Genomic DNA, 72,089 nt, shown 5'->3' with positions numbered 1-72,089 from the left:
TTTTTTATCCGATCTCCTACTAAGAGGGGGAGTACTCTCAACAGACACTAGTTTTGTACAGCATGTCCACTTAGCTTCTCACTGCCAGGGCTTATCTCAGGTTTGCCATTACCATCACTCCCAAGGTATTTAAATTGGCTGATGCATCTGTTCAATTCTAAATATGTAAAATGTTTATCTTGATTGACCAAATGATTAATGAACAGTGCAAGGTCAAAAGAGACAATTCCCTTGAAGAGGTCATGACCAAGGTAAGGAGGCAGTACAGGCTGGCAAACTTGGAAGTACCTAAGCTCATTAAATAGAGAATCAAATTTGACACCCCATGCACTGTCTTTGTCATTCGCTTCTATGTACTGTACATGTTCATTATAGGACTGGGCAGTTCTTGTTGAACCCGTTGACAGTGGATTAGACTCAAATGTTGCTGTCAATGTCACAATATCGACAACAATATGTACTGTGGCTGAAATGTTCTACAAAGCCCCCAATACTGAGATCTCAGATTATCACCAGCTATGGACATAAAGCACCTCTCAACACGTCCATCTGCTAAAACAATACCACCATCCTCTAGCTCCTTAAGATCTCTTAGCAATGGGTTAAGAACTAATTCCTGTCCAAAATGCTTAAAATCTTGCTCTCTGCACAGAAGGACTAGTTGCATGTGATCAATATTTGACCTGTTATAAGGCAAAATGTCACCTAGAGTAAGATAGAAAACAAGCACTTTGTTTATTTTTCCCTGATACCAAAGGATTTGCAACCTCAAATGCATCTTGATATAGTATTAAGGCTAAAGATGATGCTTCTGTTTTAAATAAAGCATTGTCTGCAATATTCTGTCCATCCCAAATATCTTGAAAGATTTCCTTATCAGAGATGTGAGCATGTGCTTTCTCATACTGTGTCTTGAATGTCTCTGACTCAAAAAGGGCACCAAGTGTTTTATTTATAAGGACATACTCTTTCCCAGATTCAGTAGTGCCTAAATACAAGGGCACAGGTTCAACATAATTGAAAGTGTTTTTAAAGATAGTCTTCCAACATTGATCTGTCCATAAATAACCATTACAGGCCTTGAGAAGATCCTCCTTTTGGAGCGCTTCAATTGCAATTTTTATATCATTCTCAGGAATGCCAAGTACACCCAACTTCTCCTTGAGCTTTGAAAGAAGATGTGATTGACCAAGGTCATGAATATCTTGAAATTCTTCAATAATAGACTGAATGACAGAGACCGGTAACAATTACTTTGCCTGAAGCTTTAAATAAAACGGTGTAAGATTTTTTTTTAAAGAGCTTAATCAACACTGTCCAAATGGCCGCCTGCCTCTAGGTCCCCGGAAAAGTCATTCTCTGTAGGTCTCAGTAACATTTTCAGTTTGTGTTTCCAACACTGTCTCATATGCATGTTTGACAGAGCTGTTTTTGTGTGTTCTGGATATATGAGAGGCAAATGTAGATTTAACAGCATATGTTTTTTTCACATCCCATAAAAGGGCAACTAATTTCTCTGCCCTCTTGCAAATGATCCTTCAAATGAGAAACAAATTCAAACGTAAACATCTGAACTGACAAATGTCTATTGGACAAATCAACATTTTGTCTACTGGTTGAAATTGTGCACTTTTCACAGACCTTTGATATCCCTTGTGGTCTCTGTATAAGTGAGACTTAAAGGCAGTGCCTGAATGCACGGGAACATTTGGTCACACCACAATTAAAAGAGCAATTTGGTGCATTTCTATGAAGTTTCATGTGCTGTACGAATGATACTACTGTATTAGATTCATGCATACACGACTTGCACTGAAACATTTCAACTGTGTAAGGTTGATTCTGGATTTTTAAATTTTTTTAACTAAACAAATCAGCTGTCTCAGTTCAAGCTGTAGTAGCCTGTACTTATTTATATTATCCAAATCCCAAAAAAATCAGAGTAGCAAGCTAACGTTTGTGGCTGAGAATACTGTTAGAAATTGCGTAATTCAAATCTGGTATTGGAATAAGAGAAAACATAATCAAGAGATATTCAATCCAAGCTAAATTTATTATATGCAAAATGTATGTATGATAAGTATGATGGTTCGTATACGGGCTCACTGAAATACCACGCAGGGCAGACAGAGAACTGACTTCCTCATCACAAATCCTTCCGTAAATACCCTGACAGTTTTAGTTCCCGCTCTCTGCTGGGCCTATCAGGGTAGAGGTTGGGCGTGGTTTAGACTTGCCCAACCTATCGCTGGCGCTCAGGCTGGTCCCAGCCTCTTGGTGCTCCACTGTTGCACACTGTTGCCAGGCATAAGTTGTTATCACAACAACCTGTAGAGTCAGCACCCATAGAAACCGTTCCACTGTACTCTATGTACCTACGTTCAAGGACGGTTCACAGATCACAAAGAAGCAGTGTAGTCTAGTATTTTGAGACACAAGTTCTTATCTCATCCTACCCCCTAACGTTCCTCACATGAATCACAGCTTGTTATGTGAAACAATTTATATCAGTACAGTACAAACCTTCTATGTTTAATCACCAATGCATTCCTTCTAAGCTATTCATCACATCCAGATCCAATTATGAGAAAATAGATCCCCACAATACTTAACCTAAATTCACCTCAAATGACCGCTATAATGCAGCTAGTTCGCCAACGGACAGACAGATTGATCACACATTCGAACCATTAAGCCATAACGAAAATGCATCTAGAATCTATTCCATCTTGATTCAAACAACGTTCCAATATTTAGCTAAGGGAGGGCACAGATAGCTGTTTTCTCACGTACAAAAATATTTGGGGAAAACAGAACATGGAATAGGCTATTAATTATAACAGTTTTAGACTGAAGGCTCGCAGAGACACTTGACATTTTCAAACCGATTCACCGGCTCCCAATGCAAAATTGTCTATCAAAATTCAACAAATTTCATGTAGCCTACTGACCGCAATTGCAGATGCTCGCTTCCATCACGAGACTGCCCGAGTATGTGGAAAGCTCGATGTGCTCAAATGGCCAATTCTTTACAATAGGCTATGTGATTTTGTAGGCTATTTTACGTCGGGAGCCGTAACCTAGTGAGAAATCGTCTTCTCATTGAATGGCTGAATGTAAAATATGATTTAACCCACCCGATGGCTGCTTCAGTGTAGCGGTCTTGTACAAGAATTCACCCGAAAAGACCATGCAATCCCATAATCCAATGGGCCTAGGACTAACCGTTATTAGCTGGAAATCATCATGCCTGTACTTTGTTTGCGTAACATTCACAATTTCACTGTTACAAACTGTAATCGTTCGGCGACCCAAGCTGCATTGCAGTCTACAACATTATATTGTTAATGGATAAAACATGGAATTACTGTGCGTTTTTACTGTAAAAACTACAGCAATGTGTTACAGTGTAGGGCCCGTAAGTACGCATTTCACTGTTAGTCTACACCTGTTGTTTTACAAAGCATGTGACAAATACAATTTTATTTAATTATTGATTTGGTTGTAACACAACCAAATATCAACATTTGCGGGATACAGTGAGGGGGAAAAAAGTATTTGATCCCCTGCTGATTTTGTACGTTTGCCCACTGACAAAGAAATGATCAGTCTATAATTTGAATGGTAGGTTTATTTGAACAGAGAGAGACAGAATAACAAAAAAAAATCCAGAAAAAGGCATGTCAAAAAATTTTGAAATTGATTTGCATTTTAATGAGGGAAATAAGTATTTGACCCCCTCTCAATCAGAAAGATTTCTGGCTCCCAGGTGTCTTTTATACAGGTAACGAGCTGAGATTAGGAGCACTCCCTTTAAGAGTGTGCTCCTAATCTCAGCTTGTTACCTGTATAAAAGACACCTGTCCACAGAAGCAATCAATCAATCAGATTCCAAACTCTCCACCATGGCCAAGACCAAAGAGCTCTCCAAGGATGTCAGGGACAAGATTGTAGACCTACACAAGGCTGGAATGGGCTACAAGACCATCGCCAAGCAGCTTGGTGACAACAGTTGGTGCGATTATTCGCAAATGGAAGAAACAAAAAAGAACTGTCAATCTCCCTCGGCCTGGGGCTCCATGCAAGATCTCACCTCGTGGAGTTGCAATGATCATGAGAACGGTGAGAAATCAGCCCAGAACTACACGGGAGGATCTTGTCAATGATCTCAAGGCAGCTGGGACCATAGTCACCAAGAAAACAATTGGTAACACACTACGCCGTGAAGGACTGAAATCCTGCAGTGCCCGCAAGGTCCCCCTGCTCAAGAAAGCACATATACAGGCCCGTCTGAAGTTTGCCAATGAACATCTGAATGATTCAGAGGAGAACTGGGTAAAAGTGTTGTGGTCAGATGAGACCAAAATCGAGCTCTTTGGCCTCAACTCGCCGTGTTTGGAGGAGGAGTAATACTGCCTATGACCCCAAGAACACCATCCCCACTGTCAAACATGGAGGTGGAAACATTATGCTTTGGGGACAGGACAACTTCACCACATCAAAGGGATGATGGACGGCGCCATGTACCGTCAAATCTTGGGTGAGAACCTCCTTCCCTCAGCCAGGTCATTGAAAATGGGTAGTGGATGGGTATTCCAGCATGACAATGACCCAAAACACACGACCAAGGCAACAAAGGAGTGGCTCAAGAAGAAGCACATTAAGGTCCTGGAGTAGCCTAGCCAGTCTCCAGACCTTAATCCCATAGAAAATCTTTACATTTACTGTACTTTTTGCCACATTTGTTGATAACGAAATCTGAAAATACTCTGGATACATTCAGTAATATGATAAGAATATTCTTGGAAAATAGGGGGTAGGTGCAACATAAGACGAAACATTTTAAAGGGTTTCAGTGAGAGGTCTAATTGGTGTTTCCAAGTGGCCACACACCTCTCCAAAGTGTGCACAGTTCCTAAGTAATTTCAATGCGCTTTTATGACTCAAAGAAGCGTCTTCAACTAATTTATAAGGTCGTTTTTTGAGCTCTCCTAGCTGTGCCATTGAGGAACTAAAGCAAGCACACTTGTAGTTTTCTTTTAAACACAGCCTTGCATCCCTGCTTTTACATAGTTACTGTTTGCGCAATCCAAAAACGGTCCATTTATAAATCGCAATCTGGGTCAGGTGGGCATAATTTTAAAGCTGGTTCTATTGCCAACATCCCAGCAAACGGGACGTTCTGAGGACATTCGGCGACGTTCCCATTAGGTCCCTTAAGGGTTTTGACTCTACGTTATCCCACTGATGTTCTGAGAACATTCTAAGAACATTGCGTGATGGTCCCAAGGGAACGTTCTCTGGGGGCGACTAGAGGGCGTTTTTAGGACGTTCTTGGGATGTTATGTCATGGTTCCCTGAAGGTCCCCTGAACGTTCCTGGGACGTTGTGTTATGGTCACCTGGAGATTTTGTCTAGTTCACTGTTTGTCCCGGGGATGTCACGAGGACGTTTTTGTCATGTTATGGTCCCAGGTTTCCTCTACCATTATAAGTAATGAAATGGTATGGGGTTTTTAAGGTAAGTGGTACGCTGTACAGCTAAAATAGTGTAAAAATCTTTCAACGACAATATGATTACATAGTACTGATTTTTCAATATGACCACACCTGGGATTTGAACTCACAACCTTCGGATTTGGTGTATGCTTTTCTTAGTGCTGTGCCACAAAGTCTGTAGAATTTCAGAAGTCCCCTACACATTCATTACCTATAATACATCTCTGCACTTAGCAAAAGAGTGCAAGCTGCACTCCTACACTGCGTGACCAAAGGTATGTGGACACCTGCTCGTTGAACATCTCATTCCAAAATCATGGGCATTAATATGGAGTTGGTCCCCCCTTTGCTATTTTTTTAATTAATTTTTATTTCACCTTTTATTTAACCAGGTAAGCCAGTTGAGAACAAGTTCTCATTTACAACTGCGACCTGGCCAAGATAAAGCAAAGCAGTGCGATTAAAAACAACACAGAGTTACATATGGGGTAAACAAAACAAAGTCAAAAATACAACAGAAAATATATATACAGTGTGTGCGAATGTAGTAAGTTATGGAGGTAAGGCAATAAATAGGCCATAGTGCAAAATAGTTACAATTTCGCATTAACACTGGAATGATAGATGTGCAAAAGATGATGTGCAAATAGAGATACTGGGGTGCAAATTAGCAAAATAAATAACAATATGGAGAGGAGGTAGTTGGGTGGGCTAATTTCAGATGGGCTGTGTACAGGTGCAGTGATCGGTAAGCTGCTCTGACAACTGATGCTTAAAGTTAGTGAGGGAGATAAGAGTCTCCAGCTTCAGAGATTTTTGCAGTTCGTTCCAGTCATTGGCAGCAGAGAACTGGAAGGAATGGCGGCCAAAGGAGGTGTTGGCTTTGGGGATGACCAGTGAGATATACCTGCTGGAGCGCAGACTACGGGTGGGTGTTGCTATGGTGACCAGTGAGCTAAGATAAGACGGGGATTTGCCTAGCAGTGATTTATAGATGACCTGGAGCCAGTGGGTTTGGCGATGAATATGTAGTGCGGGCCAGCCAACAAGAGCGTACAGGTCACAATGGTGGGTAGTATATGGGGCTTTAGTGACAAAACGGATGGCACTGTGATAGACTACATCCAATTTGCTGAGTAGGGTGTTGGAGGCTATTTTGTAAATGACATCGCTGAAGTCAAGGATCGGTAGGATAGTCAGTTTTACGAGGGCATGTTTGGCAGCATGAGTGAAGGAGGCTTTGTTGCGAAATAGGAAGCCGATTCTAGATTTAACTTTGGATTTGAGATGCTTAATGTGAGTCTGGAAGGAGAGTTTACAGTCTAACCAGACACCTAGGTATTTGTAGTTGTCCACATACTCTAGGTCAGCCTCCACTCTTCTGGGAAGGCTTTCCACTACATGTTGGAACATTGCTGCAGGGACTCGCTCCCATTCAGCCATGAGCATTAGTGAGGTCGGGCACTGATATTGGGCGATTAGGCCTGGCTCGCAGTCTGCGTTCCAATTCATCCCAAACTTGTTCGATGGGGTTGAGGTCAGGGGTCTGTGCAGGACAGTCAAGTTCTTCCACACCGATCTCGACAAACTATTTCTGTATGGACTCGCTTTATGCATGGGGGCATTGTCATGCTGAAACAGGAAAGGATCTTCCCCAAACTGTTGCCACAAAGTTGGAAGCACAGAATTGTCTAGAATGTCATTGTATGCTGTAGTGTTAAGATTTCTCTTCACTGGAACTAAGGGGCCTAGCCCGAACCATGAAAAACAGCCCCAGACCATTATTCCTCCTCCACCAAACTTTACAGTTGGCACTATGCATTCGAGCAGGTAGCATTCTCCTGGCATCTGCCAAACCCAGATTCGCCGGCGGACTGCCAGATGGTGAAGCGTGATTCATCACTCCAGAGAACGCGTTTCCACTGCTCCAGAGTCCAATGGCGGCGAGCTTTACACCACTCCAGTCGACGCTTGGCATTGCGCATGGTGATCTTAGGCTTGTGTGCGGCTGCTCGGCCACGGAAACCCATTTCATGAAGCTCCCGACGAACAGTTATTGTGCTGACGTTGCTTCTAGAGGCAGTTTGGCACTTGGTAGTGAGTGTTGCAACCGAGGACAGACGATTTTTACGCGCTTCAGCACTTGGCGTTCCCATTCTGTGAGCTTGTGTGTCCTACCACTTCGTGGCTGAGCCGTTGTTGCTCCTAGAAGTTTCCACTTCACAATAACATCACTTACAGTTGACCGTGGCAGCTCTAGCAGGGCAGAAATGTGACGAACTGTTGGAAAGATGGCATCCTATGACGGTGCCACGTTGAAAGTCACGGAGCTCTTCAGTAAGGCCATTCTACTGCCAGTGTTTGTCTATGGAGATTGCATGGCGGTGTGCTCGATTTTTATACACCTGTCAGCAACGGGTGTGGCTGAAATAGCCAAATCCACAAATTTAAGGGGTGTCCACATATAGTACACACATAGTGTATTTTAGTTATCTGTTCATCTGACTTCGCTCATTGATTTCATTTACTTACTTCAGCAATTTCAGTTTGGTTTTTCAGCATAGTTGTCTAATGTTGGTGGGGCATATTAATCTGTTTTTAATGTTTCTCCTGATTCACTATGTCTATGATAAATATAATAGTTTTTCTTCAGTGTATTTTAAACAGAGCAGAGTTTTACTTTGAAGTGCAAAGTGTAGGAATATGCCTACAGGTGAAATCAGTTATTGATACAGACATGGTGGTGTAGCAGGAAGATCGGAATGCTGTGAACCAAGACGTTGTGAGTTCAAATCCCAGGTGAGGACATTTTTAATTAAATAATAATTATTGTATGAATAAACACACACAATGCAATCATGTGTGTCAAATATGTATGTTGAAAAGCTGGATCAGTGGTTCACCAATCAGGGCCTTGATAGGCGACAGTAGCGAGGGGTGATATTTTTTTGGTGGGGAGGGGGGACCGTTTTCTTTGCAACCATCAGGTGACGTCCCTGGGACAAACCGGGAACTAGACAAAAACCTCCAGGGGGCCATGACACAACGTCCCAAGAATGTTCAGGGGCCATGATGACACAACATCCCAAGAATGTCCTAAAAACGTCCCCGGGACAAACTGGGAAGAAGACAAAACCTCCAGGGGACCATGACACAACGTCCTGACGACTTTAGGCGACCATTTAGTGACGTCCCGGGGATATCCTAATGACTCATTATTGTTTGCAGGGATGACTAGCTAAATTATAAAATACGATTTTACAATGTTAGGCTTTCACAAGGCAATTCTGAGAAGTAGATTTTCTTCACAATACAACAAACATACGCTCATTCTGTTCAGGAAAACCCAGGGTATAACCCCACGTCATCTTCTAACTGTACATCAAACATAGTGATCATAAACGTTGACACTGTATATTACATGAGTTTTATGATATGGAAATGTGAAGTGGGCATTTGGACTCACGGGGGTTTGGCTTGCTTGTATTTATTATGGATCCCCATTAGCTGCTGTGTCACGAATTCAGCTGAGGCTGCCCCTCCTTGCTCGGGCAGGTTTCGGCGTTCGTCGTCACCGGCTTACTAGCCACTACCGCTCCATTTATCATCACTCCATTTGTCTTGCCTTGTCAATCGCACACATCTGGTACTCATTCCCTCATTAGCATGTGTATAAGTGTTCCCTCTGCCCCCTTGTCCTTTTGTGAGTGATTGTTTGTTGTGAGAGTGAGTAGCTCGGTTGAGCTACTCTTTACTTGTATGCAGCCAAGGTTGATTTTCCCTTGTGCTAGTTTCGTTCTGTCGCTATATGCGCTACATTATTGTACACTGAATAAACTCTTGATTTCGGTGTTTTACCTCCTGCGCCTGACTCCGTCATTCACACCTCATCACATGCTGCCAAGGCAGCAGTTACTCTTCCTGGGGTCCAGCAGAATTAAGGCAGTTTATACCATTTATCATTACAATACATTCACAGATTTCACAACACACTGTGTGCCCTCCGGCCCTTACTCCACCACTACCACATATCTACAGTACAAAATCCATGTGTACGTGTGTGTATAGTGCGTATGTTATCGTGTGTGTATGCGTCTGTGCCTATGTTTGTTGCTTCACAGTCCCCGCTGTTCCATAAGGTGTTTTTTAATCTGTTTTTTAAAAATCTAATTTTACTGCTTGCATCAGTTACTTGATGTGGAATAGAGTTCCATGTAGTCATGGCTCTATGTAATACTGCGTGCCTCCCATAGTCTGTTCTGGACTTGGGGACTGTGAAGAGACCTCTTGTGGGGTCCGAGCTGTGCGCCAGTAGTTCAAACAGACAGCTTGGCGCATTCAACATGTCAATACCTCTCATAAATACAAGTAGTGATGAAGTCAATCTCTCCTCCACTTTGAGCCAGGAGAGATTGACATGCATATTATTAATATTAGCTCTCTGTGTACATCCAAGGGCCAGCCCTGCTGCCCTGTTCTGAGCCAATTGCAATTTTCCTAAGTGGCACCTGACCAGAAGACTGAACAGTAGTCCAGGTGCGACAAAACTAGGGCCTGTAGGACCTGCCTTGTTGATAGTACTGTTAAGACGGTAGAGCAGCGCTTTATTATGGACATACTTCTCCCCATCTTAGCTACTGTTGTATCAATACGTTTTGACCATGACAGTTTACAATCCAGGGTTACACAACTTGCTCAATTTCCACATGATTTATTACAATATTTAGTTGAGGTTTAGGGTTTAGTGAATGATTTGTCCCAAATACAATGCTTTTAGTTTTAGAAATATTTAGGACTAATTTATTCCTTGCCACCCACTCTGAAACTAACTGCAACTCTTAAGTGTTGCAGTCATTTTAGTCGCTGTAGTAGCTGACATGTATAGTGTTGAGTCATCCGCACACATAGACACTCTAGCATTACTCAAAGCCAGTGGCATGTCATTATAAAGTAATGGGCCTAGACAGCTGCCCTGGGTAATTCCTGATTCTACCTGGATTATGTTGGAGAGGCTTCCATTAAAGAACACCCTCTGTGTTCTGTTAGACAGGTAACTCTTTATCCACAATATAGCAGGGGGTGTAAAGCCATAACACATGTTTTTCCAGCAGCAGATTATGATCGATAATGTCAAAAGCTGCACTGAAGTCTAACAAAACAGCTCCCACAATCTTTTTATCATCAATTTCTCTCAGCCAATCAGTCATTTATGTAAGTGTTGTGCTTGTTGAATGCCGTTCCCTATAAGCATGCTGAAAGTTTGTTGTCAATTAGTTTACTGTAAAATAGCATTGTATCAGATCAAACACAATTTTTTCCAAAAGTTTACTACGGGTTGGTAACAGGCTGATTGGTCGGCTATTTGAGCCAGTAAAGGGGGCTTTACTATTCTTAGGTAGCGGAATGACTTTTGCTTCCCTCCAAGCCTGGAGGCACACACATTCTAGTAGGCTTAAATTGAAAATATGGCAAATAGGAGTGGCAATATCGTCCGCTCTTACATGGTCCTCGTAATTTACAGCATTTCCCTCACTCAGACAACAAAACATTTGCAAAAGTTGACCAATTAGCGGGAGGGATGGGAGCAACTTCTTGTCATGAACAGTGCTCAAATTCAGAACTGCTGTCAGTCAAAACCCATACAGAGCTGTGAAGTGCAGAGCCTGAGCTCTGGCGTCATATATAGCATGTTACTGTACAACCACTTTGTTCCAATTTAGGCGCGTATCAGTGTCCAAGTCCGCCATTTTCAACCCATACAGTGGGGGGGAAAAGTATTTAGTCAGCCACCAATTGTGCAAGTTCTCCCACTTAAAAAGATGAGAGAGGCCTATAATTTTCATCATAGGTAAACGTCAACTATGACAGACAAAATGAGAAGAAAAAAATCCAGAAAATCACATTGTAGGATTTTTTATGAATTTATTTGCAAATTATGGTGGAAAATAAGTATTTGGTCAATAACAAAAGTTTCTCAATACTTTGTTATATACCCTTTGTTGGCAATGACACAGGTCAAAAGTTTTCTGTAAGTCTTCACAAGGTTTTCACACACTGTTGCTGGTATTTTGGCCCATTCCTCCATGCAGATCTCCTCTAGAGCAGTGATGTTTGGGGCTGTCGCTGGGCAACACGGACTTTCAACTCCCTCCAAAGATTTTCTATGGGGTTGAGATCTGGAGACTGGCTAGGCCACTCCAGGACCTTGAAATGCTTCTTACGAAGCCACTCCTTCGTTGCCCGGGCGGTGTGTTTGGGATCATTATAATGCTGAAAGACCCAGCCACGTTTCATCTTCAGTGCCCTTGCTGATGGAAGGAGGTTTTCACTCAAAATCTCACGATACATGGCCCCATTCATTCTTTCCTTTACACGGATCAGTCGTCCTGGTCCCTTTGCAGAAAAACAGCCCCAAAGCATGATGTTTCCACCCCATGCTTCACACTAGGTATGGTGTTCTTTGGATGCAACTCAGCATTCTTTGTCCTCCAAACACGACGAGTTGAGTTTTTACCAAAAAGTTATATTTTGGTTTCATCTGACCTTATGACATTCTCCCAATCCTCTTCTGGATCATCCAAATGCACTCTAGCAAACTTCAGAAGGGCCTGGACATGTACTGTCTTAAGCAGGGGGACACGTCTGGCACTGCAGGATTTGAGTCCCTGGCGGCGTAGTGTGTTATTGATGGTAGGCTTTGTTACTTTGGTCCCAGCTCTCTGCAGGTCATTCACTAGGTCCCCCCGTGTGGTTCTGGAATTTTTGCTCACCGTTCTTGTGATCATTTTGACCCCACGGGGTGAGATCTTGCGTGGAGCCCCAGATCGAGGGAGATTATCAGTGGTCTTGTATGTCTTCCATTTCCTAATAATTGCTCCCACAGTTGATTTCTTCAAACCAAGCTGCTTACCTATTGCAGATTCAGTCTTCCCAGCCTGGTGCAGGTCTACAATTTTGTTTCTGGTGTCCTTTGACAGCTCTTTGGTCTTGGCCATAGTGGAGTTTGGAGTGTGACTGTTTGAGGTTGTGGACAGGTGTCTTTTATACTGATAACAAGTTCAAACAGGTGCCATTAATACAGGTAACGAGTGGAGGACAGAGGAGCCTCTTAAAGAAGAAGTTACAGGTCTGTGAGAGCCAGAAATCTTGCTTGTTTGTAGGTGACCAAATACTTATTTTCCACCATAATTTGCAAATAAATAAATCATTAAAAATCCTACAATGTGATTTACTGGATTTTTTTTCTCAATTTGTCTGTCATAGTTGACGTGTACCTATGATGAAAATTACAGGCCTCTCTCATCTTGGGAGAACTTGCACAATTGGTGGCTGACTAAATACTTTTTCCCCCACTGTATATGGGTACGAGTGTAAAGGGCTACAGAATAGGACTAAATCAAATCAAACTTTAAATGCACTTTAAATAAAGTTTGACTTGATTTAGTCCTATTCTTTACCTTTTGATTCTTGGTTGAGATGGCGACGTGAATCCAACATATAAATTAATAATTTGTATACAAACTGGAATTTGTTGACAACCAAACAACACAATTCAGTATCACTTTTGCAATACAGTAAATAGCCTATTAACTTGATGACAAGTTAACAAATGATACGCTATGTTGGATTCAGGTCTCCAACTAAACCAAAAATAAAAGTGAAAGAATAGGATTAAGCCAGTGGCTCAGATGAAACTATCCAAGCATTAGATATCCTTTAAAGGTCCAGTGCGTAAAAAATTAGATTTACCTGTGTTTTTATATATATTTCCACACTGAGGTTGGAATAATACTGTGAAATTATGAAAATGATAATACCATTTTAGTGTAAGAGCGGTTTGAAAGAAATTCCTGAAATTTCAGCCTGTTTTGGTGGCCAATAATAGCAAGGTTTTAGTTTCCCTTCCCCACTCAGACCACTCCCATACAGTCCTAACTGAATTCTTGATTGAGAAATTGCTCTCTTACTAAGAAGCTATTTTTGTTTATTTTTGACCATTTTAATTTAAAACAATCACAGTACGGTACTTAATTGTTACCCAGAAATTATTTTATATTGAGATAAAAACAGCTCCATTGAGCCTTTAAATGTTGATATTTGATTGTGTTGTCAACTAGTGGGTCGATACTTTGAACATAATAAAATAATATCATGATTCTGTCCATATAGGCCTACATTAAAATATAAAAGGTATACAGCTAGGCTAGATGGAAAATAATAGAACTATGGAAAATGTAGGATCAGACGATTTAATTGTTGGAGTAAGTACCTAAATCTACAATAATTCATCAGGTGGCAAAATGAAAACAAACACCTTACAGTGAGGTGGGGTCACCACAATTCTACCATATAAGCCATAATGCTATATGGCTGGTTTCCAGGACATAGATTAAGCGTTTCCATTTGTTCACTCTCCCGCTAACAGTTGATTGAGTTCTGCAGCTAATGAACAAGAGGTTGTCAGGTAGTTAGGATAATCTTCCTTTGATTAAATCTCTTCTGGCTTTTATGTGTTCCTTGATGAGGCGTTGGTAATGTAACCATTCATTAATAAATGGGTGGTGGGGCAGTGGAAAGAAGAAGGGCCGTAACAGGTTTCTTTCATAGGAGGGGTAGGTACTCAATCAACAGCAGCCTCCTTAAAACCACTGGATATTCAGCAAAGGTAGAAGGTGACAATGGACAGGTAGTCCAGTAACTCACTAGGTTAAGCTAGTTTTCTCACTCAGGGTTTTTTTGCCATTTTATTCTTATCTCAAGTGTCTGCCTCCATTATCTTCTTCAACAAGTGGAGGCTCTTTTGCCACATTTTCATCTAGCTTCTGAGAGAGAAGCATGCTACAGAACATGTCAGGGGTGAGCAGTGGGCATACCAGGAGGCGAGAGGAGTTTAAGGTTGTGATAGTAGGTGATGGTGGATGTGGGAAAACCTCCCTACTCCGGGTTTGCACTAAAGGAGACTTTCCAGAGGTAAGACAACTGACAAAGCCAGCTCATCAGCTGGCTGCTTCTCTTCTCTATTTACACTTACATTTCAGGGAAAAGGGTACCTATTTACATTATTTATTCAGCACTATTATTATTCTGCATGTAGACATTATAGTGAGGACTGTAAGTGACAACACAATTTATATTTGCACACAAGATGACAAAAATAGCAAAGTTAACTTAAACCTTTTTAGCTACCATCTTTGAAATAACATTGAAAAAATACAGGACTTGAAAGAGAACTCAATGTCTTTCAGAAATATGTTCCATCTGTGTTTGAAAAATGTGTCGCCAACGTGAGGTACAGAGGCGCTGAGTTTCGCCTGAACATCTACGATACTGCAGGTAAGGTCTTACATATCCATGCTTTTGAAAGCACCAGTGCACTAACACCTGGCTAAACAGGTATCTTGAGTCTTTAGTGGGCATGTTGTGCTCATAATAGTCAAATATACAGTATCTTAGAAATGCAATAACAGACACCCTCTGGTTGTTAAAGAATCATAATAATGTACTGTACTATAAGTGAAATTCAGGAGAGAGTCATAGTAGATTTTAATGAAAGATAAAGGAATAACAGATAAGGCTGCCATTTGATTTAAGTAGCCAACTAGTCTTAAGAGTTATTTTATTTTGCTGTGCAATTTTCAAGACATTAATAATGCACATCCATCTATTTCTGTGTATTTCAGGTCAAGAGGACTATGACCGATTACGGCCTCTGTCCTATCAGAGTGCCAACATGGTATTGATCTGCTATGATGTCACTTGCCCCTCAAGTTATGACAATTTGCTAATAAAGGTACTGCACTCTTCTCTTCATACTTTACTGCTCCTTTTTCTGTTTGTCCACAGAATAAGGAAGAAACATGAACATACAATGCTATAATTTTCATGACATCTACAACAGAATTAATGTCCCTGAAAATAGGTGACAATGTCAGCTGACTATCAGAAAGACATTTGAATACTTGCTCAAGCAAGCATTTATCAGGTTCATGGTAAATTCGTTTTGCACAGTAGATGCAGTCACTCTCACAGGAATTATTCTATGGGCCATACAAAGATCCCACTGACTATAAATGTATTTTCACTGCATGACGTAGGATGTTTAGAATATCTAACTCTGTTTAGCATATCGTTCAGTGGTTCCCAGAGGTGCATCACTTCTGCCATGGCGTGCCCATTATTCTGGTAGGATGCAAAACAGACCTGCGGAAAGACAAGGTCTTGGCAAAGAAACTGTGGTCTTCAGGCCAGAACCCCATCACATACATTCAGGTAGAGATTTCATACATAGCCTTATGTATAACTTATCGACATTGAATGTACTGTCTATCTGCTGTGCAACTTACATGATAATATGTAATTCGTTTTGGGTTTATTGAAAATGCAATACAAGTGGTTGAATTAGGGTGGTTTGTTGGGAAAGGGAGACTTTGATCAGAAGTGTTTGATCAAAAACACCTTCAAAAGATCAATAGCAGTGATGAGATTATGTTAATGACAGTAATGACAATGCAAATCCCCACTCACCCCAAATCTGTGAGTGATAATCAAAATTCTGAATCGCCCTTTCACATGGACTAAATGTATTTATCTGCCATTTTCTTTTTGGCTAGTTCGTGTCAGGCAGGGAACCTTTGTCATGCAATATTTTCCATTTGCAGTCAGACTGAAAACTCTCAACAGGAAGAGTTACCTCAGAATAGTCTACTGAGGTAATGTTTTGTTGGCCTCTCTCAATTAGAATCACAACAACTTTTTTTATTTTTTATTCATCTGAGCAGGGTGAAGAGACCAAAATGAAGATCAACGCTGAGCTCTACTTGGAGTGTTCAGCCAAATACAAGGAGAATGTAGAGGACATATTCAAAGAGGCTACCAAACGAGCCATTGCAGCAACAAGGAAGTCCAGAAAGGCAAATTGGAAACGATTCTGTGCCCTTCTGTGACCCAGATACAGACAATGTTCTAGCCCTACTCTCAGGGAAAACACCGATGACAGACTGCGCGACAAGTCCTCTTTCACTATTGATGCTGCATTTCCACTGCATTTTACCCTCTACTAACCCACGTCCTTTGTGTGGTTTTCCTTCCTGTTAATTCTTGACATATCTTCTAAATGTGTTTCTTTAAAAGAAATGGACAATGCCCTCAAGTTATTACCCACAAATAAGGAAATTGGGTCTTGGACAATTTGAGCATGCGTGAGCAGGATGTTGTAAATAATTGAAGGTACCATTGTGTTTTTCATTTTGATGCATCCAATCTTTTCATTCATTTCAAAAGAGAAGGTTGACTCAAACAGTAATTCATTGTACATCATGTTTTTTTTTACTTTGATATGAATAAATGAAGCAACATAAGAGATTATCTTATATAATTATTTATTCAGTAGGCATAGGGTTGTTATGCATAACGTAATCAAATATACAAAATATGTATATTTTCATAATGTTAATGATTGTCTAATAAAGAGGTAATCTCAATCCAATCCCCTGCCCTTTGGAGAGACTCACCACAATGTAACAGATTTACAGTATAAGACTGATTTGGCACCAGACAATGCAGTATATTCATATGGTAAACATCATTGTGTGGGGTTTCATAAGCCCCAGGCACTCAAAGACAGCATCTTAAAAATCTTGGCCTCATGGCATTTAAAGGGGATGTTAAAATCATCATACTGAGTGTACAAAACATTAAGGACACCTTTCTAATATTGAGTTGCACCCGCCTTTTGCCCTCAGAACAGCCTCAATTTGTCGGGGCATGGACTCTACAAGTTGTCGAAAGCGTTCCACAGGGATGCTGGCCCAGGTTAACTCCAATGCTTCCCACAGTTGTGTCAAGTTGGCTGGATGTCCTTTGGTTGGTGGACCATATGAAATAACACTTCTTCACAATTGACTCATAAATAATAAAAACAGCAGAAGATCATGTGCCATTATTTGATGAAAGTAAATATGTGCACTTGGATCACATTAAAAGGTCGAAGACAAAGATCTGAATATTTTGCCTCCATAAAAATGTATTTATTAATTTGCCCTCTAGTTTGGTGAAGTATTTCCTCTAGAAGTAGCTACTTGTGATTTGTCGTGAATACAAAACAAACAGAGCTTTACAATATTGTTAAGGGAAGTACTTTACGTTGAGGATGGTATTTCAGCCTGACATGAGGAACTGGGAACCATATCCCAACCAACCAGTCTAATAATTCCACAATGTAGAGGAAAGGATAAACAAATACATTTCAAATTCCACACTTGTATTTGTCTATCATGTAACAGTATGTGTGCTTAAAATACATTAACTCATCAAATGACCATCGGAGCAAATCTGATCAATTGTATGGAGTTTAAAATGTTAAAATATAAAAGGTATATATTCCAGACCTGATCAAATGGATTAAGGTCAACTAACTAAAAATCTCAATTCTGCTCTTCCCTTGCACCAACACTATTACAGCAGTTACTACATTATGCTCTCCTGAGCAGTTTTCCTTTCATGGAAATTGGCTGGTTATCGTTTTGTTAAATTAATAATTCTAGCTACTTCACAAAATGTTCTCTTACAGTATGTTCATCCCACACTTTTGGTGTTCCCCAGCCACCATAGACTAAACTTAGTGTAGTTATGTGTATGTGACATAACTACAAATATCATCTTCTATGTAATGAAGATGTAAAAAATATTTTAAAACTATTTTCATACAGGTGCTCACTCACATTCAGACAATAGACATGCAGCAAAGTAAACAAAATAGTGGCTTGAGTCCAAACTAGTGAACAATACAAAGCAAATTCTTCTGACCTCTACCCAACTATTTACACAAATAGAAAAAGGCCTAGAGCAGAGTCCAAATCCCAATACAAAACACCTGAAAAAAGGATATATTACTATATAAAGTATCCTTTCTCATGGTGCTCATGCAAATAGATACTTTTGAAATGTTTCATTATAGATTTCTTCCAGCTGCCTACTGCTCTAACTCCTTCCTTGTGTGTGCTCCCATTAGGGGAAGTGGACGGAGGAGGGCTGCAGACTGGTCGTCTCCGCCCTGTGGTCCAGCTGGTTCTGCAGCCGGGTGATATTGGACAGCTCCTCCAGCTCCCGAAACTGACGGTCAGTTTTGTGACTGACTAGAGAGCGGTAGAAGTGCACAGCGAACACGATAAAAACCAGTCCAAACGGCACCATGATGGCGGTGGAGACGATGGCTGCCGCCTCACCAGAATTGACGGTGCTATTTTTATCACTTGGGGGACTGAGGGGCAGGAACTTGACCCAGCACAGCAGAACCACCTCGGCCAGGAAGAGAAGGGTGCCGATGACAGTGGAGAAGGCCCAGGCCAGCTCAATGTAGCAGTGCATGCGCTCATGGGGCGACTCGTTGATCGAGTTCAAGTTGTGAACGTTGCTGACGGCCTCCAGGTTTGGCAGGATGCAGGTGCTGATCATCAGGGCGAAAAGGTGCACTGCCACCAGGACAGTGGTGCAGGCGCTGAAGGCTATCAGCAGCCCTTGGGGATACACATGATTTTGCTCCAGCTGCACCTCCACCATAGCCACCTGAAATAGGCACACATTTTCACACGGTTACAGGCTGACCGAAAGAGCAACGTGCAAACAGGATGATGATTCAGAACAATTTGAACAGAGACAATTATGTAATTTATAGCTCAACCACTGCATGTGACAATTCCATGTTTTTTCTCTATAGAGGGGTTGCAGTTGTGTCACAAATCACCTAGCAACCACACCAGGCGCCGTTGTTGGTAGACCAGTCAGTCTGGTGGAACTTTGTTGCCCTGTGTCCCCCAATCGTCCACATGGCTGGCTGCGTTTTGCTACCACCGAAAAACAATCGGAAAGATTGCCCATTATTTCGTTTTTTTCTAAGCACCCAGAAAACAGAGGCAGTGGGAGAACCTATTCAAGTAAGTAAATATATTTTGAAAATTATAAACAATTATGCACTGTTAGATAGCTAACTTTACATACTGAATAGCTAGCTAGCTAAGTGAATTAAATATCACCACTTAGCTAGCTAGCTAATATGAAGTTAGCTAGCTATCTTGATGTACAGTGCATTCGGAAAGTATTCAGACCCCTTGACTTTTTCCACATTCTGTTACTTTACAGCCTTATTCTAAAAAATATTATATTAGATTATTCCCTCATCAATCTACACACAATATCCCATAATGACAAAGCGAAAATAGGTTTAGAAATGTTTGCACATTTATTAAAAATGTAAAACAGAAATAGCTTACTTACATAAGTATTCAGACCGTTTGCTATGAGACTCGAAATTGAGCTCAGGTGCATCCTGTTTCCATTGATCATCTTTGAGATGTTTCTACAACTTGATTGGAGTCCACATGTGGTAAATTCATTTGATTGGACATGATTCGGAAAGGCACACACCTGTCTATAAAAAGCTCCCACCGTTGACAGTGCATGTCAGAGCCAAAACCAAGCCATAAGGTCAAAGGAATTGTCCGTAGAGCTCAGAGACAGGATTGTGTCAAGGCACAGATCTGGGTAAGGGTACCAAAACATTTCTGCAGCATTCAAGGTCCCCAAGAACACAGTGGCCTCCATCATTCTTAAATGGAAGAATTTTGGAACCACCAAGACTCTTCCTAGAGCTGGCCGCCCGGCCAAACTGAGCAATCGGGGGAGAAGGGCCTTGGTCAGGGAGGTGACAAAGAACCCAATGGTCACTCTGACAGAGCTCCAGAGTTCCTCTGTGGAGATGGGAGAATCTTCCAGAAGGACAACAATCTCTGCAGCACTCCACCAATCAGCCCTTTATGGTAGTGGCCAGACGGAAGCGACTCCTCAGTAAAAGGCACATGACAGCCGCTTGGAGTTTGCCAAAAGGCACCTAAAGACTCTCAGACCATGAGAAACAAGATTCTCTGGTCTGATGAAACCAAGATTGAACCATATGGCCTGAAAGCCAAGCGTCACGTCTGGAAGAAACCTGGCACCATCCCTACGGTGAAGTATGGTGGTGGCAGCATCATGCTGTGGGGATGTTTTTCAGCAGCAGGGACTGGGAGATTAGTCAGGATCGAGGGAAAGATGAACGGAGCAAAGTACAGAGAGATCCTTGATGAAAACCTGCTCCAGAGCACTCAGGACCTCAGATTGGGGTTAAGGTTCACCTTCCAACAGGACAACGACCCTAAGCACACAGCCGAGACAACGCAGGAGTGGCTTCGGGACAAGTCTCTGAATGTCCTTGAGTGGCCCAGTCAGAGCCCGGACTTGAACGTGATCAAACATCTCTGGAGAGACCTGAAAATAGCTGTGCAGCGACACTCCCCATCCAACCTGACAGAGCTTGAGAGGATCTGCAGAAAAGAATGGGAGAAACTCCCCAAATACAGGTGTGCCAAGCTTGTAGCGTCATACCCCAAAAGATTCAAGGCTGTAATCGCTGCCAAAGGTGCTTCAACAATGTACTCAAAGGGTCATTTACTTATGTAAATGTCATATTCCAGTTTTTGCTTTGTCATTATGGGGTATTGTCTGTAGATTGATGAGGGGGGAAAAAACAATTTAATCCATTTTAGAATAAGGCTGTAACGTAACAAAATGTGGAAAAAGTCAAGGGCTCTGAATACTTTCCGAATGCACTGTATTTATCATTGTAAATAAAAAAAGTAAAAAAACGAACGCCATTTGTAGCTAGCTAGCTAACAGCCATGGCATGGAAGAGGGTGAAATGATTATCAGCGCCAGCTGTCAAAGAAGGGAGAGAGTAGGCTACTCTGGATACGGTATGTACGGTTGTGGGAGGACATTATGAAAAGATTCTCCAGTTCCAGGCCATAGCGAGAAAAACTATGTGGACAGAGCGATATAGAAAAATAATATTCAGTGCTGTCTAATTTGAGTATAATGAAGCCTGTTTCTTTGTGATGTTTTCTGTCCTCAGATACAGCAAGCTGTGAAATCCTGTATGCAGATGAAGAGGTCCCAATGAATGGCCCAATGTCCCAAGAGAATAAGGGTACATCCTTGTATACCATGTGTTATATGTGTACCTATGTTGGCAAATGTTGTAAATAAAAATAGTTTTAAAAAGTCACACACAATGTATAAACCTATTACAACTGGAGCAGGCCAACCCTTCTGTTCCAGCCAAGCACTAACACAACTGATTCAATTTCTCAAACCAAATTAGTCGATAATCAAGTGTGCTATTGCTGGGCTGGAATAGAAGTCTGCTCACCAAGTCGATTAGGGATCAGTGGCGTGAGGTTGGCTACCTCTGGTATTTACTTTTTTTGTTCACCTGAAATTATGCTTTTGTAATAATAGCCTAACTACTTGTTACTAAAATGTCTAAACCTTTACATACAAGTTAGCTTACTTGTACACTTTGAAATAATATTAAATAAAGTATTGATTCTTTGAAGTGAAGTGTTTAAACTTGTTAACTTAAAACTATTATTCAAGATGAACTAGTGTCAATGTTGACTAATCACAGATCACAATCCTGCAATAAAGAGGGGAAGGGAATCTGTCTCTGATTAGTCTGTGTTTCTGTGTTGTATTCTCAAATGAACATTACCTTTTTTTTCAGTTGTAAGCTCTCCAATTAGTTTTATTTGATTGTCACTCTCTCTGGATATCAGCCAAAAAGGTTTCTTTGCTTTTATGACTGTTCTAGAGTCTTATCTCCTTGGTGTTTCATGATAGCGTGTAATCTGTACAAATATTTTTTTCCCTGTTGTCTTTCCTGCATTGTTAGAGCAGCCAAATACTGCACAGAAATGTACCATGGTGATGAATCAAGTAGTTTTAGGCACTGTTATCATGCAGCTTGGGGTAGCCACTCAGCGGTTGTTGTTGATGCAGTAATCTTCCAACATGGCCGCCAGGAGGCATCGTCACCTGGCAACCCTCTATCGGGTGCAGGACTGCACAGGAAGATGTACAAATGTAGTTTAGCCTAGCCCCTATGACCAGCTGACAACTGTACTGGGTCCAACTTTCTGTTGGGTGAGTGACTGTCAGATTTGCCTTGTGTATAATTTGCTGCAGTTTATTTATGGTAGGTTAAGGTTTAGATTGGACTCACTAATGCCATCCTTAATTTGCATCTGGCCTTGCATAGGGGTTTAAACTTGCAGAGACATTTGAATGCATTCAACTATGCATATGCAAATCTATGCGTCACAAATTGCAATGTAACCGGTTTCATACAGAAATAAATTAAATTGTAGGCCTAATGCATATCGTTAAATATGTCCACTGGTTATTTTCAATCAAAACAGTCTTGGTTTATCCAGCATTATAGTCAAATACTGGTAGGATGCTACAACCTGGACTCAGGAGTAGACGTAACATAGTAAATGTAAATCCGGGACACAGAAATGTGTATGTTTCGTATGGTATGTATTAATTTGAGGCTGTCCATCATCCATTTCGTATGATATGTTACGTATTACAATTCGTATAATATGTTTTACGAATTTGCAAAACGTATGATATGTTATGAATTCCAATTTGTTGTGGCTTACGTTAGCCACCTACCTAACGTTAACCACAACAAATTGGAATAGGTGGCCAATGTTAGCTAGGTGGCTAACGTTAGCTAAGCTAGGGGTTAGGGTTAAGTTTAGGTGTTAGGTTAATGGATTAGGGGAAGGGTTAGCTAACATGCTAAGTAGTTGCAAAGTAGCTAAAAGTACTAAGTAGTTTAAAAAATGCTAATTGGCTAAAATGCAAAAGTTGTCCGTAATAAGATTCAAACTCGCGTTATTCGCCCAACCAGCCACCCCGACCAACAACCCTACTTTCATTTTTGCCTTAGGTAACCATCTGTCTTATGTAACCATACCAAACGTAACATATCATACTATTTAGAGTGTCCCAGATTTACATTTACGTCTAGTCTAGTCTATGAGACCAGGCTGCATGTCACACTAATTTGAGTAGCTATAATCATTTACGTTTACTATATTACGTCGTCTATGAGACCAGGCTGGTAGAATAGCCAACCAGTAGGTGTAGTGTCAAGAAATAGTGCGTCATAACACTACATTTTGTCAAGGTTGTCAGAAGCCGCTCCAATCCATATGACTGGGTCCTGGTACTCACCATTGCGAAACCCGACAGGAGAGCTGAAGTTCTGCTCGTAGCCTTCAGCTTTGCTCGACTCAAGTAAAGTTTTCTCCATGACAGAGCTTGCAAAGAGTGCTCGTTCAAACTCATTTTGGTAATAACTTTTCAAGCAGTCAACCTGTAGTTCTTCCAAGTGGATGAGTCGATAAAAAATACACGCGCTGCGGACTCATGCGACTTGACATACAACTGTACTTCTAAACTAGAGATTTGTAAAAGAAAACTATGATTTCAAAAAAGGTTACCCTTCTGCTACTGTAGCCATAACTAATTCAGGAAACGACAAGATATACTACCCACAATCCAATGCTGTTTCTGTGTGCGGCCGCACTTCTTGCGGAAGTTGCAGTGCGCCTTTGTGGGTTGTGTGGCTGGTCTAGATCTGAATGGGTGCATGTTTGAATAGCCCACATCAACTTCGTATAAATAACGCAAACAATGTGTTGAATACCGTGGGGTTATTGTATTTGTTTGTCCATCCATAGCCAATAGAATTGCACAAACGTATACCATACTTTTCACTTCTTGCATTTCAGCCATAGAAGATTGACAAGATTCTAGTACCAACATTCCATCTGCAACAATTCGATGCATCTGTGACATAGGACGTGTTGTAAGCTGTCTCTCAGTGTGCTATTGGCTTGGTCGTGTTCATTAGTGCAATTATTAATTCATTATCCGATTACTGGATTTGATAGGAGACATGCAATTGAGCAACCATCTTTGACTGCCACCTAGTGGAGGGCATATCCTACATTATGATAAATCAATGGAGCCTGAGAATGAAGGCCTAGAAATCATTTTGTAAGTACCGCTTTTTATCAAATACTTTCATGTGTTTAACTAACCTTTATTGGTCTCCCTTTTAAGCTATTTGGTGTGCACATTTATACTAGTGCAATGTGTTCTTCCCTTTTATATTGCTTTGATTGTATGTGCGCTCTCATACTCGTATCTCCCCTCACACAAGTGCTGCTGCTGGCTTTGAGAGTATCTGCGCTGTGAAACTTCTTCTCATTGGTTTTGGTGACAGGTTTATGCACTGACCAAGTACACAAGACAAGGTGGGTGAGCACACAATCATGTACAATGTCCCTGATGTCAGAGAAGACAAGGCCCAACTAGGCATGCAGAACAATCTTATCGTATCTGTTTATGCCAGTTGTTGGGGGCAGTCTGCAGCCAGTCAAACTCGGTGTTGAACTAAATGTCCTGGCAAAGCGCCTAGAAACAGAAAGTAGATGAAGTCCCTTGTGACCAGCAATGGACAACAGCTTATACTGCCTCCTTTTCAAGAGTTTCATATGATGGACTTATTAAAAGAGTGTGACGGATGGCTGTGGCAGTAAATTTGTCATTTTAGTCTCTTGTGAGAATAAATGTTTCTGAACAAACACATGAGATAATCGAAGGCTCATGAGTCTTTCTCACCTAAACAAACTCTTCCGAGGTTTGTAGAATCGTTGTCCAGTATAATGCGCAGTAGTTTATATTTTGTGGGGTACTCTGTGGGATGGGGGGGATTTGGGAAAGGCGTGTGCAGCTGTCGCTTTGTCCATCATATTTTAATCTAACAATTGTATTATAATATCCTACCATTTCATCTGTTCATATGCACAGATGCAAGAAATTCAACAAGAAAAATAAGGTTCTGGGCATTATTAGATCAGACTTGAACAGTATAATGTCTCGTGAGTGGCGCAGTGGTCTAAGGCACTGCATCGCAGTGCTAACTGTGCCACTAGAGATCCTGGTTCGAATCCAGGCTCTGTCGCAGCCGGCCGCGACCGGGAGACTCATGGGCAGCGCACAATTGGCCCAGCGTCGTCCAGGGTAGGGGAGGGAATGGCCGGCAGGGATGTAGCTCAGTTGATAGAGCATGGCGTTTGCAACGCCAGGGTTGTGGGTTCGATTCCCACGGGGGGCCAGTATAAAAAAAATTATATATGTATTCACTAACTGTAAGTCGCTCTGGATAAGAGCGTCTGCTAAATGACTAAAATGTAAATGTAATAGTGATGACACACTTTTGTTAAATTGGTAATACTTTTGCAGCAATTCATTTAATTATTCCAATGAAAGCACTCAATGTCCTACATTAGTACTTTACTTACTGGAACTACCAAGAAATCACGAGATAGTCAGAGGAACAAAAGGCCTATCTGTAGACATTAAGGAAAGAGCAATCAAACCCAGAGTAGCTGATGGCTTCCTGTATCTGTCACCAAGTGAAAGACATCTTCAATTATTCCTGACCATTCCCTCCCTACCCCCCTCCAGTCCCACCATCTCTGACTCTGGGCGCCCTTTGAAAGCAACCCTGTAACCGAATGCCATCTGTCTCTCCATTGGCTTGGCCTGTCCCCCCACTCCCCTCTCCTGACCTTCCCGACGCATATTCATGAGGCTTCCTGTCGCCTTGTGTGTGTCTGTGCAGCTGCCTGTTCCTGTGTGTGAAGAGAGGGAGAGGGGGGCGACTGAGAGCGAGCTGGCAACAGCAGAACAGAACAGCAGCCGGGCTGGAGGCTTCAGCCATGTCAGTTTTCTAAACAACGCTGGACAGACGATGAGAAGAGAGAGGAACCATGGCCTTGTCACTGAGTGCAGACGAAGAGGATTATGATTCAGAATCTGAACAGGTTAGACAACAGAACATTAACACCGAACACATTGGGTTTCTAATCGGCACGCTGTTGTTTTTCTCAAGAGGGGCTTTGCTTTAGACCTGTAATCGTGAGTAGAATGTATTTTCTCTCCCCACCTTCCTCATTTCTCTCTACCTCCACTCACTTAGCACCATGAGCTGGAATAGGGTGACGTTAGTAATTTGATTAGGGAATGGAGGGAAAAGGGAAACATACTTTGTTGTTCCGGTAACTAATCCACTGGGCGAGAGCTAGCCTAGGTATTTCACAGGTCTTAAGACAGACACCTTCTCCTGTCTCTGGCTCTTGTCGTATCCAGGCGATTTATCTCAGACAGACCGAATAAAGAAAGGAATGAGCTACCCACCAAAGTAACGTTAGTTATTTGATCTCCATACTTGATTTTCTTATGTGATCCAGGATCCTCAGAGCTCAGTTTTTGTGGTCTCTCTGTTGCCTACTAGATGTTTATGTCACACTGACCTGTCAGATTATGTTCTTGGTCAAACTACTGTGATTATGGAAAAGGATCGGCCATTGTGACTGGTATTTTTGTGTGAACAGTGAGGGTGTGGGAGAGTAGTGTAGGAGGCAGCATGCCTGTACATGTGGGGCCTTTCACTTCACCTCAGGCTCAGTATTGACAGTTTGTTACTTAAACTAAAGTAAATAGTTTACACTACCTCAGACCATGCCTGCTGTAGCTCCATTATGTCACATTCAGGTCTAGCTCTCTTTATACACATACTTATTTCTTCCATGTCTCAACTATCTGGATCACTAAGAAAATACCTCATATCCTGTGAATTGTTCTCACATAAGGTGATTTTCTTGTCCCTCTCATTGCTCATATAACTCACACCTCACCATGCTCCGTGCCTTTTAAGAGGGGGATGGGGAGAGGGAACAATGAGCAGCCAGTGTTTCCCCTATATTCATTTAGCAGTGGCGCACCGCAATTTATTAATTACGTATTTTTATACATTTTCGGGATGGAAAAATGATTTCAGTGTAAACGTGAATGACTCAAACCAGACAAAGTATGTAGAAAATGTAATTCTCATATATATATATATATATATATATATATATATATATATACACACACACATACATACATACAGTGCCTTCGGAAAGTATTCAGACCCCTTGACTTTTTCCACATTTTGTTATGTTACAGCCTTATTCTAAAATTTATTAAATACAAAAACATCCTCAGCAATCTACACACAATACCCCATAATGACAAAGCAAAAACCTTTTTGCAAATGTATTACAAATAAAAAAACAGAAATACCTTATTTACTTAAGTATTCAGACCCTTTGCTATGAGATTCGAAATTGAGCTCAGGTGCATCCTGTTTCCATTGATCATCCTTGAGATGCTTCTACAACTTCATTGGAGTCCACCTGTGGTAAATTTCTATTGATTGGACATGATTTGGGGAGGCACACACCTGTCTATATAAGGTCCCACAGTTGACAGTGCATGTCAGAGCAAAAATCAAGCCATGAGGTCGAATAAATTGTCTGTAGAGCTCAGAGACAGGATTGTGTCGAGGCACAGATCTGGGGACGGGTACCAAAAACTTTCTGTAGCATTGAAGGTCCTGAAGAACACAGTGGCCTCCATCATTCTTAAATGGAAGAAGTTTGGTACCACCACGACTCTTCCTAGAGCTGGCCGCCCGGCCAAACTGAGCAATCGGGGGAGAAGGGCCTTGGTCAGGGAGGTGACCAAGAACCCGATGGTCACTGACAGAGCTCCAGCGATCCTCTGTGGAGATGGGAGAACTTTCCAGAAGGACAACCATCTCTGCAGCACTCCACCAATCAGGCCTTTATGGTAGAGTGGCCAGACGGAAGCCACTCCTCAGTAAAAGGCACGTGACAGCCCATTTGGAGTTTGCCAAAAGTCACCTAAAGACTCTCAGACCATGAGAAACAAGATTCTCTGGTCTGATGAAACCAAGATTGAACTCCTTGGCCTGAATGCCAAGCGTCACGTCTGGAGGAAACCTGGCACCATCCCTACGGTGAAGCATGGTGGTGGCAGCATCATGCTGTGGGGATGTTTTTCATCGGCAGGGACTGGGAAACTGGTCAGAATTGAAGGAATGATGGATGGCGCTTAATACAGGGAAATTCTTGAGGGAAACCTGTTTGTCTTCCAGAGATTTGAGTCTGGGACAGAGGTTCACCTTCCAGCAGGACAATGACCCTACGCATACTGCTAAAGTAACACTCGAGTGGTTTAAGGGGAAACATTTAAATGTCTTGGAATGGCCTTGTCAAAGCCCAGAAGTTGAGAATCTGTGGTATGACTTAAAGATTGCTGTACACCAGCAGAACCCATCCAACTTGCTGGAGCAGTTTTGCCTTGAAGAATGGGCAAAAATCCCAGTGGCTAGATGTGCCAAGCTTATATAGACACCCCAAGAGACTTGCAGCTGTTGTCAATTTGTTGAGGTAATCTGAAGAGATTCACCCCATGCTTCCTGAAGCACCTCCCACAAGTTGGATTGGCTTGATGGGCACTTCTTACGTACCATACGGTCAAGCTTTTCCCACAACACCTCAATAGGGTTGAGATCCGGTGACTGCTGGTCACTCCTTTATAGACAGAATACCAGCTGACTGCTTCTTCCCTAAATAGTTATTGCATAGTTTGGAGCTGTGCTTTGGGTCATTGTCCTGTTGGCACACCTGTATTTGGGGAGTTTCTCCCATTCTTCTCTGCAGATCCTCTCAAGCTCTGTCAGGTTGGATGGAGAACGTCGCTGCACAGCTATTTTCAGGTCTCTCCAGAGATGTTCGATAAGGTTCAACTCCGGGCACTGGCTATGCCTCTCAAGGACATTCAGAGACTTGGCCCAAAGCCACTCCTGCGTTGTCTTGGCTGTGTGCTTAGGGTCCTTGTCCTGTTGGAAGGTGAACCTTTGCCCCAATCTGAGGTCCCGAGCGCTTTGGAGCATGTTTTCATCAAGCATCTCTCTGTACTTTGCTCCGTTCATCTTTCCCTCGATCCTGACTAGTCTCCCAGTCCCTGCCGCTGAAAAACATCCCCACAGCATGATGCTGCCACCACCATGCTTCACCATAGGGATGGTATTGGCCAGGTGATGAGTGGTGCCTGGTTTCCTCCAGACGTTATGCTTAGCATTCAGACCAGAGAATCTTGTTTCTTATGGTCTGAGAGTCTTTAGGTGACTTTTGGCAAACTCCAAGCAGGCTTTCATGCCTTTTACTGAGGAGTGGCTTCCGTCTGGCCACTACCATAAAGGCCTGATTGGTGGAGTGCTGCAGAGATGGTTGTCCTTCTGGAAGGTTCTCCCATCTCCACAGAGGAACTCTGGAGCTCTGTCAGTGACCATCGTGTTCTTTGTCACCTCCCTGACCATGGCCCTTCTCCCCCGATTGCTCATTTTGGCCGAGCGGTCAGCTCTAGAAAGAGTCTTGGTGGTTATAAACTTCTTCCATTTAAGAATGATGGAGGCCACTGTGTTCTTGGGGACCTTCAATGCTGCATAAATGTTTTAGTACCCTTCCCCAGATCTGTGCCTCGACACAGTCCTGTCCATGAGCTCTACGGACAATTCCTTCGACCTCATGGCTTGGTTTTTGCTCTGACATGCAGTTTCAACTGTGGGACCTTTATAGACAGGTGTGTGCCTTTCTGAATCATGTCCAATCAATTGAATTTACCACAGGTGGACTCCAAGTTGTAGAAACATCTCAATGATTGTCAATGGAAACAAGATGCACCTGAGCTCAATTTCGAGTCTCATAGCAAAGGGTCTGAATGCTTATGTAAATAAGGTATTTCCGTTTTTTTATTCGTAAAAAGGAAATCCCGGTCGGCCATACCCTCCCCTAACCCGGACAACGCTGGGCCAATGTGCGCTGCCTCATGGGTCTCCCGGTCGCGGCCGGCTGCAACACAGCATGGGATCGAACCTGGGTCTGTAGTGACGCCTCTAGCACTGCGGTGTAGTGCTGCGCCTCTCTGGTGGCCCCGGATTTATTATTTTTTAAATCCATTTTAGAATAAGGCTGTAACGTAACAAAATGTGAAAGTCTGAATACTTTCCAAATGCACTGTATATTTACGTACAATCTTTGAGAATTAGGAATAACCTAAATAAAAGCTATATAGTCAGGTAGAATATAAAGTTCTAAAAACTAATTTAGGGTACGCAGGGTACGTGGGTTCCCCATTGGTTTTGTTATGTTTGAGCATAAGAACACAGAATTAGCCATGCCAAAATGTGCTTTCAAACTGCAAAATTATTTAGCTCCATGGGGAAAATGTATAGAAAAAAACTGAAAAAGTATTTTTCTCTCTGCCACCAATTCCATAACAGATTTAACCCCCCCCCCCCCCCCCCCCCTAAGAAAAAGATAAACGGTTAGCTCTTACAGCACTTGACCGCTCTTGCCTGTTTGGCTACTTTTAGTTGTAGGTTACCCCACAAGCAGAAAATACCTGCTAGACCAGTGGGATCCAGGACCTTATGGAGGAAGATGTAGGATTGTTTAGCTGAGTACTGAATCAAACACAACCCAGCTTCAAACTCCTTGCTCTCTCATCTTGAATAAACCGATAAATTATGTTTTCCAGGGGGCTATGAGCTAGGAAGCCCAGTGCATTAAAGGGAAAATAAATAAAAATCTACTTCATATTCATCATCTCCAGCACCACCCCAACATCAACATATGTGATGCAGTAAAAAAGAGAGGAAGATACAGTGGGGAGAACAAGTATTTGATACACTGCCGATATTGCAGGTTTTCCTACTTACAAAGCATGTAGAGGTCTGTAATTTTTATCATAGGTACCCTTCAACTGTGAGAGACGGAATCTAAAACAAAAATCCAGAAAATCACATTGTATGATTTTTAAGTAATTCATTTGCATTTTATTGCATGACATAAGTATTTGATCACCTACCAACCAGTAAGAATTCCGGCTCTCACAGATCTGTTAGTTTTTCTTTAAGAAGCCCTCCTGTTCTCCACTCATTACCTGTATTAACTGCACCTGTTTGAACTCGTTACCTGTATAAAAGACACCTGTCCACACACTCAATCAAACAGACTCCAACCTCTCCACAATGGCCAAGACCAGATAACTTTGTAAGGACATCAGGGATAAAATTGTACACCTGCACAAGGCTGGGATGGGCTACAGGACAATAGGCAAGCAGCTTGGTGAGAAGGCAACAACTGTTGGCGCAATTATTAGAAAATGGAAGAAGTTCAAGATGACGGTCAATCACCCTCGGTCTGGGGCTCCATGCAAGATCTCACCTCGTGGGGCATCAATGATCATGAGGAAGGTGAGGGATCAGCCCAGAACTACACGGCAGGACCTGGTCAATGACCTGAAGAGAGCTGGGACCACAGTCTCAAAGAAAACCATTAGTAACACACTACGCCGTCATGGATTCAAATCCTGCAGCGCATGCAAGGTCCCCCTGCTCAAGCCAGCGCATGTCCAGGCCCGTCTGAAGTTTGCCAATGACCATCTGGATGATCCAGAGGAGGAATGGGAGAAGGTCATGTGGTCTGATGAGACAAAAATAGAGCTTTTTGGTCTAAACTCCACTCGCCGTGTTTGGAGGAAGAAGAAGGATGTGTACAACCCCAAGAACACCATCCCAACCGTGAAGCATGGAGGTGGAAACATCATTCTTTGGGGATGCTTTTCTGCAAAGGGGACAGGACGACTGCACCGTATTGAGGGGAGGATGGATGGGGCCATGTATCGCGAGATCTTGGCCAACAACCTCCTTCCCTCATTAAGAGCATTGAAGATGGGTCGTAGCTGGGTCTTCCAGCATGACAACGACCCGAAACACACCGCCAAGGCAACTAAGGAGTGGCTCCGTAAGAAGCATCTCAAGATCCTGGAGTGGCCTAGCCAGTCTCCAGACCTGAACCCAATAGAACATCTTTGGAGGGAGCTGAAAGTCCGTATTGCCCAGCGACAGCCCCGAAACCTGAAGGATCTGGAGAAGTTCTGTATGGAGGAGTGGGCCAAAATTCCTGCTGCAGTGTGTGCAAACCTGGTCAAGACCTACAGGAAACGTATGATCTCTGTAATTGCAAACAAAGGTTTCTGTACCAAATATTAAGTTCTGCTTTTCTGATTTATCAAATACTTATGTCATGCAATAAAATGCTAATTAATTACTTAAAAATCATACAATGTGATTCTCTGGATATTTTTTTTGATTCCGTCTCTCACAGTTTCAGTGTACCTATGATAAAAATTACAGACCTCTACATGCTTTGTAAGTAGGAAAACCTGCAAAATCGGCAGTGTATCAAATACTTGTTCTCCCTACTGTAAGTGTTTCCAATTACATCAACCAATTAGTAGACAATGCCTATTTAAAATTGGTTAAAATCACATGATGCACACCGACGTCATTGGAAAAATGTATCTTCCATCTTTTTTACTACAAAACATAGAAACGATCCATTTTCACATTATGTTGAGTTTGGGGTGGTGCTGGAGATGATGAATGTGAAGTAGAAAAATTGTGAAATGTCCCATTAAACCCTCTCACACAGTCCATTGTTCATGAAGGTTATTTCATTCTTATTATTTTGGCACAGTTGTATAGATGTCAAAGACTTCCCTCCCCTTTGTGTGCTGTGGTGTGCTGTGGTCCACTGGAGCCAGGCAGAAGGTGAACCATGTGACTACCTCCCATAGCACTGATATCCACAGTGAATCTGTGAGTCGGAGGGCCTTACTCAGATCAGGCCCCCATCTAGGCCTAGTGTTTGAGGGCCTCAACAAACCAACCTAACATTCCTAGCACATTATTCAGCCAAGTTACAGTAAGTGCTGGTCAGTTGTTTTGTTTTTGTTCCTTGTCTTGAACTATTAAAGGTCAAGACTCTGTAGACAAACACATTAGTGTTCATACTTTTGTTTCTATTCCGTACTATTTCAGACCAGGGAGACTATATAAATGTCTTAAAGGCCCAATGCAATAAAATAATTTCTGGGTAACAATTAATTTAATTAAACTGGTAAAAAAATAAACACATTGCTTGAACAATAAATTTGCTAGGACTGTCTGGCAGTGGTCTGAGTGAGAGGCCTAATTGGATGAGCGTAATGGGAGGGATTTGTAACCTGAAATCTAGCTGTTATTGGCAGAGAGGAATGAAACTCTTTAATTAACCCAGTCTAAGCTGAAGTATGCCCCAAAAATTATTTTAGTCTTACTGCTACAGTGCATTTGGAAGGTATTCAGACCCGTTGACTTTTTCCACATTTTGTTACATTACAGACTTATTCAAAAATTGATTCAATGATTTTTCCCTCATCAATCTACACACAGTACCCCATAATGACAAAGTGAAAACAGGTTTATAGAAATGTTTGCAAATGTATAAAAAAAAACAGAAATGCCTTATTTGCATACAGTTGAAGTCGGACGTTTACATACACCTTAGCCAAATACGTTTAAACTCAGTTTTTCACAATTCCTGACATTTAATCCTAGTAAAAATTCCCTGTCTTAGGTCAGTTAGGATCACCACTTTATTTTAAGAATATGAAATGTCAGAATAATAGTAGAGAGTGATTTTACTTCAGCTTTATTTCTTTCATCATTTTCCCAGTGGGTCAGAAGTTTACATACACTCAATTAGTATTTGGTAGCATTGCCTTTAAATTGTTTAACTTGGGTCAAACGTTTCGGGTAGCCTTCCACAAGCTTCCCACAATAAGTTACTTATTGTATGTAAACTTCTGACCCACTGGAATTGTGATACAGTGAATTATAAGTGAAATCTGTAAACAATTGTTGGAAAAATTACTTGTGTCATGCACAAAGTAGATGTCCTAACCGACTTGCCAAAACTATAGTTTGTTAACAACTATAGCCCGTCTGGTGTTCAACCTTCCCAGGTTCTCTCATGTCACCCCGCTCCTCCGCACACTCCACTGGCTTCCAGTTGAAGCTCGCATCTTCTACAAAACCATGGTGCTTGCCTACGGCGCTGTGAGGGGAACGGCACCTCCTTACCTTCAGGCTCTGATCAGACCCTACACCCAAACGAGGGCACTACGTTCATCGACCTCTGGCCTGCTAGCCCCCCTACCTCTACGGAAGCACAGTTCCCCCTCAGCCCAGTCAAAGCTATTCGCTGCTCTGGCACCCCAATGGTGGAACAAGCTCCCCCACGACGCCAGGACAGCGGAGTCACTGACCACCTTCCGGAGACACTTGAAAACCTACCTCTTTAAGGAATACCTGGAATAGTATAACAGTAATCCTTCTACCCCCCCTCCCCCACCCCCCCCATTAAAAAAAGAAGGGAAAAAAGAGTGGTTGTCCCACTGGCTATCCTAAGTTGAATGGACCAATTTGTAAGTCGCTCTGGATAAGAGCATCTGCTAAATGACTTAAATGTTAATGTTAACAAGAAATTTGTGGAGTGGTTGAAAAATGAGTTTTAATGACTTCCGACTTCAACTGTAAGTATTCAGATCCTTTGCTATGAGACTCGAGATTGAGCTCAGCTGCATCCTGTTTCCGTTGACCATCCTTGAGATGTTTCTACAACTTGATTGGAGTCCAACTGTGGTAAATTCAAGTGATTGGACATGATTTGGAAATGCACACACCTGTCTATATAAGTTCCCACAGTTGACAGTGCATGTCCGAGCATAAACCAAGCCATGAGGTCGAAGGAATTGTCCGTACAACTCCGAGACCGCATTGTGTCGAGGCACAGATTTGTTGAAGCACCTTTGGCAGCGATTACAGCCTTGAGTCTTTTGGGGTATGACGCTACAAGCTTTGCTTGGCACACCTGTATTTGGAGAGTTTATCCCATTCTTCTCTGCAGGTCCTCTCAAGCTCTGTCAGGTTGGATGGGGAGTGTTGCTGCACAGCTATTTTCAGGTCTCTCCAGAGATGTTAGATCGCGTTCCACCCGAGCTCTAGGACATTCAGAGACTTGTCCCAAAGCCACTCCTGCGTTGTCTTGGATGTGTGCTTAGGGTTGTTGTCCTGTTGGAAGGTGAACCGTTGTCCCAATCTGAGGTCCTGAGTGCTCTGGAGCAGGTTTTCATCAAGGATCACTCTGTACCGCTGAAAAACATCCCCACAGCATGATTCTGTCACCACCATGCTTGACCGTAGGGATGGTGCTAGGTTTCCTCCAGACGTGACGCTTGGCATTCAGGCCAAATCTTGGTTTCTCTGGGTCTTCCTTTCCTGTGGTGGTCCTCATGAGAGCCAGTTTCATCATAGCGTTTGATGGTTATTGTGACTGCACTTGAAGAAACTTTCAAAGTTCTTGAAATGTTCCCTATTGACTGACCTTCATGTCTTAAAGTAATGATGGACTGTAATTTCTCTTTGCTTATTTGAGCTGTTCTTGCCATAATATGGACTTGGTCTTTTACCAAATAGGGATATCTTCTGTATACCAACCCTACCTTGTCACAACACAACTGATTGGCTCAAACGCATTAAGAAGGAAAGAAATTCTACAAATTAACTTTTAAGAAGGCACACCTGTTAATTGAAATGCAGTCCAGGTGACTACCTCATGCAGCTGGTTGAGAGAATGCCAAGAGTGTGCAAAGCTGTCATCAAGGCAAAGGGTGGCTACTTTAAAGAATCAAAAATAGAAAATATATTTTGATTTAACACTTTTTTTTTATTACTACATGATTCCATATGTGTTATTTCATAGTTTTGATGTCTTCACTATTATTCTACAATGTAGAAAATAGTAAAAATAAAGAAAAACCCTTGAATGAGTAGGTGTGGTTGGTACTGTATATATGAAAGATCAGGAAACATTTGTTGCAAAACAACCGACATGCACATGTTCGTGAGAGTCATCATTCCATAGAGGGGTCATAATAGTTTGTAGGCCAAACCGTTCGGACGCTACAGACGATGTTGTGAAAAGACGGATTTTCCGAATGTCTCATGGTCTGACAGCTCTAGCTCTTTCACTGCAGATGCGGAAGTGCGACATTGGCGGATGCGGTGGACTGTGCACACAAAAAAACATATCTGTGGCTTAAACTGATGGAAGTAAACAAATTAATTGGTTGTATTTTACACCCTTTTTCTCCCCAATTTCGTGATCTCCAATTGCGATCCAATTACGATCTTGTCTCATCGCTGCAACTCCCCAACGGGCTCAGGAGAGGCGAAGGTCGAGTCATGCGTCCTCCGAAACATGACCCGCCAAACCGCGCTTCTTAACACCTGCCCGCTTAACCCGGAAGCCAGCCGCACCAATGTGCCGAAGGAAACACCGTTCAACTGACGGCCTGCCACAAGGAGTCGCTAGAGCACAATGAGCCAAGTAAAGCCCCCACGGCCAAACCCTCCCCTAACCCGGACGACACTGGGCCAATTGTGCGCCGCCCTATGGGACTCCCAGTCACGGCCGGTTGTGACAGCCTGGGCTCCAACCCGGGTCTGTAGTGACGCCTCAAGCACTGGGATGCAGTGCCTTAGACCGCTGCAGCACTCGGGAGGCCAAACTGATGGATTTTTTATGAGTTTTTTTATTATTATGCTAATTAGATTTCCGTTGGGGGTGGGCGCTGACATCGACCTTGGGGGGTTTTAATGGTCTTAACATATACCGCCTGCTGATGTTGCCAGGCAGGCCAAAACTTTCATCAAAACTGGCTGAAATTTCAGACGAAGTTTTCAAACAGCTCTTACTCTAAAACGGCATTAGAATCATTTTCACAATTTCACAGTATTAATCCAACCTCATAGTGTGGCTCTACACTGAACAAAAATATAAACGCAACATGTTAAGTGTTGGTCCCATGCTTCATGAGCTGACATAAAAGATCCCAGATATTTTCCATACGCACAAAAAGCTTGTTTCTGTCAAATGTTGTGCACAAATTTGTTTACATCCCTGTTAGTGAGCATTTCTCCTTTGCCAAGATAATCCATCCACCTGACAGGTGTGACATATATCAAGAAGCTAATTAAACAGCTGAGTTGATGCCAAAGAGCTCAATTTTGGTCTCATCTGACCACAACACTTTCACCCAGTTCTCCTCTGAATCATTCAGATGTTCATTGGCAAACTTCAGACGGGCATGTATACAGTGGGGGGAAAAAAGTATTTAGTCAGCCACCAATTGTGCAAGTTCTCCCACTTAAAAAGGTGAAAGAGGCCTGTAATTTTCATCATAGGTACACGTCAACTATGACAGACAAAATGAGGAAAAAAATCCAGAAAATCACATTGTAGGATTTTTAATGAATTTATTTGCAAATTATGGTGGAAAATATGTATTTGGTCAATAAAAAAAGTTTCTCAATACTTTGTTATATACCCTTTGTTGGCAATGACACAGGTCAAACGTTTTCTGTAAGTCTTCACAAGGTTTTCACACACTGTTGCTGGTATTTTGGCCCATTCCTCCATCCAGGTCTCCTCTAGAGCAGTGATGTTTTGGGGCTGTCGCTGGGCAACACGGACTTTCAACTCCCTCCAAAGATTTTCTATGGGGTTGAGATCTGGAGACTGGCTAGGCCACTCCAGGACCTTGAAATGCTTCTTACGAAGCCACTCCTTCGTTGCCCGGGCGGTGTGTTTGGGATCATTGTCATGCTGAAAGACCCAGCCACGTTTCATCTTCAATGCCCTTGCTGATGGAAGGAGGTTTTCACTCAAAATCTCACGATACATGGCCCCATTCATTATTTCCTTTACACGGATCAGTCGTCCTGGTCCCTTTTCAGAAAAACAGCCCCAAAGCATGATGTTTCCACCCCATGCTTCACACTAGGTATGGTGTTCTTTGGATTCTTTGTCCTCCAAACACTACGAGTTGAGTTTTTACCAAAAAGTTATATTTTGGTTTCATCTGACCATATGACATTCTCCCAATCCTCTTCTGGATCATCCAAATGCACTCTAGCAAACTTCAGACGGGCCTGGACATGTACTGGCTTAAGCAGGGGGACACGTCTGGCACTACAGGATTTGAGTCTCTGGCGGCGTAGTGTGTTACTGATGGTAGGCTTTGTTACTTTGGTCCCAGCTCTCTGCAGGTCATTCACTAGGTCCCCCCGTGTGGTTCTGGAATTTTTGCTCACCGTTCTTGTGATCATTTTGACCCCACGGTGTGAGATCTTGCGTGGAGCCCCAGATCGAGGGAGATTATCAGTGGTCTTCTTTGTCTTCCATTTCCTAATAATTGCTCCCACAGTTGATTTCTTCAAACCAAGCTGCTTACCTATTGCAGATTCAGTCTTCCCAGCCTGGTGCAGGTCTACAATTTTGTTTCTGGTGTCCTTTGACAGCTCTTTGGTCTTGGCCATAGTGGAGTTTGGAGTGTGACTGTTTGAGGTTGTGGACAGGTGTCTTTTATACTGATAACAAGTTCAAACAGGTGCCATTAATACAGGTAACGAGTGGAGGACAGAGGAGCCTCTTAAAGAAGAAGTTACAGGTCTGTGAAAGCCAGAAATCTTGTTTGTTTGTAGGTGACCAAATACTTATTTTCCACCATAATTTGCAAATAAATTCATAAAAAATCCTACAATGTGATTTGCTGGATTTTCTTTCCTCAATTTGTCTGTCATAGTTGACGTGTACCTATGATGAAAATTACAGGCCTCTCTCATCTTTTTAAGTGGGAGAACTTGCACAATTGGTGGCTGACTAAATACTTTTTTTCCCCACTGTATGTGCTTTCTTGAGCAGGGGGACCTTGCGGGCGCTGCAGGATTTCAGTCCTTCACGGCGTAGTGTGTTACCAATTGTTTTCTTGGTGACTATGGTCCCAGCTGCCTTGAGATCATTGACAAGATCCTCCCGTGTAGTTCTGGGCTGATTCCTCACCGTTCTCATGATCATTGCAACTCCACGAGGTGAGATCTTGCATGGAGCCCCAGGCCGAGGGAGATTGACAGTTATTTTGTGTTTCTTCCATTTGCGAATAATCGCACCAACTGTTGTCACCTTCTCACCAAGCTGCTTGGCGATGGTCTTGTAGCCCATTCCAGCCTTGTGTAGGTCTACAATCTTGTCCCTGACATCCTTGGAGAGCTCTTTGGTCTTGGCCATGGTGGAGAGTTTGGAATCTGATTGATTGATTGCTTCTGTGACAGGTGTCTTTTATACAGGTAACAAGCTGAGATTAGGAGCACTCCCTTTAAGAGTGTGCTCCTAATCTCAGCTCGTTACCTGTATAAAAGACACCTGGGATCCAGAAATCTTTCTGATTGAGAGGGGGTCAAATACTTATTTCCCTAATTTAAAATGCAAATCAATTTATAACATTTCTGACATGCGTTTTTTGTTATTCTGTCTCTCACTGTTCAAATAAACCTACCATTAAAATTATAGACTGATCATTTCTTTGTCAGTGGGCAAATGTACAAAATCAGCAGGGGATCAAATACTTTTTTCCCTCACTGTATATGTCACCAACAGATGCATATCTGTATTCCCAGTCATGTAAATGCGTAGATTAGGGCCTAATTAATTTATTTCAAATGATTGATTCCTTATTTGAACTGTAACTCAGTAAAATCTTTGAAATTGTTGCATGTTGCATTTTATATTTTTGTTCTGTGTGTGTGTGTACAGTTGAAGTCGGAAGTTTACATACACTTAGGTTGGAGTCATTAAAACTCGTTTTTCAACCACTCCACAAATTTCTTGTTAACAAATTAGTTTTGACAAGTCGGTTAGGACATCTACTTTGTGCATGACACAAGTCATTTTTCCAACAATTGTTTACAGACAGATTATTTCACTTATAATTCACTGTATCACAATTCCAGTGGGTCAGAAGTTTACATACACTACGTTGACTGTGCCTTTAAACAGCTTGGAAAATTCCAGAAAATGATGTCATGGCTTTAGAAGCTTCTGATAGGCTAATTGATATCATTTGAGTCAATTGGAGGTGTACCTGTGGATGTGTATACTATGAAAAGTATGAAAATGTATGCACTCACTAACTGTAAGTCGCTCTGGATAAGAGCGTCTGCTAAATGACTAAAATGTAAATGTAAACTCAGTGCCTTTTTGCTTGACGTCATGGGAAAATCAAAAGAAATCAGCCAAGACCTCAGAAAAAGAATTGTAGACCTCCACAAGTCTGGTTCATCCTTGGGAGCAATTTCAAAACGCCTGAAGGTACCACGTTCATCTGTACAAACAATATTACGCAAGTATAAACACCATGGGACCACGCAGCCATCATACCGCTCAGGAAGGAGACGCGTTTTGTCTCCTAGAGATGAACGTACTTTGGTGCGAAAAGTGCAAATAAATCCCAGAACAACAGCAAAGGACCTTGTGAAGATGCTTGAGGAAACAGGTACAAAAGTATCTATATCTACAGTAAAACGAGTCCTATATCAACATAACCTGAAAGGCCGCTCAGCAAGGAAGAAGCCACTGCTCCAAAACCGCCATAAAAAAGCCAGAGTACGGTTTGCAACTGCACATGGGAAAAATATCGTACTTTTTGGAGAAATGTCCTCTGGTCTGATGAAACAAAAATAGAACTGTTTGGCCATAATGACCATTGTTATGTTTGGAGGAAAAAGGGGGTTGCTTGCAAGCCGAAGAACACCATCCAAACCGTGAAGCACGGGGGTGGCAGCATCATGCTGTGGGGGTGCTTTGCTGCAGGAGGGACTGGTGCACTTCACAAAATAGATGGCATCATGAGGAAGGAAAATTATGTGGATATATTGAAGCAACATCTCAAGACATCAGTCAGGAAGTTAAAGCTTGGTCGCTAATGGGTCTTCCAAATGGACAATGACCCCAAGCATACTTCCAAAGTTGTGGCAAAATGGCTTAAGGACAACAAAGTCAAGGTATTGGAGTGGCCATCACAAATCCCTGACCTCAATCCTATAGAAAATGTTTGTGCAGAACTGAAAAAGCATGTGTGAGCAAGGAGGCCTAGAAACCTGACTCAGTTACACCAGCTCTGTCAGGAGGAATGGGCCAAAATTCACCCAACCTATTGTGTGAAGGTTGTGGAAGTCTACCCGAAACATTTGACCCAAGTTAAACAATTTAAAGGCAATGCTACCAATTGAGTGTATGTAAACTTCTGACCCACTGGGAATGTGATGAAATAAATAAAAGCTGAAATAAATAATTCTCTATTATTATTCTGACATTTCACATTCTTAAAATAACGTGGTGATCGTAACTGACCTAAGACTAGTAATTTTTACTAGGATTAAATGTCAGGAATTGTGAAAAACTGAGTTTAAATGTATTTGGCTAAAGTGTATGTAAACTTCTGACTTCAATTGTGTATATATAGATTTCGCTCACTACATGGCCATCCCTTCAAATTAGTGGATTCGGCTATTTCAGCCACACCCATTGCTGACAGGTGTATAAAATGGAGTGAGTGAGTATCAGTTTCAATGACTCATGGATGTGTCATCCAGTGAGGATCACTCATTATTTAGCCACACTATTTACTGCTTTCTCTTGTAATTCAGAGGTTTCACATAACATGGCATATATAGACTATACTCACCCACTTGTTGGTTAAAACAAAATGAGTACTTACCTAAGACAAACAAACAAACTCATGCCCCCTTGGTAGAACAGAATTTTGAAGAACGTCATTTTTTTATATCAATCACATATAATGCTGATGCTGTTGCACACTGAGTGGCGCAGTGGTCTAAGGCACTGCATCGCAGTGCTAACTGTGCCACTAGAGATCCTGGTTCGAATCCAGGCTCTGTCGCAGCCGGCCGCGACCAGGAGACTCATGGGCGGCGCACAATTGGCCCAGCGTCGTCCAGGGTAGGGGAGGGAATGGCCGGCAGGGATGTAGCTCAGTTGATAGAGCATGGTGTTTGCAACGCCAGGGTTGTGGGTTCGATTCCCACGGGGGGCCAGTATAAAAAAATATATATATGTGTTCACTAACTGTAAGTCGCTCTGGTTAAGAGCGTCTGCTAAATGACTAAAATGTAAATGTAAAATGTAAAATGGAGCACACAGCCATGTAAATTCCATAGATAAACATTGGCGGCGTAATGGCCCATACTGAAGAGCTCAGTTACTTTCATCGTGGCACCGTCATAGGATGCCACCTTTCCAACAAGTCAGGTCGTCAAATTTCTGCCCTGCTAGAGCGGCCCCGGTCAACTGTAAGTGCTGTTATTGTGAAGTGGTAGGCCACACAAGATCACAGAATGGGACCACGGAGTGCAGAAGCGCGTTGCAACACTCACTACCGAGTTTCAAACTGCTTCTGGAAGCAACGTCAGCACAAGAACTGTTCGTCGGGAGCTTCATGAAATGGGTTTCCATGGCCGAGCAGCCGCACACAAGCCTAAGATGACCATGCGTAATGCCAAGCATCAGCTGGAGGGGTGTAAAGATCGCCACCATTGGACTCTGGAGCAGTGGAAACGCATTCTCTGGAATGATATATTGCAGTCCTACAGACAAATCTGGGTTTGGCGGATGCCAGGAGTACGCTACCTGCCCGAATGCATAGTGCCAACTGTAAAGTTTGTTGGTGGGGGAATAATGGTCTGGGGTTGTTTTTCATGGTTCAGGCTAGGCCCCTTAGTTCCAGTGAAGGGAAATCTTAATGCTACAGCATACATTGACATTCTAGACAATTCTGTGCTTCCAACTTTGTGGCAACAGTTTGGGGAAGATCCTTTCCTGTTTCAGCATGACAATGCCCCCGTGCATAAAGCGAGTCCATACAGAAATAGTTTGTTGAGATCGGTGTGGAAGAACTTGACTGTCCTGCACAGACCCCTGACCTCAACCCCATCGAACACCTTTGAGATGAGTTGGAACACCGACTGCGAGTCAGGCCTAATCGCCCAACATCAGTGCCTGACCTCACTAATGCTCTTGTGGCTGAATGAAAGCAAGTCCCCGCTGCAATGTTCCAACATCTAGTGGAAAGCCTTCCCAGAAGAGTGGAGGCTGTTATAGCAGCAAAGGGGGGACCAACTCCATATTAATGCACATGATTTTGGAATGCGATGTTTGACAAGCAGGTGTCCACATAATTTTGGCAATGTAGTGTGTGTGTATATATCTATCATAAACACAGCAAAATCACGTTGTGAATTGCACTAGGCCTTTAAAGATTTAACTTTTGATTCTTGGAAGAGGGTCAAACGAGAAGGAGAATAACCTGGCTCAGTGAGTATCAGTTTCAATGACTCATGGATGTGTCATCCAGTGAGGATCACTCATTATTTAGCCACACTATTTACTGCTTTCTCTTGTAATTCAGAGGTTTCACATAACATGGCATATATAGACTATACTCACCCACTTGTTGGTTAAAACAAAATGAGTACTTACCTAAGACAAACAAACAAACTCATGCCCCCTTGGTAGAACAGAATTTTGAAGAAAGTCATTTTTTTATATCAATCACATATAATGCTGATGCTGTTGCACACCGCTTTTAATATTTGGAGTAAGAGAGTATCAACTACTTTACTCAAGCACTCTGACAGGGTGAAGATGAGTTTGTTTGTTCCAGGGGAAAAGAGGTCATGCAGCACACATGGGATTCTAGTGGGCCTACACATTGATCATGTTGGTCTATCAGTGCGTTTGATGTTAAGGATCTGTTGTGTTGGATACAATTTTGTAGAGTTCTGTTCAAAGGTCACTGAAAAATATCTGTTCTAGGAATTTTAACAGTTCAAGACAATGCCAGGAATATGTCACAATCGCATTTGAATGTTGTGCAATGCTGATAGTCATAGTATTTGCAGCCTCTGTCTTCCTCCTATGTCTTTCCATACACTTATTGGTTGATCATATTTATTATGAAAAGCATCAGATTGTAGTCTGTATTTCCCAATCCCTGTTGGAAGTTGCGTCGTCAACAACCTAATACGTTTGAGAATCTCAGTTTGGATCTGGATATATGCCTGAGGATGACCAAAGATGAAAGGTAAAAGGTTATCAAAACAACTCTACAAACCTGAAGAAAAGCTTCCTGATGAATGTTCTTGTGGTATGTTTCCCGTCCCCGGTTAAATGTTATTCTGGTATTCATGAAGGAACACTTTGTTCGCAATGACCCTGTTCTATTTTTTTTTCTTTCTCTTTAAGCCCGCAGCAAGAATTCCATCTGCTTTTGTAAAATGGAGGTTTTTGTCCTTATTAACCATATCTGTCCAGGAGGATGATTATGTAAGGGCTGTGACGTGTGTATCTCAGTGTTTTAGTTTGGGAGTGGAAGGTTTTCACTGTTGTGGATGAATCCTTCATTGAGGAGCATTGCTAGGTGGTAAGATGTTTTTGGTGGACCTGTGTGTTGCTGTCTTGTGATTCATGTTTCTTTTAATTGATGGACTTACTGGCTAATACAGTAGCAGATATTTTTTTGCCAGAAATACACAAGCATGCAGTGTTGACATGCTTGCTTAAGCCTAACAGGAGTGTGATAGCCTTCTGATTTTGCAGTGCTTGATAACAGATTGTGGTTGTTTTGGATTTTCTGCAGTCAACTGTCCTCACACCCCTCCCTGTGCCTTGAAGTTCTTGTTACTGAGCTTTTGGTATTTAATTATCTGTGTTCTCTAATTGAAAAGCACTGATAATGTCATTAAGAGCCGTGTTCTGTATGTTCAACAGAATATATTTCCTCCAAACCTCTAGATGAAAACTGATCCAGTGTCTATTGATTGAAAGCTGTCATATTTGGACACCATGCAATTGGTAGGTTGTGTAAACGTTGTATAGGCCTTTATAGATGAGCTGTGCTGGTCACTGATGTCCTTTACAGGAGATAGGAGGCAAGCCACCATGCTCGACTGGGACTGAGACTGAGGGCTCTTTGTGACAACCAGCAGATTCTACTCAAGGTCCATTTCTATTCCATATCCACCACTCCTGCTGCTATAGCCTGTGAGGGAAGGAGAGTGGCCCTCCCTTAGGATCTACCTTCTATTGCACTCATCGATCACATATTTTTTTTTTAATGCCAGTAAGAACAGCCACCAGGGGAATGAATAACCCAATCTACAGCACATTCATCTGTTACTTTTTTCCCCAGCATATCTCCCATGGCCTCAAGCTATGTGTACTTTACTGCTGCGAGAGGAGTCATGAAAGTGATCCATTTCAAAACAATCGGAACCCCTCCCATTAAAGCTAAAGTACAGTGTGTCTCTGCTAGTTCCCATCTCCTCTCATTATTCTATTCAAATGGTTAAGAAAAGCAGGGGAACTGTGTTTCCAAGGAAACACTCGCCTCTGCAGCAAAGAAATGCTTCTCAGTAATGGTGTAGGGAATCTCTCATTTTGATGGTTTTATTGTTTTGGTGGCTCTAGGCTTGGGTGAAGAGCATTGAGAATCTTTTTTGGGGGGGACAAAAGCTGATTTACAGATTTGGCATTGTCATTTAGAAAGGTTTGTGGCTCACAGCCGGTGGCCCCTGCACTACTGTCTCACTAGCTTTATGGATGTCAGAATTAGACTGGAATTAGACCATAGAAGTAGAAGGTAGGTTACTGTCTTAGGCAACGGTGTCCATTGAATTGCCCACCTCAACCTGATTTTTATAGTTTTTCTCTCTGCAGCAACATGCAGCCAACCGGCCAAAGCCCAAGATGGGGACGTCAGCAGCGGTCAAGCTGCCGTCCAATCGCAGTGCGTCTGGCGCCAGACGCAGGAGAACACGCTGCCGAAAGTGTGAGGCATGCCTCCGAACCGAATGTGGAGAATGTCACTTCTGTAAAGACATGAAGAAGTTTGGAGGACCAGGGCGCATGAAACAGTCCTGTATCATGAGGCAGTGCATTGCAGTGAGTAAAACCACACAGGCTTTTCATTATCCATACTATTTAGCAGAGAGTTCAGTTAACCAATATTGTCTTATTCAATGATGCCGTGCTGTGCCACATGTAAAGACTGTGCATTTGACATGCAAACCATAATGAGAGGTTCACAGTTCAGGGTTTAAATCAAATAACATGCGCCGAATACAACAGGTGTAGACCTTACCGTGAAATGCTTACTTACAAGCCCTTAACCAACAATGCAGTTCAAGAAACAAGAGTCAGTGTAAGAGAGAACCAACCAAAAGTACAATGATACAGAGCGAGACATCAGGAAGTGAGTGCTAACATTTTTATTTGGCACAGTATGACTCATTCATCTGTCAATGGTCTCTAGATTCTGTTGAGTCCATTCAGTAGATATTTGTCTACGGCTTGGCATAGTCGCCAATGTCTGTTACTGATTCTCCTAAAACAGGAAACAGAATGCCCAGTAGCAGCTTATGAACACTTTTTCCAAATATTATTGCGCACCGGCATAGTAGACTCAATGTGTCTGACTCAATTAGTTTGTCACTGAATATGTATTTGTCCCTTGCAGCCTGTCCTGCCCCACACGGCTGTGTGTGTTGTGTGTGGAGAGGCAGGTAAGGAGGACACACTGGAGGAAGAGGAGGACAAGTTCAACATCATGCTCATGGAGTGCTCCATCTGCAGTGAGATTGTTCACCCCAACTGCTTAAAGGTGAGCTAGGATGAGCATGTCAAGTCATGACTGAACACGAGGAGTTTGATGATTCATAATTTGTGTGAGTGAGATTCACCTGAATGATAGCTTAGTGGTTAAGAGCGTTGTGCCAGTAACCGAAAGGTCGCTGGTTCTAATCCCCGAGCCGACTAGGTGAAAAATCTGTCGATGTGCCCTTGAGCAAGGCACTTAACCCTAATTGCTCCTGTAAGTCGCTCTGGATAAGAGCGTCTGCTAAAAAAAAAAATGTTTATGATACAGTTGAGAGATTTGATATGCTTTGTGACTCAAATGAGGGCAATACTGTGTCCTGGAATGTTTGCTGCTGTACCAATGGCAGGTGGTTCACTGTGTTTGACTTTCAGACAGTTTTACAAGGCAGCTTGTTGAGGCGGTGTGGTGGGGACTTCTTGTTGTTGTTTGACACTGACTGAACCAGCTCATCAATTTCCCTCCTCCAGATTGACTTACAGAAGGCTACTATAGTCTCTGGGAAGGAGAAGTGTCCAGCTGAAATCACATGACATAAGAATACAACTTTGCAGTGTTGTTGACATTGCCGGGTCGAGCCGGATGCAAATAAAATGCAAAGTCACTCGTGCACTCTTAACAACCATTCTGCCAAACCATAGCATGATCTTGCTCAAACCTGTTCAAATGAAGGGAAGTTGTGACTGCCTTTGGTATTCCAGGCACATAATGCTCTAAAGTGGTAGGTAAAGGATTCCTGAAGAATATACATTTTTCATTTTGATAATAGGAATTAGTGAGAAGGTATTTATATCAGATGTTAGAGGTTGTTGTTTGCCAGAGATTCTCACTTTAAATGTCTGAGAAAAAAGGAAGTGTTTAACTGCCTCACATTAAGTGGTTTCAGTTCCCTGTTTGTCTCTGGTGAACACATTGTACTTTAGTCTAGACTCCCGTTCTGCCCTTCTTCTTAACTAGCTCTTTTACTTCATGCTTTTCAGGTAAAAGATGCCTCTGGCGTGGTGAATGATGAACTTCCTAACTGTTGGGAATGTCCCAAATGCAACTACGCTGGGAAAACAGGAAAAGTGAGTACCTATATGAATTCATCATTTATTTAAGTATGTGCAGAAATCTAAAATGTACATGTTATTTTGTAGTCTGATATTGAATTTGCAGTGACTTAAGAAACAGGGCTGTGAACTTTGGAAAACATTCCCCAAAGAGTTTCATTCTTTAAAGTCTGAGGCATTTCATAATGTAAACTCAGCAAAAAAAGAAACGTCCTCTCACTGTCAACTGCGTTTATTTTCAGCAAACTTAACATGTGTAAATATTTGTATGAACATAACAAGATTCAACAACTGAGACATAAACTTAGCAAGTTCCACAGACGTGACAAACAGAAATGGAAGTGACAAACAGCACCTGCAAGTTCCTGGACATTTCTGGGGGGAATGGCCCTAGCCCTCACCCTCCGATCCAACGGGTCCCAGACGTGCTCAATGGGATTGAGATCCGGGCTCTTCGCTGGTCATGGCAGAACACTGACATTCCTTTCTTGCAGGAAATCACGCACAGAATGAGCAGTATGGCTGGTGGCATTGTCATGCTGGAGGGTCATGTCAGGATGAGCCTGCAGGAAGGGTACCACATGAGGGAGGAGGATGTCTTCCCTGTAACGCACAGCGTTGAGATTACCTGCAATGACAACAAGCTCAGTCCGATGATGCTATGACACACCGCCCCAGACCATGACGGACCCTCCACCTCCAAATCAATCCCGCTCCAGAGTACAGGCCTCGGTGTAACGCTCATTCCTTCGACGATAAACGCGAATCCGACCATCACCCCTGGTGAGACAAAACCGCAACTCGTCAGTGAAGAGCACTTTTTGCCAGTCCTGTCTGGTCCAGCGACGGTGGGTTTGTGCCCATAGGCGACGTTGTTGCCGGTGATGTATGGTGAGGACCTGCCTTACAACAGGCCTACAAGCCCTCAGTCCAGCCTCTCTCAGCCTATTGCTGACAGTCTGAGCACTGATGGAAGGATTGTTCGTTCTTGGTCTAACTCGGGCAGTTGTTGTTGCCATCCTGTACCTGTCCCGCAGGTGTGATGTTTGGATGTACCGATCCTGTGCAGGTGTTGTTACATGTGGTCTGCCACTGCGAGGACGATCAGCTGTCCGTCCTGTCTCCCTGTAGCACTGTCTTAGGCGGCTCACAGTACGGACATTGCAATTTATTGCCCTGGCCACATCTGCAGTCCTCATGCCTCCTTGCAGCATGCCTAAGGCACGTTCACGCAGATGAGCAGGGACCCTGGGCATCTTTCTTTTGGTGTTTTTCAGAGTCAGTAGAAAGGCCTCTTTAGTGTCCTAAGTTTTCATTACTGTGACCTTAATTGTCTACCGTCTGTAAGCTGTTAATGTCTTAACAACCGTTCCACAGGTGCATGTTCATTAGTTGTTTATGGTTCATTGAACAAGCATGGGAAACAGTGTTTAAACCCTTTACAACTAAAATCTGTGAAGTTATTTGGATTTCTACAAATGATCTTTGAAAGACAGGGTCCTGAAAAAGGGACATTTTCTTTTTTGCTGAGTTTACTTACTGTGCTACTTACCAATGCCCTGTCTGTTACAGGGGAAACAAACACCTCATTCTCTAGAAGTGGTAGTCACAGTCGATCTAGTTTCACTCTTGTGAAACAAGTACAGTAGCTCAGTTTGGTGACCCCGTAGTGATAAGCAAAAGGTATAAAGTTGTCTCCCCTGTTTTTCCACCTTTTTGGTCTGCAAGCAAAAAAGGGGACCAGGGTTCAAGTACGCGTCCAACCTCCCTGGCTCTCTGCTGAGGGAGCAAAAGGCGGTCAAGGAGGAGGGCGAGTCCACCTCTACGTCTACAGCCAAGAGCAAGCCTGAGAGGGATGAGACTCCCAGACACAGACCTGAGGAATGGGAGCCCCTTCACAGACAACCCCCTGTCCTATCCCCCAGCACCCTGCCTCGGCCCAGACCTGAGGACAAACTGAGGAAGAAGAGAAAGCTCTTCGATGATGACTATGAAGAGGACTTTGGTGTGAGGAAGAAGGTAGAGAGACTCCGATTTCATCATGTGGTTTGTGTTTGTTAGTATAATGTTACTCTGACTATAGGTGGCCATTTTCATGCTGTGCCAAGCAACTCCTTTTGTTAAATGTTTGGATGTTATGTGCTCTGGTATCCATAGTTGAACATGCTCTCTAACTAAACCTTCCTATCCCCCACAGGGAAAGTCAGATGAACCTCTGTTCCCCAAACTCCTTCATCAGATCAAGATGGAGGAGGAGGATGAGGTGGATGAGGAGGAGAAGGCCTCTCTGTACCGGCGAGGCCTGGAGAGGAGAGGGCGTTTAGGAGATACCGAGGAGGAGGCAGAGGACAGGGATGACGAGGACACAAAGACAAACCTGTCCAGGCCTCCTCTCAAAACTCCTGTTCTAGACAGTGATCAGTCTCACTGCAGCTCTCCATGGGCCGGCCCCAGCAGTGAGGGGGGCAGTGAACCCCAGGAGAAAGGCCCACGTCCCAAAGCGTGCCGCAAACGCCGATTACCCAACAAGGAGCTGAGCAAAGAGCTGAGCAAAGCACTGAACCAGGAGATCCAGAAGACTGAGGACTGCCTAGCCAATGAGAACCGCCAGCCCCTGAAGGTGGAGCCAGAGAGTGAGAATGAGGAGCCAAAGAGGGGCTTCCGCAACAGCAGTGACCAAGGAGGGGAGCGCCCCCACCTCTGGACCAAGGAAATGAACGGCACCCCCTGGGAGCTGCGCCACTTCTATCCCAGCCAGATCACCCCTCTGGGCTTCAACAGGAGCTCCCCTGGCACCCGGCCCCTGCCCCCACGCTCCCCACCAAAGTGTGTCCAAATGGAGCGCCACGTCATCCGGCCGCCACCCATCAGCCCCCCACCAGACAGACTGCCCTTGGTGGATGGGAAAACCCACACGGTGCAGCGAGAGGTCTGGATGAAGATCTTCGGACACGTCACACACAAGGAGCTGTGTATCTGCATGCGTGTCTGCAAGACATGGAACAGATGGTGAGAGCTCCATTCTACTCAGACTGTTACACTTCACATCACAGGTTTTTAAAAACATAAAGAAACACTTAGATTAAAATATACCAAGTATCTAAAACATTCGTCTGTCCATTACAAATAGAGTTGTGTATCTCTGTTGTCTATCTCTGACAGGTGCTGTGATAAGAGACTGTGGACCATAATCGATCTGAACCGCTGTAAATCTATCACTCCCCTGATGCTGAGTGGCATCATCCGCAGACAGCCCCTCTCACTGGACCTCAGCTGGACCAACATCTCCAAGAAGCAACTAAGCTGGCTTATAAACCGCTTACCAGGTATGTACCATGGCCATGTCACACTCTGATCTATGGGACAGAAATCTATGTTTTGGGTCGAGATTAGAGACTGTCCACCACTCTGTGATTCTATCTCAGTGTTGAAACTCTTCTGACACTACTCCGCTCTGTCCTGCAGGTCTGCGGGTGTTGCTGCTCTCAGGTTGCTCGTGGGTGGCTGTATCTGCCCTCTGCACCTCTAGCTGCCCTCTGCTGCGAACCCTCGATGTGCAGTGGGTGGAGGGGCTCAAAGATGCCCAGATGAGGGACCTGCTCTCGCCTCCGACCGACAACAGACCAGGTAACCACCGGCAACAGGAGGGGAGAGTTAGGTGAAATTGACGTGACTGTATTATAGCACCCCCTGGTGGTTTTCCTGGGTGTGACCATTAGGAAGAACATGAGGGGATCTTTAGATTTTACATTTGAGTCATTTAGCAGACGCTCTTATCCAGAGCGACTTACAGTTAGTGAGTGCATGTATTTTCATACTGGTCCCCCGTGGGAATCGAACCCACAACCCTGGCGTTGCAAGCGCCATGCTCTACCAACTGAGCTACACGGGACTACATAGTTCACATGTGTTTATTTAAAGGATGTTAACCAAAATTAATTACATTACTCGCCATGTTTGACTGCGAGACAGGAAATCACTCATATTTTGTTCCACCCTCAGGTCAGTTGGACAACCGTTGTAAGCTGAGGAACGTTGTGGACTTACGTCTGGCCGGACTGGACATCACAGACGCCTCTCTGCGTCTGATTATCAGACATATGCCGGTACTTTCCCAACTGGACCTGAGCTACTGCAACCACGTCAATGATCAGTCGGTCAACCTGCTGACGGCCGCAGGGACGACAACCAGAGACTCCCTCACAGAGATCAACCTGTCAGGTAGGAAGCCTCAGTCAGTCACACTACTCTCACAACGTCAGTATGAGCTATAGGGGCTAAGATAACAGCACAGAGGCTGTTTCTAGTTACTCTGCTATTTTTCTTATTTTTATGTCTGTTAATATAGAATAAGTATTTATTCTTAGTCTGTTATCTCAATTTTATATTAAGAGTTTAACTATAGCTTGCAAGTCTTTATGTTGCATTTTAGCATACATAATATTCAATTCGACTCCGTACACATTTCCTCATGCCTGGCTCTGTTTTTGTCTCCCCCTCCAGTTTGTAATAGGGTGACAGACCATTCCCTTACCTTCTTCAAGCGCTGTGGAAGCATCTGTCACATTGACCTGCGCTACTGCAAACAGGTGACCAAGACGGCCTGTGAACAGTTCATAGCAGAGATGTCTGTAAGTGTACAGTTTGGCCTCAAAGAGGACAAATTACTGCAGAAACTCGGCTAGTTCATTGAGGGACACTGACACAGGCCAAAATGTACACAGCAACAAAGAACTACCTTTTACACTAAATGGAGCAAGACAAGGTTTCCCCCATCAAGCCTGGACTGGTTGGTTTTGTATGTTTATTTCCTCTTCATTGGAGAATCTACTGTGTTAGATTTCTGAACAAACAATGTCACATGAGTTGATGAGAGAAGCAGAGGTGTGTAAATGGACTGGGGAGATTTTTCCATCAATGTCTTTCTGGATGTTGCAGAATCCTTGTACTGATAAGGGGAAGATGTAAAGCTACTAGACAGAAGGAGATGGTGAAGGAAAACAAAGCCTGCATGAGTCTTTCTTTTTGTGTTTGTACCTTTATTTAAGGTTTATTTGTTGTATTGAATTTGTTGGGGAATTTGTTTTCTATTATTTAGGTTTGTTTTATACAACAATTCATGAATTGGGCAAAACATTTTAAGTTTAAGTGAAACTTTATGTGTACCATATACACTCCAGATTTCAACATATGAACAGATCCCAGATGACATGTCTTAGAACTGAATATTGACCTACAGATCTTTTATATCAGTTTGCCTTGACACCAATGGTAATATATATTTTTGGATGCTGTGTTTTACCTGATATCATGTGCCAATTTCTGAAGTTGACATTACAAGTTTTATGGTAGTTACTGACTTGGACTGGATTTACTTTACTTAAAACATGAAAATAAGACCATCATAAAATATGTTATAAATGTCTACAGCTGCAATATGTAACTTTTTGGGTGACCTGACCAAATTCACATAGTTAAAGATCTGTCATTGAAAGCAAGTCTAAGAAGTAGATCAGTTATTTCTATGCTTCCTGTTCTTAAGTTCCGTTTTTGTCTTTTGCTTTCGGTTTTGTACACCAGCCTTAAACAGCTGAAAAACACAATATTTTTGGTTATGGAAAATATATTTCACAGCGGTTTAGATGGTACTCTACACTATACTTGCTTATTTTGTCACAAACTGAAATTAGGCGAACTATTAGAATTTTTGCAACCAGGAAATGCCGAGGCGATTTCTGCATCTTTAAATAAATGTTGAACAAGTGGTTAAATGAATGCAGCTTGAAATTAATCAGTCAATCAATATTGACATAAGGAAAGTTAGTCAAATGTATTTTTAAATCTCTCAATGATACCTTCTGTATTTTCCTGTTTCATACAAATTTCAATGTCGTGTTTCACATGTTTTAGCAAGAGCCCATAATGTGAGTTTGTCAAGTAATTGAATCATTTTCCACCCATACATACAATAAGTGGCCTCCACAAACTTGGTGTGTAATGAGTTTCTTTGAACTAGCATTTGCTCATCCAATAATGAATTCCAAGACCGACAGATCTACTCCTTTGTTGTTGTTTTTTTATATTTGAGAGTAATCATCCATAATTATCTGTGTTTTTTTGCAAATAATATAATTATAATTGTCATTTATCTGTCGTGATTGTGGCATACAATGTCAAGTGAATGCTGTTGGCCACACAGATGCACATGATGTAGTTTTATATTTGTAAATCTAAAACCATGTCATTAAAAGTATATTTCTCTGTATAAAATCAGACTTCTCATACTATGCTGACATTTTTGACCCTCAGCAGAGTATTTCCTAAATGCCAGGGTCACTGGTGACCCCGGGTGGCTTAGCTTTCAATGAGCAGGAAATAACATTGGTATTTGGACATATTTTTGGAACCCCCCTCACCCAACTCTGAGATCATGTATCAACCATGCTTGTATTTTTCCATTCAGCATTTGTCACATGGAAGCTGCTCTCTGCAGCTGTCTTCTCCTAGACAACGGTATAATCTGGCACTCTAAACACTAGTTCACCCTACAGGATTGCATTCATTTTCCTGAAGCATTTTCCCATTTATCAAATTCTTAATCGCATTTTTCAAAGGGGTGCCAAGAACAAGTGGTCTGGGCATCACTACATATCAGACAAGTAGACAAAGTCAAACTAATGTAATCTTTAATTATCAAAATAAAAAGTTCAACATTCCCAAATACAAAGACCAGACGTTGCACAATTTGTTTAGCATATCCTTCCAACAGGAAGTGCAACCTGCTCAGTTACTGTAATCTCTCGCATGTGACATCTTTTTGGAAATAGCAGCAATGTTGACTGTGTGATACAGTAGAGTGCTTGGTATTTTAAAAGAGAAGGAAACAAACATCAGTAGGGAGATAACATCTCAAACCCAATCTCAGTGCCTATGTCTGAAATGGCACCCTATTCCCTGGCCTACAGTGCCTTGCAAAACTATTCATCCCCCTTGGTGTTTTTCCTATTTTGTTGCATTACAACCTGTAATTTAAATGGATTTTTATTTGGATGTCATGTAATGGACATACACAAAATAGTCCAAATTGGTGAAGTGAAATTTTAAAAATAACTTGTTTAAAAAAATACTACAAAATAAATAACGGAAAAGTGGTGCGTGCATATGTATTCACCCCCTGAAGCCCCTAAATAAGATCTGGTACAACCAATTACCTTCAGAAGTCACATAATTAGTTAGATTGCACACAGGTGGACTTTATTTAAGTGTCACATGATCTCAGTATATACACCTGTTCTGAAAGGCCCCAGTCTGCAACACCACTAAGCAAACGGCACCATGAAGACCAATGAGCTCTCCAAACAGGTCAGGGGCAAAGTTGTGGAGAAGTACAGATCAGGGTTTGGTTATAAAAAAATATCAGAAACTTTGAACATCCCACGGAGCACCATTAAATCCATTATTAAAAAATGGAAAGAATATGGCACCACCACAAACCTGCCAAGAGAGGACCACCCACCAAAACTCACAGACCAGGCAAGGAGGGCATTAATCAGAGGCAACAAAGAGACCAAAGATAACCCTGAAGGAGCTGCAAAGCTCCACAGTGGAGATTGGAGTATCTGTCCATAGGACCACTTTAAGCCATACACTCCACAGAGCTGGGCTTTACGGAAGTGGCCAGAAAAAAGCCATTGCTTAAAGAAAAAAATAAGCAAACACGTTTGGTGTTCGCCAAAAGGCATGTGGGAGACTCCCCAAACATATGGAAGAAGGTATTCTGGTCAGATGAGACTAAAATTGAGGTTTTTGGCCATCCAGGAAAACATTGTGTCTGACGCAAACCCAACACCTCTCATCACCCAGAGAACACCATCCCCAAAGTGAAGCATGGTGGTGGCAGCATCATGCTGTGGGGATGTTTTTCATCGGCAGGGACTGGGAAACTGGTCAGAATTGAAGGAGTGATGGATGGCGCTAAATACAGGGAAATTCTTGAGGCAAGGTTCACCTTCCAGCAGGACAATGACCCTAAGCATACTGCTAAAGCAACACTCGAGTGGTTTAAGGGGAAACATTTAAATATCTTGGAATGGCCTAGTCAAAGGCCAGACCTCAATCCAATTGAGAATATGTGGTATGACTTAAAGATTGCTGTACACCAGCGGAACCCATCCAATTTAAAGAATGGGCAAAAATCCCAGTGGCTAGATGTGCCGAGCTTATAGAGACATACCCCAAGAGACTTGCAGCTGTAATTGCTGCAAAAGGTGGCTCTACAAAGTATTGACTTGGGGGGGTGAATAGTTATGCACGCTCAAGTTTTCTGTTTGTTTCACAAGAAAACATATTTTGCATCTTCAAAGTGGTAGGCATGTTTTGTAAATAAAATGATACAAACCCCCCAAAAATCAATTTTAATTCCAGGTTGTAAGGCAACAGAATAGGAAAAATGCCAAGGGGGGTGAACACTTTCACAAGCCACTGTATATAGTGCACTACTTTTCACCAAAGCCCCATAGGGCATTGGGTGCCATTTTGGACACAACCATTCAGACTGATGTCATCATGCTCTGCTTTTCATTTGGGGACATACCGCTCAAGCAAACCAATGCAGTAACACATTTCAATCCACCTGACAGTGAAACCTTACTCTTTAATAATAAACTAATCTGAGGGACATCTTCAATTCAATTACACATTCAAATCAAATGGAAAAAATATAGATATGTACATCTCATAGTGATATGAAACATTATATGCAACTGTACAGCAAGTCACTTTTCCTCTACATACTTCATATTCCACAAGTGCCAGTTAACTTGCAGCTATATATTTGATTAAAACTACAATAACGTATCAATTAAAAACAGACAATATCCCCTCCACTTCCAAGAAAGGAAACTGAAAATATTCAAAGCATTGTCGCTGCCTGATGGAATTACGTGCTCATAACTCAATTGTAAATTTGCATTTAGTTTTTCCATTTATTAAAAGCAGTAACTCCCCTCAATGTTGTGCTCTGAACATTTGATGACTCTAGGACCAAGAAAATGTATTCGAAATAGCTTCTGAAGTTTCATTATTGTATGTTCGTTAATGGGAAAATATGGTCATTTTGACCATTTCCTGAAAAGTTTGTTTGTGACGATATCCACAAGTTGGTATATTAACAAACAGAAAACAGGAAAAACATATTTGAATGTATTTAGCACCAGTTTTCTTTTTCATCTTAACATTCAGTGCTAAGACTATGACAAAGAGCAGATAAGATATTGGATATTGCCGTTATGACAGAATTAAAACACAAATATGAGACTTCCTTTCAAATCAAAATTGACCTCTATATGGGAAGACATTACATGATGGGTTTGGTCATTGGGACAGGAGGAACAGTGAGTTACAAGTCACAATTAGTGGTTCACTCTGTAGGTACCTGGGAACGATGGTGCGCACTCACAGCTCACATTCTTGTTTAAAAGTCAACATTAGTAAGAAAAAGCATAACATAAAGATACGGTAGATAACAAAACGTCAAGGATGTGTTTAGTAATGGAATGGAATGGGTAAATACAAGGGTAGACTGCTTCTCTCCTTTTCATTGGTCAAACACTGATTAGTCCCCCAAAACATAAATGGAAAAAAATAATGAGAACACTTCATCTCTCAAATTCATGATCAAGTTCACAAATAATGTAAGCATTTCAGGGGATAACAACAGAACACCCACAACTAGGACAGAACAACACAAAGATATGTTTCTCTGGATGTGAATGTTTTGTTGAAGATGTGACACGGTGGTGGTGATGATGATGGAAGTGGTGGGTTGAGACATTAGGACTTGAAAACGTGCACGGCTCTCACGACGTACTGCCTGCAGATGGGACACTCGCTCATCCGCTTGCCACACTTGGTGCAGGTCACCATGTGACCGCACTCCAGGAGGACGCAGTCGATCACGGCGTCCATGCAGATCCTGCACAGGTTGTCATCCACATTGGTCAGCTGGGCCTTCTCCCCATCTGGAGGAAGACAGAGGGGAGGAATCAGAGAAGAAAGCAAAATAACAGGACATTCCATACATAGAGGGGAGGAGAGGAGAGCGATGATGATGTCAAGCCCTGGAGAGGTCGAAGAGAGTGGCACTGCCAGAGAGAGAGATCACTAAAATATCTCCTTGCTCGCTTATCCAGGGTCCCTTATCTTAGGAAGATCATGGCTGGTATAAACCAGAGGGCAAGCGCCATACAGGCTCCTGGAAATGTCCCTGTCTGATAAAAAAGGCTTCGCTATGAGGGGTTTCCATGACAATGAGACCCCCTTCATCACCTGACGGTGTATCAGTGGAGGTTTGAATTCAGACCCCAGACATCTTACAGCTGTATAGATTTAGCTTTATAGACACGTGTGTGAAATTATCAGACATCTTGGGCTTTCTAAGAGGTAATAAACTTAAAGATGGCGCTTGGATGACTGGTTCTTACTTGGCAACGGAAAGGGGCAATGAGGACCTCCAACAGCTAGACATGCTCAGATGGCATGAAGGTACCTTTGGTATGGATGAGATACAAAGACAGAACGATGGATGTGCAGCAGTAGTAGTGGTGGTGAGACCACATGTAGTAAGTAAGGTGATACTCCCTGCATGCATCACTAAGGGCTGAGGGCTGTGTATGAGGTTGGATGCCTGTGTTACATGCAGGCTGAGGGGCCATGAGATGGTAGGAGTGACCAGGTCAACAGTAGGAGTGACCAGGGGAAGATTTGCCTTTTTCAGATACCTTACCTCCAATCCCTCCATTGCAGATGGGAGGAGGGGGCAAGGCCACCACTTGTGTGGAAGGAGTAAAGCAACAGTCATTAAATACTGATTCTTTTTTATTTATGTTTTACTACAGAAATCAAGTCAGAAACAACCCTTGCTACAAAGCATTGATGGGATACAGGAACTCTGATGGTACAATATTAAAGTACAGTAATGAAGATACTGTACGTCCTGAGCTAGAATATCACTGACAAGGACTGAAGGGTTACATGTCAAGTAGCTGTACTTTCCATTCCTGTTACACAGACTATACATATCATCACGAAAGAGACAGAGGAGTGATATTTTACCTGCAGTTATAGCTGTGTTCACGTTTTCCACTGGAGGATAGAAAGAAAACACATTTAGATTAATAACTACTGTACACCATTTTGATGTGCAAACATGGTGTGGTAATGACCATAGCAGTTGGCAAGCCAGCTCAAATGGATCTGGGACCAGGCTCACTGCTACTCACATGACTTCCTGTTCTCCTCGGTCTCCCTGTACAGGCGGCTGACACGCTCTACCAGCTCCCACTTCTCACAGCAGCCTGAATAGTTGACAAAGTTCCTGGCCAGGATCTCCTTCAGCTGTCTAACTGACAGGCCCTCGATGTCCCTCAGGCTGGAGATGTCTGAGAGAGAGGCCCGCGCTCGCGTCCGCATCTGAGGGCTCACCTGCAGGAGAGAGAGGAGAGTCATAAGCCATTACATACATGACACACACTGCACTGGAGAGAAAGGGGCAGATAGGACAGGATAAACTTGCACCCCTTTGAATAAGCTCCAGATGCTGTGAGAGGACATTTTTCAACAGTTAGCAGCCTACTGGGAGTGATGTTTATTATTTACCTCTGGTGTGTGCTCACTGGATTCCAGGTTCAGGAGGGAGAGAGACGTGGCGTCTCCTATATCCTGTTCAGACAAAACAAACAAACACATGACTCAGACAGAGGGCTGTGGCAGTCATTACATTTCGTCAGCCGGTTATTGTCATGCAAAAGGCTACCAGTCTCACGATAATTGACCGTCAATTAACATAAACACGTTTAGCATCTCCAGGCCTCCATGCATACAAGCCACTGATGCACGCCTTTGGAACATCTACATTTAAAAAAGTAGAATAAATCAATTTAATATACACCATCACAATAAATCCATTATTTATTTTAGGCAGGTCTAAAGAAACATTATGATATGAAGGAAATGTATTTTAGAAGAACAGAATATGAGTTGGCCTACTGTATGTTATCTAGCTAAGTGCCATGCCATAGGCTTGGTCATTTATCAGACAAGATATGCTTATAAGTTCTGTGCCATTATTTTACATTACTTTATAGTAAGAAGAATGTAATCGAACTTAGCTGAATAAAAAATAAAGGATATTTTTCCCATTACAGAGCGAGTGCACATATGAAGTGGCTATGTTGAGCATAAAGGTGATCATTTGAAACAGGTCCTATAGTCTAGATTCAGAGTTATTTGGCAACTTAAGTTGTGAATGATACAAACATTAGAATGTCTCAGAAATCAGAACATATATGGGCTGCATGATGAGACTATAGGCTATTGTAAAAATAACTTGCGCTCTGTTCCTTGCCTCAGGCTACACACATCAGGTGATCATATTTTCACCCATCAGACTATTCTCAATGTAATCAAGTCTTCACTAATATGTAAAATTTGTTTCGATTTACAATAGCCCATCATCAAATGGGTAGGAACAGGGGCAGGGGAACAAATACATGTCATCTGTATGCACTCTAATGCATTTTTCACTCATGCCGGAAAGGCTACTCCTGTTATGTCACTCCACACATCAACCACTGTTTGAGGAGCATGCAGCCTTTCGCTGCATGACAGGTGATATTCCGCCCAAACTCTGTATGCCATGGGCTCTACAACCTTGTTCCTGCAGCTACCCAGTGCTTAATTTGGGAAACCAAGTGAAATCTGTTCAGGAACATCGATAGTAACATGTTTTCACAACAAAACATATTTAATTAAACTGTTGACATCCCCTCTCTCTGCTCGCTCGAGAAAGGAATGGAGAGAGGGGAGGACATGGAAATGCATGGTGGTGAGATATTCTGTAGCTAAAAGGTAATGAGTTAGCCTATTATTATGAAAATATATTTTTTTTTTTATCCCTATTACTAGGCTATTCAAAATCAAATACAAATGCACTATAATTGTAGGCTAACTCTGTAAGCCGCCCTGCACAATTAATGAACCAACGGCATTGCCTAGGCCTACACTTTATTCTCTGTACCCAACGCACTAGAAGACCAGTTCTTAAAGCTTTTAGCCGTATCCTTATCCTAGTCCTCCTCTGGTGATGTAGAGGCTAACCCCTGCAGCCCCCAGTATCACTCCTACTCCCCAGGCACTATCATTTGTTGACTTCTGTAACCGTAAAAGCCTTGGTTTCTTGCATGTTAATATCAGAAGTCTCCTTCCTAAGTTTGAATTATTCACTGCGTTAGCACACTCTGCCAACCCTGATGTTCTAGCAGTGTCTGAATCCTGGCTTAGGAAGGCCACCAAAAATTCTGAAATGTCCATCCCCAACTATAACATTTTCCGTCTAGATAGAACTGCCAAAGGGGGTGGAGTTGCAATCTACTGTAGAGATAGCCAGCAGAGCTCTATCATACTATCCAGGTCTGTGCCCAAACAGTTTGAGCTTCTACTTCTAAAAAGCCACCTTTCCAGTAATAAGTCTCTCACTATTGCCGCTTGCTACAGACCCCCCTCAGCCCCCAGCTGTGCCCTGGACACCATATGTGAATTGATTGCCCCCCATTTATCCTCAAAGTTCGTACTGCTTGGTGACCTAAATTGGGATATGCTTAACACCCCGGCCATCCTACAATCCAAACTAGATGCCCTCAATCTCACACAAATTATCAACGAACCTACCAGGTACAACCCTAAATCCATAAACATGGGTACCCTCATAGATATCATCCTGACTAACTTACCCTCTAAATACACCTCCGCTGTCTTCAACCAGGATCTCAGCGATCACTGCCTTATTGCCTGCGTCTGTAACGGGTCCGCGGTCAAACGACCACCCCTCATCACTGTCAAACGCTCCCTAAAACACTTTAGCGAGCAGGCCTTCCTAATTGAGCTGGCCCAGATATCCTGGATGGATATAGATCTCATTCCGTCAGTAGAGGATGCCTGGTTGTTCTTTAAAAGTAATTTCCTCTCAATCTTAAATAAACATGCCCCATTCAAAAAATACAGAACTAAGAACAGATATAGCCCCTGGTTCTCCTCAGACTTGACTGCCCTTGACCAGCACAAAAACATTCTGTGGCGTACTGCATTAGCATCAAATAGCCCCCGCGATATGCAACTTTTCAGGGAAGTTAGGAACCAATATACACAAGCAGTTAGGAAAGCAAAGGCTAACTTTTTCAAACAGAAATGTGCATCCTGTAGCACGAACTCCAAAAAGTTTTGGGACACTGTAAAGTCCATGGAGAATAAGAGCACTTCCTCCCAGCTGCCCACTGCACTGAGGCTAGGAAACACTATCACCACCGATAAATCTACAATAATCGAGAATTTCAACAAGCATTTTGCTACGGCTGGCCATGCGTTCCACCTGGCTACCACTACCCCGGCAACCAGCTCTGCACCCTCCGCTGCAACTTGCCCATGCCCCCCCCGCTTCTCCTTCACACAAATTCAGACAGCTGATGTTCTGAAAGAGCTGCACAATCTGGACCCCTACAAATCAGCTGGGCTAGACAATCTGGACCCTTTCTTTCTAAAACTAGCCGCCGAAATTGTCGCAACCCCTATTACTTGCCTGTTCAACCTCTCTTTCGTAACGTCTGAGACCCCCAGAGATTGGAAAGCTGCCGCGGTCATCCCCCTCTTCAAAGGGGGTGACACTCTAGATCCAAACTGTTACAGACCTATATCTATCCTGCCCTGCCTTTCGAAAGTTTTTGAAAGCCAAGTTAACAAACAGATCACCGACCATTTCGAATCCCACCGTACCTTCTCCGCTATGCAATCCGGTTTCCGAGCTGGTCATGGGTGCACTTCAGCCACGCTCAACGTCCTAAACAACATTATAACCGCGATCGATAAAAGACAGTACTGTGCAGCCGTCTTCATCGACCTGGCCAAGGCTTTCGACTCTGTCAACCACCGCATTCTTATTGGCAGACTAAATAGCCTTGGTTTCTCAAATGACTGCCTCGCCTGGTTCACCAACTACTTCTCAGATAGAGTTCAATGTGTCAAATCGGAGGGCCTGTTGTCTGGACCTATGGCAGTCTCTATGGGGGTGCCACAGGGTTCAATTCTCGGGCCGACTCTTTTCTCTGTGTATATCAATGATGTCGCTCTTGCTGCTGGTGACTCTCAGATCCACCTCTACGCAGATGACACCATTTTGTATACATCTGGCCCTTCATTGGACACTGTGTTAACAAACCTCCAAACAAGCTTCAATGCCATACAACACTCCTTCAGTAGCCTCCAACTGCTCTTAAACACTAGCAAAACTAAATGCATGCTCTTCAATCGAACGCTGCTGGCACCCGCCCACCCGACTAGAATCACTACTCTCGACGGGTCTGACCTAGAGTATGTGGACAGCTACAAATACCTAGGTGTCTGGTTAGACTGTAAACTCTCCTTCCAGACTCACATTAAGAATCTCCAATCCAAAGTTAAATCCAGAATTGGCTTCCTATTTCGCAACAAAGCCTCCTTCACTCATGCTGCCAAACATGCCCTCGTAAAACTGACTATCCTACCGATCCTTGACTTCGGCGATGTCATTTACAAAATAGCCTCCAACACTCTACTCAGCAAATTGGATGTAGTCTATCACAGCGCCATCCGTTTTGTCTCCAAAGCCCCATACACTACCCACCACTGTGACCTGTACGCTCTTGTTGGCTGGTCCTCATTACATGTTCTTCGTCAAATCCACTGACTCCAGGACATCTATAAATCACTGCTAGGCAAATCCCCACCTTATCTTAGCTCATTGGTCACCATAGCAACAAGCACCCGTAGTATGCGCTCCAGCAGGTATATCTCACTGGTCATCCCCAAAGCAAACACCTCCTTTGGCCGCCATTCCTTCCAGTTCTCTGCTGCCAATGACTGGAACGAATTGCAAAAATCTCTGAAGCTGGAGACACTTATCTCCCTCACTAACTTTAAGCATCAGTTGTCAGAGCACCTTACCGATCACTGCACCTGTACACAGCCCATCTGAAATTAGCCCACCCAACTACCTCATCCCTATATTGTTATTTTTATATTTGCTCATTTGCACCACAGTATCTCTATTTGCACATCATCTATCATTCCAGTGTTAATACTAATTGTAATTATTTTGCACTATAGCCTATTTATTGCCTTACCTCCATAACTTGCTACATTTGCACACACTGTATATATATTTTCTGTTGTATTTTTTGACTTTATGTTTTGTTTTACCCCCATATGTAACTCTGTGTTGTTGTTTTTAAAATCGCACTGCTTTGCTTTATCTTGGCCAGGTCGCAGTTGTAAATGAGAACTTGTTCTCAACTGGCTTACCTGGTTAAATAAAGGTGAAATAAAATAAATAAAAAATACTTTATATCCCAAATGTATGAATAGAAAGATTGGAGCATAGCATAAGTAACCAATCCATCCAGTATGCATAATAATACAGTCCACACTCAAAGGCGATTAGTAATTTTGGAGTTTAGGCTAGACTAATTACATAGCAAAGACATCTTAAATAATGTTGTTTTTGTTTTTCTGCCATGCGTAATATGCAGTAGACTATGTGTTGTATAATGGCACAATCATCTCAGGTTGGTTTTTTTCAGGCTTGGGCTCATACTGTATTTCAGCCTATGAGTATGCATAAGCTCTAATATGCATATGGGTGTTCTTGAATGAATCATCACCTTAGAAAGCCCTGTCCATGTTGTTGGCTTTGAAACAACATCCACAATGACCATGTTTTCCCACTCAGTTTCAACCTGTTGTTGAACTTCTTTCTTCAAATTGATCAACCACAGTAAGGCGAGTTTGATGTGATTTCCGATTGCATTTGCATTGATGTCAGAGTGGTTAGAGGGACAACAGAGCCCCGAGTACCAGGCCATTAGCAACCTGATCACAGGAGGTTGGTGGCTTCTTAATTGGGGAGAACGGGCTCGTGTTAATGGCTGGAGCGTAATCAGTGTAATGTTATAAAATACATCAAACACATTTTTCTATGTGTTTGATGCCATTCCATTTGCTCAGTCCCAGCCATTATTATGAGCCGTTCTCCCCTCAGCAGCCTCCTGTGGACCTGATGGTCGTTAGCTAGTTGGGTACTACCAATGCATGTCCTGAGTGCATAAGAGGACATTACCATGACTCAACGGTCACATGGAATTTTACTGCAGTCATTACTCATGACTGCCAGTAATATGGTCACCGCAACAGCCCTACTCAGACAGAAACCTCCACAGAGCACTATAAATCCTTAAAATCCAGGCAGGGATTAGGATTAATCACCTGCTGTTCAGTCCATTGATACCTTGGGGACTACTATGTTTCCATTCATAGTAAAACTTATACTGCTCTCTGCACCAGCTGAACAGGTAAAGTACAGGTATTTATAGCAGTCATCTCTTAACTTAGACCTGTCACTTCCAGAGCACACCTAATACCTTTCACACTCCCTCTCTACCTGCATGACATGTACTGTACCTGGTTGGTAGTTGGGAAGGGTGTATAAGAAGTATGTGTACCTGGTTGGTAGTCCCTGAGCTGTCGCTCCTGCTGAGAGCTTCCCCCTGAGAGGCGGAGACTGAGAGCGCAGACAGCTCAGAGGCGGAGCGTGTGGCGGAGGGAGGCAGGGTGTAGAGGGAGCGGGAGTTGTCGTGGTCCGCCTCCCCCTCGGTCCCCTGGTGACACAGCACCAGGTCCACCAGGTCCTCCTTCTCCCTGCATGTGTCTGTGGGGACGTTGCGTAGCAGCAGGTACTGCCGCAGGTCTTTGACCCTCAGCCGCATCAGCTGTGGTCTCTGGAAGGCCGTCCCCTTCAGCAGGTGGCATGTGGCACATATACGCAGGTTCTCCTGAAGCACGGAGCACAGAGTGCAGAAACTCTTCTTACAGTCGCAGCAGATATGCTGGGGGAAAGAGAGAGATAGTGTGTGCGCATTAAGCAGGTGAAGAGACATGGACAAAGAGTAATGTAGGCTCCAGGGCACACTGTGCCTTAATAGGATCCACAAAGCCTGACCAATACTCTAGGCTAATCTTCAATATAACTTTCACAGGCTATGTTGGACAGATGAGAGGATGTGGGGTATTGGAGCTCCAACAAGCCATGAGGAAGCAGAAGATCGATGTCTTTATACCATTACTGCATTTTTCAATCATGTGTATCTGTTCCCCTCCCTCTCCAGACATTTGGACGGGAGGCAGGCAGTTCATTTCTTTCATGTCACAAACATCAAACAGTAATAACATGCAAATGGCAGGATTAAGCGCTGTGTTGGCATGGTGACTCAGAGCAGCAGAGGGACCAGTTCAGACAGAGTAAAGGAATTCAACCCTGCAATATGGAGATGACATCTCCCTCTACATTTACATTTACATTTTAGTCATTTAGCAGACGCTCTTATCCAGAGCGAATTACAGTTAGTTCGTTTTTTTATTTTTTATCTTTCATACCCCCCGTGGGAATCGAACCCACAACCCTGGCGTTGCAAACGCCATGCTCTACCAACTGAGCTACATCCCTGCCGGTCATTCCCTCCCCTACCTTGGACGACGCTGGGCCAATTGTGCGCCGCCACATGGGTCTCCCGGTCGCGACCGGCTACGACAGAGCCTGGATTCGAACCAGGATCTCTAGTGGCACAGCTAGCACTGCTATGCAGTGCCTTAGACCACTGCGCCACTCGGGAGAACCTCTGTCATCACAACACAACCCTTTGACTATTTGCATTGACCACCCTTTTTTTACACTGCTGCTACTCACTGTTTATTATCTATGCATAGTCTCTTTACCCCTACCTACATGTACATATTACCTCAATAACCTCGACTAACCTGTACCCCCGCACATTGACTTGGTACCAGTACCCCCTGTATATAGTCTCGTTATTGTGTTACTTTTTTACTTTAGTTTATTTAGTAAATATTTTCTCAACTCTTATTTTTCTTAAAACTGCATTGTTGGTTAAGGGTTAAGCATTTCACGGTAAAGGTCTACACCGGTTGTATTCGGCGCATGTGACAAATAAAATTTGATTTGGAGTGTAGCAATTACCTCTGCTGTGCCATGGGCTTGTAGTAAGTGCAGTCTCATGAGTCTCATGACGTAACTGGCTGTATTCAGCATATCCTATTTTGGCTCTCTCGGAGGACACATCAGATTACGTCTAAGGACAGAACTAATCAACATTGGCCCTTACTTAACAACATGTAGGCCTACTGTAGTAGGGTGTGTCTGAGGATGAGTGGCAAAAGAAACAAGAGGGCTACTCTGATCAAAAGTCTAATCTAATAAAATATCTAAGAATATCAGTGTATTCAATTTGATAGTGTCTCCTCAGTCAACACCAATTATAAACTATTCTATGGCTCAAATACCCAATCAGGTTCCTTCTTGGTCACCCCAAAGCCTATAAAAACACCCGTAACCATCTGGGACAAGCCTACAATCATATAGGCCATTCACACAGTAAGTCTACTAGCTGCCCCAATGGTCCCCAAACCCAACACCTACCTTCCTCCTGAAGACGGAGAAGGCCTGGCCACAGGCCTTACATACGAGGCTGGGGCTCCCTGAGGTTGTGGGTGGATATGTGGCGTATCCTGCGCTGGGGGCAAACCGGAAGGGTCCGGCACCGGCTCCGAACCCAGGCTGCTGACCTCTAACTACCCCTGTGCCCATGACGTCATTCAGCAGACCACAGCATGAAGCCCACATGGACGAGGCCCCCGCCTGGAGAACACAGACAGCAGTGTTTAGAGACTGCACAGCTCCACAGACGTGAAAAGGTGTCACCACCTCAGTGAGGTATCCCTGTCAAACATCACCAGCAACAGTCCTGTAGTGTCGACAAGCCTCCTCTAATTGAGCTGGGACCCATCTGTGAAACACCAGACAGCCTATATTCATTATCACAGTGGAATCTACAAACGGATTGGCTTGATGCCGCAATGTATTGCACACAGGTTATTGCAAGTCTTAAAACATCTCCTAAAAATAGAGTGGTCAAGGAAACACTGGCTATTATACTCTTAATATTGCAGCCACAGGAGAGGCTGGAGGCATCACTTTGTTATGGCTGAGGAAATTAAAAGCATAGACCATAGCTCTGTGGTGACTGAGGACGGCACAATAGACTAGACATGCCCAGGAACTGCATGCTGACCAGCCCTAATAGACCTACATCTAGCACATCCTAACAAACTTTCTCTAAATGGGATACTTTGTCTGCAGGGGAGAATGTGTGAGAAAGCAAAGGTGTGTAGTGGAGAAATGATTAATGCATCAGATAAACTAACAGACTAATTACCTCGATGAGTGGCTGCAAATGATAACTTGATATCTGTTCCCTTGCCATTTAATACTAGAGAATGCATTCCCCTGTATTAACATGGGAAGATAATTCCACAAACTAAATTTCAGTTCAGCTCCCATCTCTATCAATGAGGTAATCCGTTTCCAAACGTTGGCCCTATCATTTTCCCATTACTTTTGATCCTAGTCTCTGTTACATGAACAATAGTACTGAGCAGTAGTCAACTAGAGGAATATATTTACTCAGACAACAGGTCAATTTGTGCATAAATTGGTGTACTACTGTTGTTAATACTGTTGTAATACTGTTCCATTTTCTGCTCTCAAGTTGTTAGTCTAAATGTGAGTCTGTATTCATATTTACATTTTTTTGATGCGTTGTGGGGGTGTTTCTCTTGAAGGTGCAGTTTCTCCTGGTAAATCAGCTTGTGTACATTGACTTGTACCTGCATTGAGCCCCCTACTGATCTGAATTATACAAGGTTCTACTAATCATCCACTCATATCTGCAAAATACCACAGTTGTCTCTAAGTTTGAGATTGTATCATGATTAAATTAAATAAAGTATTTGGTCGTATCCTTACTAATGCATATTCATTGAAGAGAGATAGTACAACAATAAAAAAAAAGTTGAATTAAGTGGGCAACAATGTGATAATTTTATATGAACATTATAACTCCCACTATAAAGGCTAAACGTCAATACACCCAATGAGCGTTAGGATTTCTACAGATGTGGAACCAAACAGCCTAAAGACAACTGTAACATAAATTCCAAAAAATCAATCGACAAGAAGCTTTCTTCCTAGGAGGGAGGATTTGAACTATGCATTAAATCACAAATATCAGTCACAAACAAGGAAAGACTAACTGTGCTAGCTAGTACCCTAGCGTTAGATGCAAAACATAAAGCCATTACTGTGCTACTCTTCCTTGGTCGACTCGTGGGGGTAATCATCAATAGTAATGACATTGAACATTAATACTGGTTATCGAGAAACTGCCTGGATACACTGTGTAATCTAGCTAGCTAGCTCTTATATACAGTTAGAGAAGACAATCTAGCTAAAGTAGCTAGCTAACTAGTTAGCCTATTTCGGCAACATTGTAGCTGTACCTAGTAGCTACATACTGACAGTAGCTAATAGCTAGCTGCATTAGTTACCAAGCATCAATCCTACAGACAGAGATGATTGAACTCAGCTCACTCAACATAGCTAACGTTAGCTGGATATATATAGCTAGTTAGCTATCTATTTATTGTTAGCTAACTAGCGTGTGTAAAAATAAAAAGAACTGTGAGCAATCTAACGTTAACTAGCATATTTGCTGACAGTCAACTAGCTAGCTTGACAGCAATGACCGACTGAGAATTGCGGTAAGTAGAATTTCAACTACAAATATCAGGAAAATAATTGTACCTTCATAGCAACTCCGGGTTGTGGAATTTGTGGCAAAAAAATGATAATCTGACCATTGCAACAACCCAGAGATCCTCACTTTATTACGTCTTCTGTTCTTCTTCTGTGGGTTTAATGGCGGACTACAACCCAAAAAGGTGTATTGCCGCCACCAACTGGACGGGTTGAAACCAACACAAGGTAAAATTTTTAAAAATAAAAATAAAACTCCATACGTAATAGGGAAACTTAATCCACACAAATAAAAATAGTACATTGACAAAACAAAACTCCCACTTGTTCCTTCTTTCAAATATCTGTATCTCCCTTCTCAGGCTTTAGGGCCTGAGAGGGTGGTACTGCTTGTGACAAGATTCCATGTAACTCCTTCGCCTAGAAATCATTCAGCCCCAGGAACAGCTCCGCCACATCCACAATGATTTATATCTTCCTGGACCTTCTCTCCACCTTGGCTGTGTCATTAATCACCATAGCTATAAAGGCCACAAAGTCCACCTTCTTAACCTTTCAAATGTCAGGATCCTGCTGGTGAAAGGCAACCCCTGCAGCCTGCAGTGAAGGCCTATCCACCACCATGGACTCTTCAGGTGCACCATTCAAACCCTCATCCCTTTTAACAGCTGCTGCATATGAAATGCTTTGAACTCTTCCTTCCTTCCACCAGCATCTGGAGCTTTAAGGGAGACAGCGGGCGTGTTCGAGCGGATCAATTTTGTCAAGTCGTTGACGCCTTCCAAAGTGTGTTGCATTATGGGGATGTGCCTACATGACTGCCTGCATGAACTTCATGAAAACCATGTGATTAAAGTTCATGAAGTTTTGACCGCAGTCGACTGTAAATTTCTGCAGTTGCTCTTCACCAACTACTGCCGCATTCATGTGCTAGTTAGAACTAGGAAACTCTGAAATTTCCGACATGGTTGAACGCGGCACGTGCATAGAGTACCACAGTGAGTCATAATACCCTTAAAACCTAGCAGTCAAAAAGGCAAATGGTTCCAATCGTTCACCTGTATATTCACTTGTATTTACCCCCCTAAAATGAAACGCTAATTAGCTGCTAATGTGGCTATCATAAAGAACTAAAAATGCCATGATGATCTGGACGAGACTGAAGAATTGAGGCATGGTTATCAAAATGTCACACCAGGGTAAGCCTAAACAAAACACAGCCCTTATTTTAAGTGTTTCTAAAATCCCCTAAAGGAAAAATGAATGGTGGAAAAACTATTGGAACCATTTCCCTGTTTGACCGCTAGGTTTTATGGGTATTATGACACGTCCACTGTGGGGCTCTATAACTACAACCAGTTAGCAAGTTTTACATTTCAAAGTTTCCTAGTTCCGACTAGCACTTGAACATGGCATTCATCTTGCCGCCATCACCTGTGTTGTGGGAGGCTCTATAGACCACGCCAGCCTTGAGTTCAATCATTCCTATGGCAAAAATAAATAGGAAAGGTATAGGGTTTTGGGATAAACGCCGAAAATAAGGTCTGAGTTTAAGACAAGCTTAGGAGATCTTATGTGTTTTGTTCTATGAGATATCAGTCAGTTAACATGATCTTTATGAATTATGACCCTTTATGTGCTTTTTAAATTACATAAATGCAGAAAAATTGACAAAAAGTGACGTTAGCTGATGTAGATTACTTAAGCATCTAAAGTAAAAGTATAAATCATTTCAAATTCCTTATATTAAGCAAACCAGACGGCACTATATATATATATATATATATATATATATATATATATATATATATATATATATAATATTTTTTTTGTATAGTCAGGGGCACACTCCAACACTCCATCATTTACAAATGAAGCATGTGTGTTTAGTGAGTCCGCCAGATCAGAGGCAGTAGGGATGACCAGTGATGTTCTCTTGATACAGTGAGGGAAAAAAGTATTTGATCCCCTGCTGATTTTGTACGTTTGCCCACTGACAAAGAAATGATCAGTCTATAATTTTAATGGTAGGTTTATTTGAACAGTGAGAGACAGAATAACAACAAAAAAATCCAGAAAAACACATGTCAAAAATGTTATAAATTGATTTGCATTTTAATGAGGGAAATAAGTATTTGACCCCCTCTCAATCAGAAAGATTTCTGGCTCCCAGGTGTCTTTTATACAGGTAACGAGCTGAGATTAGGAGCACACTCTTAAAAGGAGTGCTCCTAATCTCAGCTTGTTACCTGTATAAAAGACACCTGTCCACAGAAGCAATCAATCAGTCAGATTCCAAACTCTCCACAATGGCCAAGACCAAAGAGCTCTCCAAGGATGTCAGGGACAAGATTGTAGACCTACACAAGGCTGGAATGGGCTACAAGACCATCGCCAAGCAGCTTGGTGAGAAGGTGACAACAGTTGGTGTGATTATTCGCAAATGGAAGAAACACAAAATAACTGTCA

General features: G+C 42.6%; 4 protein-coding genes across 7 annotated transcripts; 2 read left to right on the top strand and 2 right to left on the bottom strand.

Moving 5' to 3' along the window:
• Nucleotides 1–14,333: 14,333 nt before the first annotated feature.
• Nucleotides 14,334–16,441, top strand: LOC311144205 (rho-related GTP-binding protein RhoF-like; the record flags this gene model as incomplete). Its single annotated transcript, XM_084180212.1, has 5 exons — nt 14,334–14,468; nt 14,744–14,831; nt 15,179–15,288; nt 15,633–15,767; nt 16,277–16,441. The coding sequence occupies 5 exons, from the start codon at nt 14,334–14,336 to the stop codon at nt 16,439–16,441; spliced, it is 633 nt and encodes a 210-aa protein (XP_084036338.1).
• Nucleotides 16,442–16,865: 424 nt separating this feature from the next.
• LOC311144723 (calcium release-activated calcium channel protein 1-like) lies at nt 16,866–23,923 on the bottom strand. The gene is made up of 2 exons (XM_084180818.1): nt 23,613–23,923; nt 16,866–19,061 (listed from the first exon to the last, which is right to left on the bottom strand). Exons 1-2 carry the CDS (start codon nt 23,724–23,726, stop codon nt 18,504–18,506), a joined length of 672 nt encoding a protein of 223 aa, XP_084036944.1. The 5' UTR covers nt 23,727–23,923; the 3' UTR covers nt 16,866–18,503.
• A 463-nt stretch (nt 23,924–24,386) lies between these two features.
• On the top strand, nt 24,387–54,143 carry LOC311144432 (lysine-specific demethylase 2B-like). Its single transcript, XM_084180442.1, has 11 exons — nt 24,387–24,440; nt 26,074–26,275; nt 45,884–46,108; nt 46,683–46,826; nt 47,801–47,887; nt 49,601–49,891; nt 50,070–50,881; nt 51,035–51,198; nt 51,338–51,499; nt 51,875–52,093; nt 52,376–54,143. The coding sequence occupies exons 2-11, from the start codon at nt 26,222–26,224 to the stop codon at nt 52,555–52,557; spliced, it is 2,340 nt and encodes a 779-aa protein (XP_084036568.1). The 5' UTR covers nt 24,387–24,440; nt 26,074–26,221; the 3' UTR covers nt 52,558–54,143.
• A 398-nt stretch (nt 54,144–54,541) lies between these two features.
• On the bottom strand, nt 54,542–69,770 carry LOC311144433 (E3 ubiquitin-protein ligase RNF34-like). 4 transcript variants are annotated; one of them, XM_084180444.1, is made up of 8 exons: nt 69,669–69,770; nt 68,611–68,714; nt 67,446–67,664; nt 65,455–65,838; nt 59,528–59,590; nt 59,152–59,353; nt 58,985–59,014; nt 54,542–57,891 (listed from the first exon to the last, which is right to left on the bottom strand). In XM_084180444.1, exons 3-8 carry the CDS (start codon nt 67,647–67,649, stop codon nt 57,704–57,706), a joined length of 1,071 nt encoding a protein of 356 aa, XP_084036570.1. In that variant the 5' UTR covers nt 67,650–67,664; nt 68,611–68,714; nt 69,669–69,770; the 3' UTR covers nt 54,542–57,703. The 4 variants fall into 4 exon arrangements, with proteins under 4 accessions (XP_084036570.1, XP_084036571.1, XP_084036569.1 ...); XM_084180445.1 differs by having other exon boundaries at nt 68,611–68,709; XM_084180443.1 differs by lacking the exon at nt 68,611–68,714.
• Nucleotides 69,771–72,089: the final 2,319 nt, after the last annotated feature.

The sequence above is a fragment of the Coregonus lavaretus genome (genome assembly GCF_964263955.1).
Source record: "Coregonus lavaretus genome assembly, chromosome: 17".
NCBI classification, from domain to species: domain Eukaryota; kingdom Metazoa; phylum Chordata; class Actinopteri; order Salmoniformes; family Salmonidae; genus Coregonus; species Coregonus lavaretus.
The sequence above is the reverse complement of the archived record's forward strand: the minus strand, read 5'-3'. Positions and strand labels throughout refer to the sequence as shown.

Coding starts and splice junctions, on each gene's coding strand:
- LOC311144723 (XM_084180818.1), bottom strand. CDS start 23,726: ATGAGTTTGAACGAGCACTCTTTGCAAGCTCTGTCATGGAGAAAACTT. Junction 19,062..23,612: donor TCCTGTCGGGTTTCGCAATG/GTGAGTACCAGG, acceptor TGCCTATTTCAG/GTGGCTATGGTGGAGGTGCA.
- LOC311144432 (XM_084180442.1), top strand. CDS start 26,222: ATGGCCTTGTCACTGAGTGCAGACGAAGAGGATTATGATTCAGAATCT. Junction 47,888..49,600: donor ACGCTGGGAAAACAGGAAAA/GTGAGTACCTAT, acceptor TTGGTCTGCAAG/CAAAAAAGGGGACCAGGGTT. Junction 51,500..51,874: donor TCCGACCGACAACAGACCAG/GTAACCACCGGC, acceptor TTCCACCCTCAG/GTCAGTTGGACAACCGTTGT.
- LOC311144433 (XM_084180443.1), bottom strand. Junction 59,354..59,527: donor CCAGTGAGCACACACCAGAG/GTAAATAATAAA, acceptor TCTCTCCTGCAG/GTGAGCCCTCAGATGCGGAC. Junction 57,892..58,984: donor GAACACAGCTATAACTGCAG/GTAAAATATCAC, acceptor GTCTTCCTCCAG/ATGGGGAGAAGGCCCAGCTG.